General features: G+C 44.0%; 2 protein-coding genes across 6 annotated transcripts in view; both read right to left on the reverse strand.

Moving 5' to 3' along the window:
• tmem236 (transmembrane protein 236) overlaps positions 1-2,646 on the reverse strand; it is an 18,782-nt gene extending 16,136 nt beyond the window's left edge. For both annotated transcript variants that reach the window (XM_020475795.2, XM_020475794.2), the window contains exon 1: positions 1-2,646. This exon is cut by the window's left edge and continues 1,081 nt beyond it. The gene's annotated coding sequence lies outside the window, so the exon portion shown is untranslated.
• A 1,863-nt stretch (positions 2,647-4,509) lies between these two features.
• stam (signal transducing adaptor molecule (SH3 domain and ITAM motif) 1) lies at positions 4,510-47,214 on the reverse strand. Of its 4 annotated transcripts, none has more exons than XM_020475799.2 (14): positions 46,981-47,214; positions 44,766-44,850; positions 38,516-38,591; positions 37,739-37,813; positions 31,595-31,741; positions 31,360-31,450; positions 30,880-31,078; positions 28,463-28,557; positions 26,351-26,439; positions 18,125-18,212; positions 13,299-13,353; positions 12,949-13,096; positions 5,161-5,270; positions 4,510-4,929 (listed from the first exon to the last, which is right to left on the reverse strand). In XM_020475799.2, the coding sequence occupies exons 1-14, from the start codon at positions 47,018-47,020 to the stop codon at positions 4,752-4,754; spliced, it is 1,476 nt and encodes a 491-aa protein (XP_020331388.1). In that variant the 5' UTR covers positions 47,021-47,214; the 3' UTR covers positions 4,510-4,751. The 4 variants fall into 4 exon arrangements, with proteins under 4 accessions (XP_020331388.1, XP_031665754.1, XP_020331387.1 ...); XM_031809894.1 differs by having other exon boundaries at positions 37,697-37,813; XM_020475798.2 differs by having other exon boundaries at positions 4,511-4,929; positions 37,718-37,813; positions 46,981-47,213.
• Between the last annotated feature and the right edge of the window lie 24,875 nt (positions 47,215-72,089).

Genomic DNA, 72,089 nt, shown 5'->3' on the forward strand with positions numbered 1-72,089 from the left:
CCAGAACTAGGGGGCAGTAGAGAATGTAGTGACAGCATGGACCAGAGCTAGGGGGAAGTAGAGAATGTAGTGACAATATGGACCAGAGCTAGGAGGTAGGAGATAATGTAGTGACAGCATGGACCAGAGCTAGGGGGTAGTAGATGATGTAGTGACAGTATAGACCAGAGCTAGGGGGCAGTAGAGGATGTAGTGACAGTATAGACCAGAGCTAGGGGCAGTAGAGAACGTAGTGATAGTATGGATCAGAGCTAGGGGGAAGTAGAAGACAACACAGTAGACGACATTCCCCAGACTTGAAATGACAGGATTCTTTAGTTGTATAAACATAACCTTCATCCACAGACCTATTGCTCGGTTCTACTTCAGATAAATACAGTCAGAGGCCAGTCTATAAGGGGTAGTTAAGGTTAGATAAATACATTGAGATGAACAGCAGCTCCTGGATCTAAAGGGTTCAAATGAGAGAACACTTCTTATGAGCTATTTAAATATAGACCTAAAATCAGGAAGGACATCACATTCATTTTCTATCATGACAAATTCTGTAAAGTACTGTGCATGTAAAATAGCATAACAATAATCAAATATAAATTAAAACGCACAATAAAAAAAAACTATCAATTTAACACTGGCAAGAGAAGCTTAAAGACAACAGCAGAATTAGTCAGATCCCCGGAGGCGGATCTCAAATGGAAATCTATTCCCTACATAGTTCAGTACTTTGGCCCGAGCTTCATAGGGCTGCCTCATAAGGCTCTGCTCTAGAGTAGTGTACTTCATGTCCCCAGGGACATGTGTTCACATGTCCAGGAGAGCAGGGGCAATTGCTGCTTGTTGTTTTGTTCGGGAAACACACACCCCATCAGACCTGGACAGACAAACACTATATATGCTATATAATATTACTAGTACATATACTCTCATTCACTAGTACATTATATTATACACACACTATCATATTACTAGCACAGTACATATCACCAGTACAGTACACACACTACATATACAAAAATATGCGGATACCCCTTCAAACTAGTGGATTCAGCTATTTCCGCCACACCCATTACTTACAGGTGTAGAAAAATTGAGTACACAGCCATGCAATCTCAATAGACAAACATTGGCAGTAGAACGGCCTTACTGAAGAGCTCAGTGACTTTCAACGTAGCACTGTCATAGGATGCCACATTTCCTCAAATTTCTCCCCTGCTAGAGCTGCCCCAGTCAACTGTAAGTGGTGTTAGTGTGAAGTGGAAACTTCTAGGAGCAAAAACAGCTGCCCGAATGCATAGTGTCAACTGAAAAGTTGGTTGGAGGAGGAATAATGGTTCGGGCTCCTTCCCAGACTTGTGAAGGGAAATCAACGCTGCAGCATACAATGACATTCTAGACGATTCTGTGCTTCCAACTTTGTGGCAACAGTTTGGGGAAGGCGCTTTCATGTTTCAGCATGACAATGCCCCCGTGGATAAAGCAAGGTCCATACAGAAAAGGTTTGTCGAGAACGGTGTGGAAAAACTTTACTGGCCTGCACAGAGCCCTGACCTCAAACCCATCGAACACTTTTGGGATTAATTGGAACCCCGACTGTGAGCCAGGCCTAATCGCCCAACATCAGTGCCGACCTCAATAATGCGCTTGTGGCTGAATGGAAGCAAGTCCCTGCAGCAATGTTCCAACATCTAGTGGAAAGCCAGAAGAGTGGAGGCTGTTATTGCAGCAAACGGGGGACCAACTCCATATTAATGCCCATGAGCTTGGAATGAGATGTTCGAGGGAACAGGTGTCCACATACTTTAGGTCATGTAGTGTGTATGTATGCATGTATATATTTTTACTGCACTAGTCATATGATATAGTACAGTACATATGTACTATACTATATCATATGACTAGTTCAGTATGTGTCACCAGTACAGAATATGTACTATACTATATCATATGACTAGTACAGTATATATGTACTATATCATATGACTAGTATAGTATATAGTACCAGTGGAGTATAAATGTACTAGACCATTTCATATGGCTAGTACAGCATGTCTCACTAGTATAATATACAGTGCATTCGGAAAGTATTCAAACCTTCACTTTTTTCACATTTTGTTGTTACAACCTTTTTATAAAACAGATTACATCTTTTTTTTTTCTTCTCATCAATCTACACACAATACCCCCTAATGACAAAGAAAAAACTGTATTCAGACTCTTTACTCAGTACTTTGTTGAAGCACTTATAGCATTGATTACAGCCTCAAGTGTTCTTGGGTATGACTCTACAAGCTTGGCATACATGTATTTGGGGAGTTTATCCCATTCTTCTCTGCAGATCCTCTCAATCTGGATGGGGAGTGTCGCTGCACAGCCGTTTTCAGGTCTCTCCAGAGACGTTCGATTGGGTTTAAGTCCGGGCTCTGACTGGCCACTCAAGGACATTCAGAGACTTGCCTTGAAGCCACTCCTGCATTGTCTTGGCTGTGTGCTTAGGGTCATTGTCCTGTAGGAAGGTGAATCTTCACCCCAGTCTGAGGACCTGAGCACTCTGGAGCAGGTTTTCATCTCTGTACTTTGCTCCATTAATCTTTTCCTCGATCCTGACTAGTCTCCCAGTCCCTGCTGCATGGTGCCAGGTTTCCTCCAGATGTGACGCTTGGCATTCAGGCAAAGAGTTCAATCTTTGTTTCATCGGACCAGAAAATTTTGTTTATCATGGTCTGAGAGTCCTTTTGTCAAATTCCAAGTGGGCTGTCATTTTACTGAGTGGCTTCGGTCCGGCAACTCTACTATAAAGGCCTGATTGGTGGAGTGCTGCAGACAGTTGTTTTTCTGGAAGGTTCTCCCATCTCCACAGAGGAACTCTGGAGCTCTGTCAGAGTGACCATTGGGTTCTTGGTCACCTCCCAGACCAAGGCACTTCTCCCCGATTCCTCAGTTTGGCCGGACAGCCAGCTCTAGGAAGTCTTGGTGGTTCCAAACTTCTTCCATTTAAAAATGATGGAGGCCACTGTGTTCTTGGGGATCTTCAATGCTGCCGAAATGTTTTGGTACCCTTCCCCAGATCTGTGTCTCAACACAATCCTGTCTCAGAGCTTCACAGACAATTCCTTCCACCTCATGGCTTGGTTTCTGCTCTGACATGCACTGTCAACTGTGGGACCATTATATAGACAGGTGTGTGTATTTTCCAAATCATGGCCAATCAATTGTATTTGGACTTCAATCAAGTTGTCGAAACATCAAGGATGATCAATTCAAACAGGATGCACCTGAGCTCAATTTCAAGTCTCGTAGCAAAAGGTCTGAATACTTATGTAAATAAGTTTAATTTTTTAAAATACATTTGCAAAGTTTTCTAAAAACCTGTTTATGCTTTGTCATTATGGGGTATTGTGTGTAGATTAATGAGGGGAAAAAGTAATTGAATCAATTTTAGAATAAGGCTGTAACGTAACAAAATGTGGAAAATGTCAGGGGGCCTGAATACTTTCCCGAATGCACTGTAGTACATCACCAGTACAGTACATTTAAACAATGTCTGCCTGTTTCACTATTTTCTCATCTTTAGTATTTCTAAAACGATGTAATGACAAGAAAGAATGAAGTAGCATAACATTGTCAGTTTCCTTTAAAAAAGAAAAGTTAAACAAGTTGCTGCTTCTCTTCATGATGTGGAACATCACTGTCTGTTCATATGCTGGACGGGCTTCATGGTTCTGCTCTTTTAGGGTGTGTGTGTGTGTGAGAGTGAGAGAGAGTGAGAGTGAGAGTGAGAGTGAGAGTGAGAGAGTGAGATGAAATGGCAGAGTATGCAGAATGTGTCCATGTCTACTTGTGTATCTGTAAATGTGTACTTGTATGTGTAGTTTGCAGTGTGGTGTGGGCGTGTGGCGTGTGTAGTTTGCAGTGTGGTGTGGGCGTGTGTAGTTTGCAGTGTGTGGCGTGTGTAGTTTGCAGTGTGTGGCGTGTGTAGTTTGCAGTGTGTGGCGTGTGTAGTTTGCAGTGTGTGGCGTGTGTCGTGTGTAGTTTGCAGTGTGGGTGTGTGGCGTGTGTAGTTTGCAGTGTGGGTGTGTGGCGTGTGTAGTTTGCAGTGTGGGTGTGTGGCGTGTGTAGTTTGCAGTGTGGGTGTGTGGCGTGTGTAGTTTGCAGTGTGGGTGTGTGTAGTTTGCAGTGTGTGGCGTGTGTCGTGTGTAGTTTGGCGTGTGTCGTGTGTAGTTTGCAGTGTGGGTGTGTGGCGTGTATAGTTTGCAGTGTGGGTGTGTGGCGTGTATAGTTTGCAGTGTGGGTGTGTGGCGTGTGTAGTTTGCAGTGTGGGTGTGTGGCGTGTGTAGTTTGCAGTGTGGGTGTGTGGCGTGTGTAGTTTGCAGTGTGGGTGTGTGGCGTGTGTAGTTTGCAGTGTGGGTGTGTGGCGTGTGTAGTTTGCAGTGTGGGTGTGTGGCGTGTGTAGTTTGCAGTGTGGGCGTGTGTAGTTTGCAGTGTGGGTGTGTGGCGTGTGTAGTTTGCAGTGTGGGTGTGTGGCATGTGTAGTTTGCAGTGTGGGTGTGTGACGTGTGTAGTTTGTAGTATGGGTGTGTGGCGTTTGTAGTATGGGTGTGTGGCGTAGTGTGAAGCGTGGCGTAGTGTGAACATGGCGTGTGTGCGTGGCGTATAGCATGGCGTAGCGTAATGTGTGCATGGCGTGTGCGCGTGGTGTAGCGTGGCATGGTGTGTAGTAGCGTGTAGCATGGCGTAGCGTTGCGTAGTGTTTTCTATAGAAGAGCCTTCTCGGGGTAGGGGTGCTGCTGTGTGTCAGGTGGGTGTGGAAGGCTCTGGCCAGGGTTGGGGATGGAGCTGTAGCCGGATGGCTGATTGGCTGGAGGCTGGTAGGACAAGCCCTCTGCAGCTGGACTGTAGACTGGAGGCTGGCCCATGTACATATGGAGATCACTAGAACACACACACACACACAGCAGGTTAAAGGATCTACAGTAGGTAAAGTCCACCCAAACGGAGCCGACGAATGTCTGTTAGCATTGCTCTCTATGTAGTTCTATGTATATTTGTGCGGTTGAATTTTTGGAACGCAAACCAAACGGACTTCCATCAGCTCCATTTGTGAAGATCCCTTTAGGGTTAGGTGTGTGTGTGAATGGTTGTTATGACACTCAATGTCATCACCTGGGTGCTGGCTGGCCAGTCTGTAGCTGCTCCAGAGAAACACTGTATCCCTGCTGAACCCCTCCTGGACCGCTCATCCCATAGGACCCTCCAGACTGACCCGGGTACACCTGGGGGAACAAACAGAATACTAGAGATATATATATATATATATACAGTTGAAGTCGGAAGTTTACATACACCTTAGCCAAACACCTTTAAACTCAGTTTTTCACAATTCCTGACATTTAATCCTAGTAAAAATTACCTGTCTAAGGTCAGTTAGAATCACCACTTTATTTTAAGAACGTGAAACCTCCAAATAATAGTAGAGAGAAATAATATCTGAAAAAAAAAAGATCTTTCATCACATTCCCGGTGGGTCAGAAGTTAACATACACTCAATTAGTATTTGGTAGCATTGCCTTTAAATTGTTTAACTTGGGTCAAACGTTTCGGGAAGCCTTCCACAAGCTTCCCACAATAAGTTGGGTGAATTTTGGCCCATTCCTCCTGACAGAGCTGGTGTAACTGATTCAGGTTTGTAAGCCTACTTGCTCACACACACGCCTTTGCAGTTCTGCCCACACATTTTCTATAGGACTGAGGTCAAGGCTTTGTGATGGCCACTCCAATACTTTGACTTTGTTGTCCTTAAGCCATTTTGCCACAATTCTGAAAGTATGCTTGGGGTCATTGTCCATTTGGAAGACCCATTTGCGCTTTAGCTTTAACTTCCTGACTGATGTCTTGAGATGTTGCTTCACTATATCCACGTAATTTTCCTGCCTCATGACGACATCTATTTTGTGAAGTGCACCAGTCCTTCCTGCAGCAAAGCATCCCCTCTCCTGTACTTCCTGTTCACCCATGACTGCGTGGCCATGCACGCCTCCAACTCAATCATCAAGTTTGCAGACGACACTACAGTGGTAGGCTTGATTACGAACAATGACGAGATGGCCTACAGGGAGGTGGTGAGGGCCATCGGATTGTGGTGTCAGGAAAATAACCTCACACTCAATGTCAACAAAACAAAGGAGAGAATTGTGGACTTCAGAAAACAGCAGAGGGAGCAGCACCCTATCTACATCGACGGGACAGTACTGGAACAGGTGGAAAGTTTTAAGTTCCTCGGCGTACACATCACGGACAAACTGAAATGGTCCACACATACAGACAGCGTGGTGAAGGCGGCGCAGCAGCGCCTCTTCAACCTCAGGCGGCTGAAGAAATTCAGCATGTCACAGATGCACAATCGAGAGCATCCTGTCGGGCTGCATCACCACCTGGTACGGCAACTGCTCCTCCCACAACCGTAAGGCTCTCCAGAGGGTAGTGAGGTCTGCACAACATCACCGGACCAGGGGCAAACTGCCCTCCAGGACACCTACACCACCCGATGTCACAGGAAGGCCAAAAAGATCATCAAGGACAACAACCACCTGAGCCACTGCCTGTTCACCCCGCTATCATCCAGAAGGTGAGGTCAGTACAGGTGCATCAAAGCTGGGACCGAGAGACTGAAAAACAGCTTCTATCTCAAAGACAGACTGTTAAACAGCCACCACTAACATTGAGTGGCTGCTGCCAACATACTGACTCATCTCTAGCCACTTCAATAATAAAACATTTATGTAATAAATGTATCACTAGACACTTTAAACGATGCCACTTTATATAATGTTTACAAACTCTACATTACTCATCTCATATGTATATACTGTACTCTATACCATCTACTACATCTTGCCTATTCCGTTCGGCCATCACTCATTCATATTTTTTTTGTACATATTCTTATTAATTCCTTTACACTTGTGTGTGTATAAGGTAGTTGTGAAATTGTTAGGTTAGATTACATTTGAGATATTACTGCATGGTCGGAATTAGAAGCACAAGCATTTCGCTACACTCGCATTAACATCTGCTGACCATGTGTATGTGACAAATAACATTTTATTGGATTCTGTGCTTCACGGTTTGGATGGTGTTCTTCGGCTTGCAAGTCTCCCCCTTTTTCCTCCAAACATAACGATGGTCATTATGGCCCAACAGTTCTATTATTGTTTCATCAGACCAGAAGACATTTCTCCAAAAAGTACAATATTTGTCCCCATGTGCAGTTGCAAACTGTAGTCTGGATTTTCTATGGCGGTTTTGAAGCAGTGGCTTCATCCTCGATATAGGACTCGTTTCACTGTGGATGTAGATACTTTGGTACCTGTTTCCTCCAGCATCTTCACAAGGTGTTGTAACTTTAATGTGTTAGAGTTCATGTTTAAGTTAATTCATGGAGCTGTATCTGAAGATATTTCTTTACAGTTATTTACATATGTAATTGTATTGGTTAGTATTGAATTGTATTGGTTAGTATTGAATTACGCTTTTGACTGCAAGTTCCAGAATGCCTTGCGAATGAGAGAGATAACGTGCCAATTATGTGCAGGTGCAAAGTGATAAAGCTGATTTTCCGCTAGCATCTTAACTGCATTGCTCTGTAGTATCTAAAGTTGTTAAATGTAACGTGAACAAGTATTATTACTAAAAGAATCTTTTATATCAAACCCAACGTCCCGAGTCATTACTTTGAAGACAGTTAATCTAAAACAAGGTCCTTTGCTGTTGTTCTGGGATTGATTTGCACTTTTCGCATCAAAGTACGTTCATCTCTAGGAGACAGAATGTGTCTCCTTCCTGAGTGGTATGACGGCTGCGTGGTCCCACGGTGTTTATACTTGCGTAGTATTGTTTGTAGAGATGAACGTAGTACCTAAAGGCGTTTGGAAATTGCTCCCAAGGATGAACCAGATTTGGTGGAGGTCTACAATTTTTTTCTAAAGTCTTAGAGGCAGCAGCAGCAGGAGAGACCTGCGAAACCTGGAGAGATAGACTTGGGAGGAGATTCTGGGCGGCAAGGGACCCTGGACACAAGCAGGGGAATATTGCCGCCCTAAAGCAGAGCTGGAGGCAGCGAAAGCGGAGAGGCGCTGGTATGAGGAGGAAGCACGGCAGCGCGGCTGGAAGCCCGAGAGGAAGCCCCAAACATTTCTTGGTAGGAGACCTAAGCCAACTCCCCGTGCTTACCGGAGAGCGAGAGGGACCGGGCAGGCACCGTGTTATGCGGTGGTGCGCAAGGTGTCCCCGGTGCTTGTGCATAGCCCGTTGCGGTACATTCCAGCTCCTCGTATCGGCCGGGCTAGAGTGGGCATCGAGCCAGGTGCCATGAAGCCGGCTCTACGCATCTGGTCTCCAGTGCATCTCCTTGGGCCGGCGTACATGGCACCAGCAGGTTCGCCAGCACAGCCCAGTGCGGGCTATTCCACCTCGCCGCACTGGCCTGGCTACGGGGAGCATTCAACCAGGCAAGGTTGGGCAGGCTTGGTGCTCAAGAGCTCCAGTGCGCCTGCACGCACCAGCCCTCTGGTGGCAGCCCCCTGCACCAGGCTGTCTCTCAGTCTTCTCCCTACAGGTGCTCCCGCCTGCCCGGCGCCGCCGGGGAGCCTCCCGCCGCCGGAGCCTCCCGCCCGTTCGGGACCCATTTCTGGGGTCCCCAGTCAGAGGTCGGCGGCGAGGGTCGCCGCTCGTAAGAGGCCACAGAAGCGGACAATGAGGCGGAGAAAAACTGTGGTGAAGTGGGGTCCACGTCCCGCGCCAGAGCCGCCACCGTGGACAGACGCCACCCAGACCCTCCCCTATAGGTTCAGGTTTTGCAGCCGGAGTCCGCACCTTTGGCAGGGGGGGAGGGTACTGTCACGTTCTGACCTTGAATCCTTTGTTTTGTCTTTATTTAGTATGGTCAGGGCGTGAGTGGGGGTGGGCAGTCTTAGTATTTCTATATTTTCTATTTCTGTGTTTGGCCTGATATGGTTCTCAATCAGAGGCAGCTGTCTATCGTTGTCCCCGATTGAGAATCATATTTAGGTAGCCTGTTTTCCTTTTGTGTTTAGTGGGTGGTTATTTTCAGTCTGTGTGTCTACCAGATAGAACTGTTTCGGTTTTCATTTTGTTATTTTGTATTTGTAAAGTGTTCAGTTTGATTTAAAAAAAGGATGAACACTTACCACGCTGCGCTTCGGTCCTCTCCTTCCAACGACGACAACCGTTACATTAACATAAGTATTTGGTACATCAGAAAAGCAGAACTTAATATTTGGTACAGAAAACTTTGTTTGCATTTACAGAGATCATATGTTTCCTGTAGTTCTTGACCAGGTTTGCACACACTGCAGCAGGGATTTTGGCCCACTCCTCCATACAGACTTTCTCCAGATCCTTCAGGTTTCGGGGCTGTCGCTGGGCAATACGGACTTTCAGCTCCCTCCAAAGATTTTCTATTGGGTTCAGGTCTGGAGACTGGCTAGGCTACTCCAGGACCTTGAGATGCTTCTTAAGGAGCCACTCCATAATTGCCCTGGCTGTGTGTTTCGGGTCGTTGTCATGCTGGAAGACCCAGCCACGACCCATCTTCAATGCTCTTACTGAGGGAAGGAGGTTGTTGGCCAAGATCTCGCAATACATCGTCCTGTCCCCTTTGCAGAAAAGCATCCCCAAAGAATGATGTTTCCACCTCCATGCTTCACGGTTGGGATGGTGTTCTTGAGGTTGTACTCATCCTTCTTCCTCCAAACACAGCGAGTGGAGTTTTTACCAAAAAGCTCTATTTTTGTCTCATCAGACCACATGACCTTCTCCCATTCCTCCTCTGGATCATCCAGATGGTCATTGGCAAACTTCAGATGGGCCTGGACATGTGCTGGCTTGAGCAGGGGGACCTTGCGTGCGCTGCAGAATTTTAATCCATGACGGCGTAGTGTGTTACTAATGGTTACTAATTCTTTGAGACTGTGGTCCCAGCTCTCTTCAGGTCATTGATCTGGATGATCATGCCGTGTAGTTCTGGGCTGATCCCTCACCTTCCTCATGATCATGCCCCACGAGGTGAGATCTTTCATGGAGCCCCAGACCGAGGGTGATTGACCGTCATCTTGAACTTCTTCCATTTTCCAATAATTGCACCAACAGTTGTTGCCTTCTCACCAAGCTGCTTGCCTATTGTCCTGTAGCCCATCCCAGCCTTGTGCAGGTCTACAATTTTATCCCTGATGTCCTTACACAGCTCTCTGGTCTTGGCCATTGTGGAGAGGTTGGAGTCTGTTTGTTTGAGTGTGTGAACAGGTGCAGTTAATACAGGTAACGAGTGGAGAACAGGAGGGCTTCTTAAAGAAAAACTAACAGGTCTGTGAGAGCCGGAATTCTTACTGGTTGGTAGGTGATCAAATACTTATGTCATGCAATAAAATGCAAATGAATCATACAATGCGATTTTCTGGATTTTTGTTTTAGATTCAGTCTCTCACAGTTGAAGTGTACCTATGATAAAAATGACAGACCTCTACATGCTTTGTAAGTAGGAAAACCTGCAAAATCAGCAGTGTATCAAATACTTGTTCTCCCCACTGTGTGTGTGTGTGTGTGTGTGTGTGTGTGTGTGTGTGTATATATATACACACACACACACACGTAAGTATCAAAAGTATAAATATTTTCAACTTCCTAATATTAAGCAACAGACAGCACAATTTTCTTGGGCAGGGCGACAGATTTTCACCTTTTCAGCTCGGGGGATCCAATCTTGCAACCTTACAGTTACCTAGTCCAACGCTCTAACCACCTGCCTCTCATTGCACTCCACGAGGAGCCTGCCTGTTATGCGAATGCAGTAGAGGCCAGGGTAAGTTGCTAGCTAGCATTAAACTTATCTTATAAAAAAACAATCAATCATAATCACTAGTTATAACTACACATGGTTAATGATATTACTCGTTTATCTAGCGCTGGGGGATGCAACGCTGGGGGATGATTTAACAAAAGCACAATTGCGGAAAAAGCACAATCTTTGGATGACTGTGCCTAACCATAAACGCCAATGCCTTTCTTAAAATCAATACACAGAAGTATATATTTTTAAACCTTTAGCTAAAAGAAATCCAGGTTAGCAGGCAATATTAAGAGAAATGAAACAATTTCACCTGGTTGAGTTCATTGCACGCAGTCAGGGTATATGCAACAGTTTGGGCAGCTTGGCTCATTGCGAACTAATTTGCCAGAATATTACGTAATTATGACATAACATTGAAGGTTGTGCAATATAACAAGAATATTTAGACTTAGGGATGCCACCCGTTAGATAAAATACCAAACGGTTCCGTATTTCACTGAAATAAAAGTTTTGTTTTCGAGATGATAGTTTCTGGATTCGACAGTATTAATGACCAAAGGCTCGTATTTCTGTGTGTTATGTTATAATTAAGTCTATGATTTGATAGAGCAGCCTGCCTGAGCGATGGTAGGCAGCAGCAGGCTCGTAAGCATTCATTCAAACAACACTTTCCTGCGTTTTACCAGCAGCTCTTCGCAAGCACAGCTCTGTTTATGACTTCAAGCCTATCAGCCTAATGGCTGGTGTAACCGATGTGAAATGGCTAGCTAGTTAGCTGGGTGTGTGCTAATAGCATTTCAAACGTCACTCGCTCTGAGACTTGGAGTAGTTATTCACCTTGCTCTGCAAGGCCTGCGGCTTTTGTGGAGCGACGCTGCTTCGAGTGTGGCTGTTGTCGATGTGTTCCTGGTTCAAGCCCAGGTAGGGGCGGAAGCTATACTGTAACACTGGAAATACTAAAGTGCCTATAAGAACATCCAATAGTCAGTCAAAGGTATTTGAAATACAAATGGTATAGAGAAATAGTCCTATAAATACTACATTAACTACAACCGAAAACCTCTTATCTTGGAATATTGAAGTCATGTTAAAATGAACCACCAACTTTCATATGTTCTCATGTTCTGAGCAAGGAACTTAAACTTGACCTTTTTTACATGGCACATATTGCACTTTTACTTTCTTCTTTGTTTTTGCATTATTTAAATCAAATTGAACATGCTTCATTATTTATTTGAGGCTAAATTGATTTTTTTGATGTATTATATGAAGTTCAAAATAAGTGTTCATTCAGTATTGTTGTAATTGTCATTATTGCAAAAAAATAAATAATAATATATTTATTTATTTAAATCAGCCGATGAATCGGTATCGGCCTTTTTTGGTCCTCCAATAATCGGTATCGGCATTGAAAAATCATAATCGGTCGACCTCTAATAAGGACAAAATGTGGAACAAGTCAAGGGTTCTGAATACCAAACGTATAGACCAAAAGTTACCTCATTAAAAAGTTGAAGGTGGTCTTGTCAAATAGCTGTATTTCATCCTTACTTCCCTGTAGCTAACCAGTCACCACCAGCCTTCTAGTGCCTGGTTAAGAAACAAGCTGATTTACGAAATTAAAATATACAGGTTCTGTAGTCTCTCTCAACCCTCCCACGTTACCACTGCCTTTCGTATACAGGTTCTGTAGCCAACTCCCCCTCTTTTCCTTAGAGAAAACTGTTTTCGTTCAACAATGTTTAAAATACATTTATAAAATGTGTTTAATTGAACCTATATTTTAACTAGGCAAGTCAGTTAAGAACAAATTCTTATTTACAATGACGGCCTACCCCGGCCAAACCCGGAAGATGCAGGGCCAATTGTGCGCCGCCCTATGGGACTCTCAATCACGGCCGGATTTGATACTGCCTGGATTCAAACCAGGGACAGAGTGACTCCTTTTGCACTGAGATGCAGTGCCTTAGACCACTGCACCACTCGGGAACCAGCAATACATTTTTATCTTTCTACCGTGCATTGGTGGGCCGCATTTTGAGAAAGAACGAGAGAGGGCAAGAAAGAGAGAGAGATGAGTGACCTACCTGTTGTGCTGTGTTGGCAGATTGATGCATGTAGTACTGCTGGGTCTGTAGCTTTGTGTACATGGCATAGTCCTCATTCATAAGCTTAGCATAAAGAGACAGAGCCTCCATCAACTTCACATTCAGCTCTGACAGCTCTGAATGCTTCCTGAAACACAGGAGTCAGTCAGTCAGTCTGTCAACCAACCAGTCAGTCAGTCAACCAACCAACCAAGCAACCAGTCAGTCAGTCAGCCAAGCAACCAGTCAGTCAGCCAAGCAACCAGTCAGTCAGCCAAGCAACCAGTCAGTCAGACAAGCAACCAGTCAGTCAACTAGTCAGTCAGCAAGGTGTAAGCTGAATACCGTACCTGTCAGTGCTCTCAAGCTTCTGATCAATGAGGGGACACATCTGGTTGCAGGCACCTTAGCAGAACAAGAAACAATGTTATGTAATGTTTTGTAACTGTAGAGTGCATTCTAAATGCAACCAGTGTTTTAATTAAGAAACGGGTTAAATAAATAATTGACAGTAGTTAGTCAGTCTTACCCACTAGATGCAAGAGTTAGTCAGTCAGTCAGTCTTAGCCTCTAGCTGTAGGAGTTAGTCATTCTTACAGTTTAGCTGTAAGAGTTAGTCAGTCTTACTAACTAACTCTTACAGCTAGTGTGTTAGTTGGGTAAGAATGACAAACTAGCTAACTAACCCTCTAGCTGTAAGAGTTAGTCATTCTTAGCCTGTGTTCGTAATGGCTGCTCAGTGAAACGACCTGTCCTGATTTGTCATAGACGATTGCTAAAAAAACGTTAATGAGCAAGCCTTCCTTCATGACCTGGTCTCTGTAAAATGGTATAGAATCAGCTTGACGTTTGGACCTTCTTTTTTAATATTTTCAATGGTATTGTTAACAAACACGCCCCCATAAAGAAAATTTGAATTAAAAACAGGTTCAGCCCCTGGTTCGACCGTGATCTTGCAGAGTTACTCCACCTCAAGAACTGCATTGGCGAAAGGCTCAGCAAACACATACTCAGAATGACTGGTTCTCGTCCAGGCAAATGAGGAACAAGTGCACTCAGGCTATCCGGAAGGTGAAATTTAGATACTTTAAGAAGCAGTTCTCTCTGTGAGTCTAACCACCTCCTCACAGCTGCCCATGTCCCTTAATGTTGATGTGGTTGTTACTGACAAGAAGCACATGGCTGAGCTCTAATCACCACTTCATTAAGTCAGGATTCCTATTTGACTCAGCCATGCCGCCTTGACTGTCCAACATTTCCTCATCTCCCACCCCTTCTAATGCGACTAACCCCGATGTTTCTCCCGCTCATCCTCCACATACAACACCAGCTCTGCCAGTCACATTATGTTAAAGGTCCCCAAAGCACACATCCATGGGTCACTCCTTTTCAGTTTGCTGCAGCTAGCGACTGGAATGAGCTGCAAACATTCAAACTGGACAGTTTTATCTCAATCTCTTTATTCAAAGACTCAGTCATGGACACTCCTACTGACAGTTGTGGCTGCTTTGCGTGATGTACTGTTGTCTCTACCTTCTTGCCCTTTGTGTTGTTGTCTGTGCCCAATAATGTTTGTACCATGTTTTGTGCTGCTACCATGTGTTGCTACCATGTTGTTGTCATGTTGCTACCATGCTGTGTTGTCATGTGTTGCTGCCTTACTATGTTATTGTCTTAGGTCTCTCTTTATGTAGTGTTATCTCTTGTCATGATGTGTGTTTTGTCCCCTCTTTATTATTTATAATTAATTATTTATAATCCCAATTTTCAAATAGCTTTCTTGTCAGGGCAAAGTATTACTGCAGAGTCAATTAAACATTCTTTAATGAATTCTAACTCAGCGAATGGCTTTCTATGTTTAGCAATTTTGTGGGACAGTACATATCTAGCTATAGCAATTCTGTTTGCTGAATGCAGTTTTGTGAAAACTCCTTGCTGCTTTTGCAACTGAGAAAGCAACTATTTTGATGCAATTGCCCTCTGCTCAGAAGACATATTCCTATATTGCATGCTTCGTCTGGAAGTGTTGGGACAAGTTCTAGTCATTCTATTTTTTTATATTTTTTATAAATATTTTCTCCTTCCAGTTCTCTGCTGCCAATGACTGGAACGAACTACAAAAATCTCAGAAACTGGAAACTCTCATCTCCCTCACTAGCTTTAAGCACCAACTGTCAGAGCAGCTCAAAGATTACTGCACCTGTGCATAGCCCACCTATAATTTAGCCCAAACAACTACCTCTTTCCCTACTGTATTTAATTCATTTATTTTGCTCCTTTGCACCCCATTATTTTTATTTCTACTTTGCACATTCTTCCACTGCAAATCTACCATTCAGGTGTTTTACTTGCTATTTTGTATTTACTTTGCCACCATGGCCTTTTTTTGCCTTTACCTTCCTTATCTCACCTCATTTGCTCACATCGTATATAGACTTGTTTATACTGTATTATTGACTGTATGTTTGTTTTACTCCATGTGTAACTGTCGTTGTTTGTGTCGAACTGCTTTGCTTTATCTTGGCCAGGTCGCAATTGTAAATGAGAACTTGTTCTCAACTTGCCTACCTGGTTAAATAAAGGTTAAATAATTTTTAAATTCTGCAAAAAAAAAAAACGTTTCGGTAAAATGTATTTTTTGCGTTCAAACGGCTCTCCTGTGAAGTCGTGACTTGCGACATACGCCTAGTTTACGGAATCAGGTCACTATTAGCCCCCTTGTAATTAGATAACTCTCCTTCATTGTTTGGTGAAAAAGATGAGAGAAAATATTGTTAAATTAAATCAACACCTTTATCGAATATTGAAATGGAAGGAAGTGGTCATAATTAATATTTTCTGTAATTTCAGTGTCACTGTTTATAAATTCTAAACAGAAATAACTTATTTACATAATTATTCAGACCTTTTGCTATGAGACTCGAACTTGAGCTCAGGTGCATCCTGTTTTCATTGACCATCCTTGAGATGTTTCTACAACTTGATTGGAGTCTAGGCACAGATCTGAGGAAGGGCACCATTTCTGCAGCAATGAAGGTCCCCAAGAACACAATGGCCTCAATCATTCTTAAACAGAATAAGCTTGGAACCACCAAGACTCTTCCTAGAGCTGGCCGCCCAGCCACACTGAGTAATCAGGGGAGAAGGGCCTTGGTCAGGGTGGTGACCAAGAACCCAATTGTCACTCTGTTGGAGCTCTAGAATTTCTCTGTGGAGATGAGAGGACCTTCCAGAAGGACAACCATCTCTGCAGCACTCCACCAATCAGGTCTTTATGGTAGAGCAGCCAGATGGAAGCCACTCCTCAGTAAAAGGCACCTAAAGGACTATCAGACCATGAGAAACAAGATTCTCTGGTTTGATGAAACCAAGATTGAACTCTTTGGCCTGAATGCCAAGCGTCACGTCTGGAGGAAACATGGCACCATCCCCATGGTGAAGCATGGCTGTGGCAGTATCATGCTGTGGCGATGTTTTGTCAGTGAAAGGGACTCTCCAAATACAAGTGTGACAAGCTTGTAGCATCACACCCAAGAAGACTTGATGCCAAAAGTGCTTCAACTTCAAGCTATGTAAATGTGATATTTCAGTTTTAAATTTTTTATAAAATTGGCAAACATTTCTAAACCTGTTTTTGCTTTGTCACTATCGGATATTGTGTGTAGATTGATGAGGGAAAAAAACTATTCAATCCATTTTAGAATAAAGCTGTAAGAAAAAGTGAAGAGGTCTGAATACCTTCTGAAGGCACTGTATGTCTATGGTGTATTTACTGTGTGTGTGTGTGTGTGTAAATGATGTATGTACTATGAGCTGAGCCATAAGGGAGACGAGACCTCTACCACCCCACTGGGGGGGGGGGGGGGTGTAGCCTGTTTTTTTCCCCCCCACTATGTTTCTGAAATCACCATCACCCACTAATTAACTTGTCATTTTTGCAGATTAAATGTTTGAGCTGCTATTGAATCAATATGTATCGTTTTAATTAGCTATGACATAGCAAATGAATATATAGCACAACATTCGATTTCATCCCCATCTCAAAACAAAATGGTTTTGACCATTTGGAAGTGTTTCGTGAGCTTCTTTTGTATTCCAGCTTTGGCCTCGCAAAAGCGATTCCTCGTTACGAAAATATAAACTTTACCCTGTATATCTAAAAATGACCATATACACCATTTTATTTTAACAAAACTATTGCTGATGGTGAACCTGAACAATAGAAATAAACTATTGTAAGCCACGTAAAACAGGAATAGCCAGATCAGTTGTTTCCGGTAGCTTACTTTTATTCTGGTAAAATAACATAGGTTATCACTCAACCAATAAAGACTAATATTGGGCAAGCCATTTTAGCATTTGAATGCTGAAGGTGCTGTGTAAGATCAGGCCCTACTCGCTTTCGCAGCGTGGATCTGGGCACAGTGCGCAGTTTGACGAGGCTACTGATTTTCCCTAGGTTGTTCTGCATGCAAAATTACTTGTAGATCAATGACTGTCAACACAGTTAAATGCTTAGCTAGACACCAGAGGAGATCAGCTATTTTTGTAAGGAAGAAAGTAATATAAGCCAAAAATGTTGGTGCATTTGAAAATTGGTAATGTTTGAATCGGTTTTGGGGTCCACAAACCATCTTAAACATTGAAATCAGTGACTGATGCGCATCGGTGAATTGTTACATACCTATTAGTTAGTCAGTCTTAACCTCTAGCTGTAAGAGACAGAGAGATAGATAGATGGATAGACTTAGCTTTAAGAGTTAGTCTTATCCTCAAGCTGTTTTGGTTAGTAGGTCTTATCCCCTCTAACTGTAAAGGTTAGTTAGTAATAGTTGTTCAGTAAGTCAATCTTACCCTCTAGCTGTAAGAGTTAGTAATAGTTGTTTATTAAATCAGTATTACCCTCTAGCAGAAAGAGTTAGTAATAGTTGTTTATTAAATCAGTATTACCCTCTAGCTGAAAGAGTTAGTTAGTAATAGTTGTTTATTAAGTGAGTATTTCCCTCTAGCTGTTTGATTAGATAGACGGTAAGAATGACTAAGTAACTCTCACAGCTAGAGGGCAAGAATGACTAACTATTACTCTTTAGCTGTAAGAATTTGTTATTTAGTAATAGTTGTTCAGTAAGTTAATTGTAAGTCAGTCTAGCTGTAAGAATTAGTAAGTTGGTCTCACCCTCTAGCTGCAGCAGCTCACAGGCATCAGACTGGTTGTCTGTTGGATCTGCACTCTGGATCATGTGCAGCAGCTGGTCCATTTTCTCCTGGTGAGGAAAAATAATCAAATAGAACTTCAGTAGAGCTTTTTTATAAAAGGAAGTAAAACATTACACCTACAATAGTATACACTGAGTATACCAAACATTTGGAACACCTTCCTAATAAGAGTTGTGCCCTTTTGCGGTCAGAATAGCCTCCATTCGTCGGGCCATGGACTCTACAAGGTGTCGAAAGCGTTCCACAGGGATGCTGGCTCATGATGACTCCAATGCTTCCTACAGTTGAGTCAAGTTGGCTGAATGTCCTTTGGGTGGTGGACCATTCTTGAGACAAAAGGAAAATGGTTGAGCATGGAAAAAACAGCCGTGTTGCAATTCTTGATAAAACAATGCTTCTGGCACCTACTACCATACAACGTTCAAAGGCACTTAAATATTTTGTCTTGCCCATTAACCTTCTGAATGGCACATATACACAAGCCATGTCTCAAGACTTTAAAAAAATTCTTTAAATTTGTCGCCCCCACTTCATTGAAGTGGATTTAACTAGTGACATCAATCAAGGGCTCATAGCTTTTAGTTGAATGCATTCAGTTGTACTATCCTTTCACCTGGATAGTCTGTTATGGAAAGAGCAGGTGTTCTTAATGTTTTGTATACTAAGTATATATACACACACACACACACTACATGATAAAAAGTATGTGGATACCTTCTCGTTGAACATCTCATTCCAAAATCATGGGCATTAATATGGAATTGGTCCCCCCTTTGCTGCTATAACAGCCTCCACTCTTCTGGCTTTCCACTAGATGTTGGTACATTGCTGCAGGGACTTACTTCCATTCAGCCAGAAAAGCATTAGTGAGGTCGGCACTGATGTTGGCCATTTAGGCCTGGTTCGCAGTCGGCGTTCCAATTCACCAAAAAGGTGTTCAATGGGATTGAGGTCATGGCTCTGTGCAGGTCAGTCAAGTTCCACACCGATCTAGACAAACCATTTCTGTATGGACCTTGATTCCTGCATGGGGCATTGTCATGATGAACTGGGAAAGGGCCCAAACTGTTGCAACAATGTGAGAAGCACAGAATTGTTTAGAATGTCATTGTATTGTGTAGTGTTAAGATTAGCTCCAGTGAAGGGCAAGGGGCCTAGCCCGAACCATTGTTCTTCCTCCACCAAAGTTTACAGTTAGCACTATGCATTGGGGCAGGTCGAGTTCTACTGGCATCTGCCAGGTTGTGAAGCGTTATTCATCCCTCCAGAGAACGCCTTTTCAATGCTCCAGAGTCCAACGGCGAGCTTAACACCACTCCAGCAGACGCTTAGCATTGCGCATGGTGATCTTAGGCTTGTGTGCGGCTGCATGGTCATGGAAAACCATTTCATGAAGCTCCCAGCTTGTGTGGCCCACCACTTTGCGGCTGAGCCGTTGTTGCTCCTAGACGTTTCCACTTTGAACTTACTGCTGACCGGGCAGTTCTAGCAGGGCAGAAATTTTACGAACTGACTTGTTGAAAAGTTGGCATCCTATGACGTGGCCACGTTGACAGTCACAGTTCTTCAGTAAGGCCATTCTACGGCCAATGTTTGACTATGGAGACTGCATGGCTGTGTGCTCAGTTGTATACACCTGTTGCAGGTGTAGACAAATTAGCCAAATCTAATTTGAAGGGGTGTCCATATACTTTTGCATATAAAGTGCATTCGGAAAGTATTCACACCCCTAGACTTTTTCCACATTTTGTTACGTTACAGCCTTATTCTAAAATGAATTAAATAAAAAATCCTCAATCTACACAATACCCCATAATGACAAAGATAAATATTAGCAAATTTATTTCAAATAAAAAAATAGATAACATATTTACATAAGTAAGCTTCAACGCCATACAACACTCCAACCATGGCCTCCAACTGCTTTTAAATGGTAGTAAAACTAAGTGCATGCTCTTCATGCTGCCTGCACCCTCCCGCCCGACTACCATCACTACTCTGGACGGTTCTGACTTAGAATATGTGGACAACTACAAATACCTAAGTGTCTGGCTAGTGTGTAAACTCTCCTTCCAGACTCACATTAAGCCTCTCCAATGCAAAATGAAATCTAGAATAGGCTTCCAATTTCGCAACAAAGCCTCCTTTACTCATGCTGCTAAACATACCTTCGTAAAACTGACTCTCCTACCGATCCTGGACTACAGAGATGTCATTTACAAAATAGCCTCCAACACTCTACTCAGCAAACTGGATGCAGTCTACCACAATGCCATCCGTTTTATCACCAAAGCCCCATATACATCCCACCACTGGGACCTATATGCTCTCGTTGGCTGGCCCTCACCATATATCCGTCGCCAAACCCACTGGCTCCAGGTCATCTATAAGTCTTTGCTAGGTAAAGCCCCGCCTTAACACTCATGCGCTACGGCAGGTATATTCCACTGGTCATCCCCAAAGCCAACACTTACTTTTGATGCCTTTCCTTCCAGTTCTCTGCTGCCAATGACTGGAACGAATTGCAAAAAAATCACTGAAGCTGGAGACTCATATCTCCCTCACTAACTTTAAGCATCAGCTGTCAGAGCAACTTACCGATCACTGTACCCGTACACAGCCAATCTGTAAATAGCAGACCCGACTACCTCATCCCCATATTATTACTTACCCTCTTGCTCTTTTGCACCCCAGTATCTCTACTTGCACATCATCTGCACATATATCACTCCAGTATTAATGCTAAATTGTAATTATTCTCACCTCCATGGCCTATTTATTGCCTACCTCCTTACTCCTCTACATTTACACTGTACAAAGATCTTCCTATTTTTATTTTGTGTTATTGACTGCACGTTTGTCTGTTGTTGTTTGTATCGCAACGCTATGCTTTATCTTGGCCAGGTTGCAGTTGTAAATGAGAACTTGTTCTCAACTGGCCTACCTGGTTAAATAAAGGTGAAATATATATATATATTTTTAAAGTATTCAGACCCTTGGTTATGAGACTATAAATTCAGCTCTGGTCTCCATTGTTCATCCTGGAGGTGTTTCTACAATTTGATTAGAGTCTGCCTGTGTTCAATTCAATTGATTGGACATTATTTGGAAAGGCACACACCGGTCTATATAAGTTGACAGTGCAGGTCAGTGCAATAACCAAGCCATGAGGTCGAAGGAATTGTCCGTAGAGCTCCGAGACAGGATTGTGTCAACGCACAGATGTGGGGAAGGGTACCCAAAAAATATATGCCGCATTGAAGATCCAAGAACACAGTGACCTCCAACATTCAAACCAAGACTGAACTCTTTGGCCTGAATGCTAAGAGTCACATCTTGAGGAAACCTGGCACCAACCCTACGGTGAAGCATGGTGGTGGCAGCATCATGCTGTGGGGATGTTTTACAGCGGCAGGAACTGGGAGACTAGTCAGTATTGAGGGAAAGATGAACTGAGAAAAGTACAAAAGAGATCCTTGATGAAAACCTGCTCCAAACCGCTCAGAACATTACACTGGGGCAAAGGTTTATCTTCCAGCAGGATAACGACCCTAAGCACAGCCAAGACAACGCAGGTGCGGCTTCGGGACAAGTCTCTAACCCTAACCCTGATTTAGAATTCCTCACAATCAAATGTCGACCACATTATCTACCAAGAGAATTCTCTTCGATTATAATCACGGCCGTATATATCGCCCCCCAAGCAGACACATCTATGGCTCTGAACGAACTTTATTTGACTCTTTGCAAACTGGAATCCATTTATCCGGAGGCTGCATTCATTGTAGCTGGGGATTTTAACAAGGCTAATCTGAAAACAAGACTCCCTAAATTTTATCACCATATCGATTGCGCAACCAGGGGTGGAAAAACCTTGGATCATTGTTACTCTAACTTCCGCGACGCATATAAGGCCCTGCCCCGCCCTCCTTTCGGAAAAGCTGACCACGACTCCATTTTGTTGATCCCTGCCTACAGACAGAAACTAAAAAAAGAAGCTCCCACGTTGAGGTCTGTTCAACGCTGGTCTGACCAAGCTGACTCCAAGACTGCTTCCATCACATGGACTGGGAGATGTTTCGTATTGCGTCAGATAACATTGACGAATACGCTGATTCGGTGTGCGAGTTCATTAGAACGTGCGTTGAAGATGTCGTTCCCATAGCAACGATTAAAACATTCCCTAACCAGAAACCGTGGATTGATGGCAGCATTCGCGTGAAACTGAAAGCGCGAACCACTGCTTTTAATCAGGGCAAGGTGACTGGTAACATGACCGAATACAAACAGTGCAGCTATTCCCTCCGCAAAGCTATCAAACAAGCTAAGCGCCAGTACAGAGACAAAGTAGAATCTCAATTCAACGGCTCAGACACAAGAGGTATGTGGCAGGGTCTACAGTCAATCACGGACTACAAGAAGAAAACCAGCCCAGTCACGGACCAGGATGTCTTGCTCCCAGGCAGACTAAATAACTTTTTTGCCCGCTTTGAGGACAATACAGTGCCACTGACACGGCCTGCAACTAAAACATGCGGACTCTCCTTCACTGCAGCCGAGGTGAGTAAGACATTTAAACGTGTTAACCCTCGCAAGGCTGCAGGCCCAGACAGCATCCCCAGCCGCGCCCTCAGAGCATGCGCAGACCAGCTGGCCGGTGTGTTTACGGACATATTCAATCAATCCCTATACCAGTCTGCTGTTCCCACATGCTTCAAGAGGGCCACCATTGTTCCTGTTCCCAAGAAAGCTAAGGTAACTGAGCTAAACGACTACCGCCCCGTAGCACTCACTTCCGTCTGGACAAGAGGAATACCTATGTGAGAATGCTGTTCATCGACTACAGCTCGGCATTCAACACCATAGTACCCTCCAAGCTCGTCATCAAGACCCTGGGTCTCGACCCCGCCCTGTGCAACTGGGTACTGGACTTCCTGACAGGCCGCCCCCAGGTGGTGAGGGTAGGCAACAACATCTCCACCCCGCTGATCCTCAACACTGGGGCCCCACAAGGGTGCGTTCTGAGCACTCTCCTGTACTCCCTGTTCACCCACGACTGTGTGGCCACGTACGCCTCCAACTCAATCATCAAGTTCCTGTGGTGTCAGGAAAATAACCTCATACTCAACGTCAACAAAACTACGGAGATGATTGTGGACTTCAGGAAACAGCAGAGGGAACACCCCCCTATCCACATCGATGGAACAGTAGTGGAGAGGGTAGCAAGTTTTAAGTTCCTCGGCATACACATCACAGACAAACTGAATTGGTCCACTCACAGACAGCATCGTGAAGAAGGCGCAGCAGCGCCTCTTCAACCTCAGGAGGCTGAAGAAATTTGGCTTGTCACCAAAAGCACTCGCAAACTTCTACAGATGCACAATCGAGAGCATCCTGGCGGGCTGCATCACCGCCTGGTACGGCAACTGCTCCGCCCACAACCGTAAGGCTCTCCAGAGGGTAGTGAGGTCTGCACAACGCATCACCGGGGGCAAACTACCTGCCCTCCAGGACACCTACACCACCCGATGTTACAGGAAGGCCATAAAGATCATCAAGGACAACAACCACCCGAGCCACTGCCTGTTCACCCCGCTATCATCCAGAAGGCGAGGTCAGTACAGGTGCATCAAAGCTGGGACCGAGAGACTGAAAAACAGCTTCTATCTCAAGGCCATCAGACTGTTAAACAACCACCACTAACATTGAGTGGCTGCTGCCAACACACACGGACTCAACTCCAGCCACTTTAATAATGGGAATTGATGGGAAATGTAAAATATATCACTAGCCACTTTAAACAATGCTACCTAATATAATGTTACATACCCTACATTATTCATCTCATATGCATACGTATATACTGTACTCTATATCATCTACTGCATCCTTATGTAATACATGTATCACTAGCCACTTTAACTATGCCACTTTGTTTACATACTCATCTCATATGTATATACTGTACTCGATACCATCTACTGTATCTTGCCTATGCTGCTCTGTACCATCACTCATTCATATATCCTTATGTACATATTCCTTATCCCCTTACACTGTGTATAAGACAGTAGTTTTGAAATTGTTAGTTAGATTACTTGTTGGTTATTACTGCATTGTCGGAACTAGAAGCACAAGCATTTCGCTACACTCGCATTAACATCTGCTAACCATGTGTATGTGACAAATAAAATTTGATTTGAAGTCTCAATTTCCTTGAGCGGCCCAGCCAGAGCCTGGACTTGAACCCAATCGAACATCTCTGGAGACATCTGAAAATAGCAGTGCAGCAAAGATGCCCAACCAACCTGACAAAGCTTGAGAGGATCTGCAGAGAAGAATGGGAGAAACTCCCAAATACACATGTGCAAAGCCTGTAGAGTCATACCCAAGAAGACTCGAGGCTGTAATTGCTGCCAAAGGTGCTTCAACAAAGGAAAGAGTAAACAGTACGTTTTTTATATTTTATAAATCTGCAAAAATTATTTTAAAACTTTTGCTTTGTCATTATGGGGTAGATTGATGAGGGAAAACCCCCAATTTAATCAATTTTAGAATAGGACTGTAATGAACAAAACGTGGAAAAAGTCAAGGGGTCTGAATACTTTCCAAACGCGCACACGCAGTCAAGTCTTAGAACACCTCATTTAAGAGCTTTCGTTATTTGTATTATTTTCTACATTGTAGAATAATAGTGAAGACATCCGAACAATGAAATTAACTACATGATTCCATATGTGTTACCAAAAAAGCGTTAAACAAATCAAAATATATTTTAAATTTGAGATTCTTCAAAGTAGCCACCCTTTGCCTTGATGACAGCTTTGCACACTCTTGGCATTCTCTCAACCAGCTTCATGAGGTAGTTACCTGAAATGCATTTCCATTAACAGGTGTGCCTTGTTAAAAGTTCATTTGTGGAATTTTCTTCCTTCTTAATGCGCTTGAGCTAATCAGTTGTGTTGTGGCAAGGAGGGGTGGTATACATAAGACAGCCCCATTTGGCAAAAGACCAAGTCCATAATATGGCAAGAACAGCTCAAATAAGCAAAGAGAAATGACAGTGCATCATTACTTTAAGACACGAAGGTCAGTCAATACGGAACATTTGAAGAACTTTGAAAGTTCCTTCAAGTGCAGTCGCAAAAACCATCAAGCGCTATGATGAAACTGGCTCTTATGAGGACCGCCAAAGGACAGGAAGACCCAGAGTTACCTCTGCTGCAGAGGATAAGTTCATTAGAGTTACCAGCCTCAGAAATTGTAGCCAGATAAATGCTTCACAGAATTCAAATAACAGACATATCAACATCAACTATAATGTGTGATTCAGGCCTTCATGGTCACATTGCTGCAAAGAAACCACTACAAAAGGACACCAATAATAAGAATAGGCTTGTTAGGGTCAAGAAACACGAGCAATGGACATTAGACCGGTGGAAATCTGTCCTTTGGTCTGGGGTCGAAATTTGAGATTTTTGGTTCCAACCACCCTGTCTTTGTAAGACGCAGTGTTGGTGAACGGAAGATCTCTGCATGTGTATTTCCCACCATGGAGGAGAAGGTGTTATGGTGTGTAGGTGATTTGCTGGTGACACGGTCTGTAATTTATTTAGAATTCAAGGCACACTTAACCAGCATGGCTACCATAGCATTCTGCAGCGATATGTCATCCCATCTGGTTTGCGCTTATTGGAACTATCATTTGTTTTTCCAACAGGACAATGGCCCAACACATCTCCAGGCTGTATAAGGGCTATTTGACCAAGATGGAAAGTGATGGAGTGCTGCATCAGATGACCTGGCCTCCACAATCACCAGACCTCAAACCAATTGAGATGGTTTGGGATGAGTTGAACCGCAGAGTGAAGGAAAAGCAGCCAACAAGTGCTCAGCATATGTGGGAACTTCATGATGGTTGGAAAAGCATTCCAGGTGAAGCCGGTTTGAGAGAATGCCAAGAGTATAAAAAACTGTCTTCAAGGCAAAGGATGGCTATTTGAAAATATTTTGATTTGTTTGGTTACTACATGATTCCATATGTGTTATTTCATAGTTTTGATGTCTTCATTATTATTGTACAATATAGAAAATAGTCAAAATTAAGAAAAACTCTTGAATGAGTAGGTGTGTCCAAACTTTTGACTGGTACTGTACATAAAGCTGTAGAATAAAGCTGTCATACCTCGTCTATGTAGACCGGTTCAGGCTCAGGCTCTACGCTCTCCACCTGGACCTCCTCACTGAACTGCACCGTCTTCTTTTCTGTCTTCACTGTGGACACAGGACAGTCAGGGGGACAGTAAGGGGGACATAGAGGCAGTCATGGTTTTATTTTTATTTAACCCCTATTTTCTCAGGTAAATTGTCTAAGAACACATTCTCATTTACAGCAACAATCTGGGGAATAGTTATAGAGACAGGGGGACATGGAGATAGCCAGGGGGGCTGTGTGTGTGTGTGTGTCAGGTTTTCCGTTAAGAGGTAATAGCCGGCTTTGGCAGTTAAAAAACAAAACAAATTGGCTACTGCCAATTATCCAGGAGATGAAAAAAATAGGTTATAGGTTAATTTCCATAATTTTGTGGAATTAAATTAATGCATGTGTGTATTCGTAACATTAATCTTATTCATCACACAGGCACAGCATTCAGATAGAGCCTTTGAGTGGAAAATATGTCAGACAGCGCGAGAACTGCTGTTACAGCATCTCAAACTGCTAATTCGTTGGATGTTTCGAGCCAAATCATTGCGCAACAATTTTAAATGCAATCCCGTGTTGAGGTACTATTTGTATTTCTCAAGTGGTGGTGATTGAAGTGTGCTTCCCATTCACCATTCAAATGTATAGACAACGGAAGGCAGCCTTCAACGCATCACACACCACTTTGCAATGAGCTGGAGGTAGCATGCATTTTGAAAACACAATTGTTTGAAACCTGAACGTTTTTACCACATATGAGGCATGTCTTACCTTGCTTCAAAGTAGCCTAGCCAAAATCAGACCATATCCTTGGAGGTCATTTTTATTTATTTTTTAATACTCCCATTTGCCATTGAAACCAGTAGTCCATTATTTTATAAAGACTTCCACATGCCTTTGAAACCAGTAGTCTATTATTTATAGACTTCATATGCCATTGAAAACAGCATTTTTATAACATTCTATAGGTTTTCAAATCAACATTTTTGTCCAGCATCCAAAGGTATAATCTTAGTCATATTAGCATCCCATGCTAGTTGATGATAATCATAGTCATATTAGCATCCCATGCTAGTTGATGATAATCCTAGTCATATTAGCAACCCATGCTAGTTGATGATAATCCTAGTCATATTATCATCCCATGCTAGTTGATGCATCTTTAAATCTCCCTTCTTTCTACATTTCTAACAGATATTTTCATCTATGTCACATGAAACCGCTTGCGCACTTTTGACAACTGTGTTTTCCCACCAATTGCATTATGGAACGAACATTAGCGCATAGCCTACTGCCTTGTGCACATTGCTGCAGTTATAATGTGAAGAAATAATAGTTATCAACATTAAGCTAAATGTTATTATCTGTTGCAACAGACTCCTTGCTTTAAAACGTTTGTTTATTTTTATGTAGCCTAAGCCTACTGTAGCCTAAGCCTACTGTAGCCTAAGCCTACTGTAGCCTAAGCCTACTGTAGCCTAAGCCTACTGGTTGTATGCATTTGGGATCTACCGTCCCACAACATTCCCAGAGTCTGTTTGCAATAGGATATTACTTTCTCAACAAACTTTTCTACTATGGGGATAGTTAGATTAACATCTGCTGATCGTTACTCGTCTTGTTGGCTTGTGATTCTGCTGATCGTTACTGGTCTTGTTGGCTAGTGATTCTGCTGTTCGTTACTGGTCTTGTTGGCTTGTGATTTTGCTGTTCGTTACTGGTCTTGTTGGCTTGTGATTTTGCTGTTCGTTACTGGTCTTGGTGGCTTGTAATTTTGCTGTTCGTTACTGGTCTTGTTGGCTGACAAAAAGTACATGTGGAATGTTACTAACATCTTCAAAGTGCGCATCGGAATTCGGTAAGGAAACCAGGCTCGTTGCATTCTCCATTTGGCTGTTTTATTTAGCTTAATGACCATAATGTATATGTGATTTCTGTCATTCTGAGCACCGTGAGTGGATGCCCTAATCTGGTTACGCACCCAATAAATATGAGTCCAGTACATTTGTCAAATGTCCGGTAAATTAAAATGCTGGTGGTCAAATGACCGCCGCCACATTTTCCTAAAAGAAACCCTGGTGCATGTGAACTCACTCATCTCAGGCTCTGCAGTCAGATCAGCCGTTACAAAGTTTGAGGGGAAAAGTCCAACTCCCTGATACGTTTCTCCTTTCCACCAGTTGGGGTCACTGAAACCCCAAAATACAGCCTGTTAGTGAACAGTAAGGACTGGTTTCCCAGACACAGCCCAGAAGAACCACTACTCCTGGGCTAAACAGGGCCCACTACTCCTGGGCTAAACAGGGCCCACTACTCCTGGGCTAAACAGGGCCCACTACTCCTGGGCTAAACAGGGCCCACTACTCCTGGGCTAAACAGGGCCCACTACTCCTGGGCTAAACAGGGCCCACTACTCCTGGGCTAAACAGGGCCCACTACTCCTGGGCTAAACAGGGCCCACTACTCCTGGGCTAAACAGGGCCCACTACTCCTGGGCTAAACAGGGCCCACTACTCCTGGGCTAAACAGGGCCCACTACTCCTGGGCTAAACAGGGCCCACTACTCCTGGGCTAAACAGGGCCCACTACTCCTGGGCTAAACAGGGCCCACTACTCCTGGGCTAAACAGGGCCCACTACTCCTGGGCTAAACAGGGCCCACTACTCCTGGGCTAGACAGCACACTGTGGTATGGCAGGGATATGGTTTAGGGGTTAGGGTTTGTATGGTAGGGTTAGTGGTATGGCAGGGATAGGGTTTAGGGTTGGTATGGCAGGGATAGGGTTTAGGGGTTAGGGTTTGTATGGCAGGGTTAATGGTATGGCAGGGATACGGTTTAGGGTTGGTATGGTAGGGATAGTGTTTAGGGGTTTGTATGGCAGGGTTAGTGGTATGGCAGGGATAGGGTTGGTATGGAAGCAATAGTGGTATGATAGGGATAGGGTTTAGGGTTTGTATGGCAGGGATAGGGTTTAGTGGTATGGCAGGGATAGGGTTTAGTGATATGGCAGGGATAGGGTTTAAGGTTTGTATGGCAGGGTTAGTGGAATGGCAGGGTTAGTGGAATGGCAGGGTTAGTGGAATGGCAGGGTTAGTGGAATGGCAGGGTTAGTGGAATGGCAGGGTTAGTGGAATGGCAGGGTTAGTGGAATGGCAGGGTTAGTGGAATGGCAGGGTTAGTGGAATGGCAGGGTTAGTGGAATGGCAGGGTTAGTGGAATGGCAGGGTTAGTGGAATGGCAGGGTTAGTGGAATGGTTGGTAGGGATATGGTTTAGGGTTGGAATGGTAGGGAAAGGGTTGGTATAGTAGGGATAGGGTTTAGGGCTAGTATGGCAGGGATAATGGTATGTTAGGGATAGGGTTTAGAGTTGGTATGGTAGGGTTAGTGGAGTGGAAGGGATAGGGTTTAGGGTTGGTATGGCAGGGATATGGTTTAGGGTTGGGTTAGTGGTATGGCAGGGATAGGGTTTAGGGGTACGGCAAGGATAGGGTTGAGGGTTGGTATGGCGGGTTTAGTGATATAGCAGGGTTAGTGGTATGGTAGGGATAGGGTTTAGGTTTGGTATGGCAGGGATAGGGTTTATTGGAATGGTAGGAATTGGGTTGGTATGGCAGGGATAGGGTTTAGGGTTGGTATGATATGGATATGGTGTAGGGTTGGTATGGCATGGATATAGTTTAGGGTTGGTATGGCATGATATGGTTTAGGGTTGGTATGGTAGGGATAGGGTTTAGGGGTTAGGGCTGGTATAGCAGGGTTAGTGGTATGATATGGATAGGGTTTAGGGTTGGTATGGTAGGGTTAGTGGTATGGCAGGGATAGGGTTTATGGTTGGTGTGGTAGGGATAAGGTTTAGAGTTGGTATGTAGGGATAGGGTTTAAGGGTTGGTATGGTAGGGATAGGGTTGCTATGGCAGGGATAGGGTTTAGGGTTGCTATGGCATGGATACGGTTTAGGATTGGTATGGCATGGATACGGTTTAGGATTGGTATGATAGGGATAGGGTTTAGGTTTGGTATGGATAGGGTTTAAGGGTTGGTATGGCAGGGATAGTGGTATGGCAGGGATAGTGGTATGGCAGGGATAGGGGTTAGGGTTGGTATGGCAGGGATATGGTTTAGGGTTGGTATGGTAGGGATAGGGTTTAAGGGTTGGTATGGCAGGGTTAGTGGTTTGGCAGGGATATGGTTTAGGCGTTAGTGGTATGGTAGGGATAGGGTTGGTATGGAAGGGATAGGGTTTAGGGTTGGTATGGCAGGGATAGGGTTTAGTGGTATGGTAGGGATAGGGTTTAGGTTTGGTGGCATAGGGTTTAGGCGTTAGTGGTATGGTAGGGATAGGGTTGGTATGGATAGGGTTGGTATGGTAGGGATAGGTTTGGTATGGTAGGGATAGGGTTGGTATGGTAGGGATAGGGTTGGTAGGGATAGGGTTTAGGGTTGGTATGGTAGGGATAGGGTTGGTATGGTAGGGATAGGGTTTAGGGTTGGAATGGCAAGGTGACCTGACCTGTCGTCCAGGATAGTGATGATCTCTCCAGACTTGAAGGTGAGCTCGTTGTCCTCTGCAGCCTCAAAGTCATAGATGGCCCTGACCTTCCTGCCCTCAGGCCTCTGGGAAGAGAGGAAAGAGGCGCTGGGGTACAAACCAGACCCAGACAGCCCTGACCCAGGCTGACTTCGCTGCTCCTTTAGAGATAACTCTATGGCTGGGGGAGGAGAGGAGAATGGAAGACAGGAGAGAAGAGAGAGGAGAATGGAAGACAGGAGAGAAGACAGGGGGGGGCAGAAGACAAGAGGACATAGTCAGAGATTTACAATTACATTTTGGTCTAATATACATTTAGAGGAATGGCCAACTGTGGCAAATCACATAGTAATATGCTAATTCAATGATCATGTCGTTACAAACTTTATTCCAGAAGACAGTCTATTTACCTTCGGCCAGGTCTAGTTTATATCTAGAACCCAGTCTAGTGGGTGTCTTTACCTTTAGCCAGGTCTTCCTCCTCCTTCTTGTTGGTTAAGGTGGATGGATCCTTTGCCACTAAAGCAGGACTTGCTTTAGCTTTCTCCGCAGCCTAAACAGACCAATATCCAAGAATGAATGCAGCCCTATTCTGCTCCAGAATGAATGCAGCCTTGTAACAGCAACGTGTTTAATCTCTAATGTTTTATAATCACACAGTAGCCTTACCCACCCACCCCCCCCCCAGTGCACCCACCTGAGAGCCCACAGCAGGGAAGGTGACCCCCTGTTCCCTGAGGTTCTTGATCATGGCTGAAATCAGGCTGAGCTGAGGGTCATTCCTAAAGTCCTCTGCCCACTCTACCATCAGTGCCTTCAGCTTCTCACATACCTTAGGGTGGCCCTGGACACACACATACATACACGCGTTTTCCACAAGTATGTAAAGTAGCCAGCCAAATAGAAAGAGTAGCCAGCAACGCGCCCAGGGACCAGGGGGTTAAAGTCTTATTTACAGTTGTTTTACTTCAAGATATGAATTGCCGCAATGTTTGTTTTTCGAATTATGTACACTACCATTCAAAAGTTGTGTCACTTAGAAAGTTCCTTGTTTTTTAAAGAAAAGCCATTTTTTGGTCCATTAAAATTACATCAAATTGATCAGAAATCCAGTGTATACATTGTTAATATTGTAAATGACTATTGTAGCTGGAAACGGCTGATTTTTTTATGGAATATCTACATAGGCGTACAGAGGCCCATTATCAGCAACCACCACTCCTGTTTTCCAATGGCACATTGTGTTAGCTAATCCAAGTTGATCATTTTAAAGGGCTATCTGATTATTAGAAAACCCATTTACAATTATGTTAGCATTGCTTAAAACTGTTGTCCTGATTAAAGAAGCAATAAAACTGGTCTTCTTTAACTAGTTAATACTTTAGTTGAGTATCTGGAGCATCAGCATTTGTGGGTTCGATTACAGGCTCAAAATGGCCAGAAACAAAGGACTTTATTCTGAAACTCGTCAGTCTATTCTTGTTCTGAGAAATGAAGGCTATTCCATGCGAGAAATTGCCAAGAAACAGAATAGAAAGAGGAGTGGGAGGCCCCGGTGCACAACTGAGCAAGAGAACAAGTACATTAGAGTGTCTAGTTTGAGAAACAGACGCCTCACAAGTCCTCAACTGGCAGCTTCATTAAATAGTACCCACAAAACACCAGTCTCAAAGTCAACAGCAGAGGCAACTCCAGGACGCTGGCCTTCTAGGCAGAGTTGAAGAAAAAGCCATATCTGACTGGCCTTTATTTAACCAGGTAGGCTAGTTGAGAACACCTTTATTTAACCAGGTAGGCTAGTTGAGAACACCTTTATTTAACCAGGTAGGCTAGTTGAGAACAAGTTCTCATTTGCAACTGCGACCTGGCCAAGATAAAGCATAGCAGTGTGAACAGACAGAGTTACACATGGCGTAAACAATTAACAAGTCAATAACACAGTAGGAAAAAAATGAGTCTATATAGATTGTGTGCAAAAGGCATGAGGAGGTAGGCGAATAATTACAATTTTGCAGATTAACACTGGAGTGATTGATGATCAGATGGTCATGTACAGGTAGAGATATTGGTGTGCAAAAAAGCAGAAAAGTAAATAAATATAAACCGTATGGGGATGAGGTAGGTAAAATTGGGTGGGCTATTTACCGATAGACTATGTACAGCTGCAGCGATCGGTTAGCTGCTCAGATAGCAGATGTTTGAAGTTGGAGAGGGAGATAAGTCTCCAACTTCAGCGATTTTTGCAATTCGTTCCAGTTTAAAGGCGGCCAAATGAGGTGTTGGCTTTAGGGATGATCATTGAGATACACCTGCTGGAGCGCGTGCTACGGGTGGGTGTTGCCATCGTGACCAGTGAACTGAGATAAGGCAGAACTTTACCTAGCATGGACTTGTAGATGACCTGGAGCAAGTGGGTCTGGCGACGAATATGTAGCGAGGGCCAGCCGACTAGAGCATACAGGTCGCAGTGGTGGGTGGTATAAGGTGCTTTAGTAACAAAACAGATGGCACTGTGATAAACCGCATCCAGTTTGCTGAGTAGAGTATTGGTAGCTATTTTGTAGATGACATCGCCGAAGTCGAGGATCGGTAGGATAGTCAGTTTTACTAGGGTAAGTTTGGCGGCGTGAGTGAAGGAGGCTTTGTTGCGGAATAGAAAGCCGACTTTAGATTTGATTTTAGTTGGAGATGTTTGATATGAGTCTGGAAGGAGAGTTTACAGTCTAGCCAGACACCTAGGTACTTATAGATGTATTCTAGGTCGGAACCATCCAGGGTGGTGATGCTAGTCAGGCGTGCGGGTGCAGGCAGCGAACGGTTGAAAAGCATGCATTTGGAATAAGATGGGCAAAAGAATATTGAATATTGGACAAAAAGTGTTATGGACAGAAATCTAAGTTTGAGGTGTTCAGATCACAAAAAACAACATTCGTGAGACGCAGAAATGTTTTTAAATATGTTGGAGTGCTTTTTAAAAATATTTTTGTACCTTTATTTAACTAGGCAAGTCAGTTAAGAACAAATTCTTATTTTCAATGGCGGCCTAGGAACAGTGGGTTAACTGCCTGTTCAGGGGCAGAACGACAGATTTGCACCTTGTCAGCTCGGGGATTTGAACTTGCAACCTTTCAGTTACTAGTCCAATGCTCTAACCACTAGGCTACCCTGCTTGGTGGAGGCAATGTGATGGTCGGGGGTGCTTTGGTGGTGGTAAAGTGGGAGATTTGTACAGGGTAAAAGTGATCTTGAAAAAGGAAAGCCATCACTCCATTTTGCAACGCCATGCCATACTCTGTGGACGACGCTTAAATGGAGCCAATTTCCTCCTACAACAGGGCATTGACCCAAAGCACAGCTCCAAACTACGCAATAACTATTTAGGGAAGAAGCAGTCAGCTGGTATTCTGTCTATAATGGAGTGGCCAGCACAGTCACCAGATCTCAACCCGGCTGAGCTGTTGTGTTCCCATCAAGTCAATCCAACTTGTGGGACGTGCTTCAGGAAGGGAAATCTCTTCAGATTACCTCAACAAATTGACAACTAGAATGCCAAAAGGTCTGCAATGCTGTAATTGCTGCAAATGGAGGATTCTTTGATGAAAGCTAAGTTATTTCAATAAAAAATCATTATTTATAACCTTGTCAACGTCTTGACGATATTTCCTAATCATTTTGCAACTAATTTCATTTCATGTGTTTTCATGGAAAACAGGGACATTTCTAAATGACCCCAAACTTTTGAAAGGCAGTGTATTTTATTCAAACAGAACAATGAAGTAAAGGTCGAACGCAGCAGTTTTTATCTCAATATCAAATTATTTCTGGGTAACAATTAAGTACCTTCCTGTGGTTGTTTTCAATTAAAAATGCAAAAAAAAATACAAAAAATAAGTTGCTTCTTTGCAGGACTGTCTGGGAGTGTTCTGCGTGGGGAGGCGAAACCTAGCTGTTATTGGCAGAATTATGTTTGACAAATATGAAGGATAATTAACAACGTAAAGGCTTGATTCTGTCGACATTCTCAAGGCGCGGTTTTTGTTCAGACCAAATGTTAACCAAGACCGGAGTGAAGGTCAGTGGCTGTTGTGCAACTCACTTCACCCACCTGGAATCTGAGAGGAGGCGGTCAGCATTTTGAAACTATTTAACCATTTACTTAATTGTTTGAAACCTGGACGTTTTATGTCATTTTATGAAGCATTTCTTGCCCTGTTTCAAAGTAGCCAAAATACGACCATAGAAATGTGGGTGGAATTCTATAAAGAGTTCATATGCCATTGAAACCAATAATCTATTATTATTTCAGAAAGACTTCATATGCCATTGAAACCAGCATTTTCATAACGTTCTATAGGTTTTCAAATCAACGTTTTAATTGTCCAGCAGCCAAAGGTATAATCCTAGTCATATTAGCAACCCATGCTAGTTGATGATAACCCTTGACATATTAGCAACCCATGCTAGTTGAAAAACTGGAATATGCTTAACACCCCGGCCGTCCTACAATCTAAACTAGATGCCCTCAATCTCACACAAATTATCAAGGAACCTACCAGGTACAACCCTAAAATCGGTAAACACGGGAACCCTCAGATATCATCCTGACCAACCTACCCTCAGTTTGAAAAAACTAGCCTTCGCTTCCCTAACAGAAATTTGCATCCTGTAACACAAATTTCCAAATGTTTCCGGACACTGTAAAGTCCATGGAGAATAAGAGCACCTCCTCGCAGCTGCCCACTGCACTGAGGTTAGGGAACACTGTCACCACCGATAAATCTACGATAATCGAACATTTCAATAAGCATTTTTCTACAGCTGGCCATGCTTTCCCCCTGGCTACCCCTACCCTGGCCAACATCTCAGCCCCCTCGTCCCCCCGCTACTCCTTCACCCAAATCGCTGATGTTCTGAAAGAGCTGCAAAATCTGGACCCTACAAATCAGCTGGGATTGACAATCTGGACCCTCTCTAAAATTATCCGCCGCCATTGTTACAATGCCTATTACTAGCCTATTCAAACTCTTTCGTATCATCTGAGTTCCCTAAAGATTGGAAAGCTGCCGCGGTTATACCCCTCTTCAAAGGGGGGGGACACTCTAGACCCAAACTGTTACAGACCTATATCTATCCTGCCCTGCCTTTCTAAAGTCTTCAAAAGCCAAGTTAACAAAGATCACCAACCATTTCGAATCCTGCTGTACCTTCTCCGTTATGCAATCTGGTTTCCGAGCTGGTCATGGGTGCACCTCAGTCACGCTCAAGTTCCTAAACGATATCATAACCACGACCGATAAAAGACAGTAAGGTGCAGCCGTCTTCATTGACCTGACCAAGGCTTTCGACTCGGTCAATCACCACAATCTTACCGGCAGACTCAATAGCCTTAGTTTCTCAAATGACTGCCTCGCCTGGTTCACCAACTACTTCTCAGATAGTTCAGTGTGTCAAATCGGAGGGCCTGTTGTCCGGACCTCTGGCAGTTTCTACGGGGGTACCACAAGGTTCAATTCTTGGGGCGACTCGTTTCTCTATATGTATCAGTGATGTCGCTCTTGCTGCTGGTGATTCTCTGATCCACCTCCACGCAAACGACACCATGCTGTATACTTCTGGCCGTTCTTTGGAAACGGTTAACAAACCTCCAGAAGAGCTTCAATGCCATACAACACTCCTTCCGTGGCCTCCAACTGCTCTTAAATGCTAGTAAAACTAAATGCACGCACTTCTACCAATCGCTGTCCTCACTCACCGTCCGTCTACCATCATCACTCTGACGGTTCTGACTTAGAATATGTGGACAACTACAAATACCTAGGTGTCTTGTTTGACTGTAAACTCTCCTTCCAGACTCAAATTAAGCATCTCCAATCCAAAATTAAATCTAGAAATCGGCTTCCTATTTCGCAACAAAGCCTCCTTCACTCATGCTGCTAAACATACCTTCGTAAATCTGACTCTCCTACCGATCCTGGACTTCAGCGATGTAATTTTCAAAATAGCCTCCAACACTGTACTCAACAAACTACTACGTACCACTGCGTCCTTTTTTTTTTTATCACTGAAGCTGGAGACTCATATCTCCCTCACTAACTTTAAGCATCAGCTGTCTGAGCAGCTTACCGATCACTGTACACAGCCAATCTGTAAATAGCACACATGACTACCTCATCCCCATATTAATAATCCCCATATTAATGCTAAATAGTAATTATTTTCGCCTATAGGGCCTATTTATTGCCTTACCTCGCTTATCCTACCTCATTTGCACACACTGTATATAGATTTTTCTATTGTGTTATTGACTGTATGTTTGTTTACTCCATGTGTAACTGTTGTTTTTGTTGCAATGCTATGCTTTATCTTGGCCAGGTTGCAGTTGTAAATGAGAACTTGTTCTCAACTGGCCTACCTGGTTAAATAAAGGTGAAATTAAAAATGATTAGTAACCAATGCATCTTTAGATCTCCCCTCTTAATTTCTAACATATATTTGCATCTATATTGCACGAAACCGCTCACGAATATTTGCATCTACATCGCATGTTACCGCTTGTGGTGCGCTTTGGAGAATTGTGTTTTCCGGCTAATGGCATTTTGGAAACTTTGCGCGTAGCCTTTAGCCATGTGTGCATTGTTGAGCTTATAATATGAATAAATAAAACTAAAATGGAAAAAGTAGCCAGCTGAAAATGGGCCTGTAACACACACACACTTAGATTAGTATGGCCCTTCAAACTTTATACAACACGTTTCATATAAACAATTTTCAAAGTAGATATTTCTGTAACATTACATACAATGACAGCGAATATCCAGACCTTGTTTAGAACGTTGCTGACCTCACTGGCAAACTCTCTGGAGCACACTTCTAGATGAAATATCTTCCCACAGTTTGAAACACAGGCACCAAGTAGCTGGGAAGGGAAAAACACGTTTACTTCAATAATGTAAAGATAGAGCTTTATGACAGCTTAAAAAAGCTTTATGAAATATATTTATAGCATAAGACAGCTTTATGAAATACACACTATATCGACAAAACTATGTGGACACCCCTTGAATGAGTAGATCTGGCTATTTCAGCCACACCTGTTAATGACAGGTGTTTCAAATCGAGCACACTGCCATTCAATCTCCATAGACAAACATTGGCAATGACTTTCAACGTGGCACCGTAATAGAATACCACCTTTCCAACAAATCAGTTCATCAAATTTCTGCCCTGTTAGAGCTGTCCTTGGCCAACTATAAGTGCTGTTATTGTGATGTGGAAACGTCTAGGAGCAATATCCAATATCGGTGCACGACCTCACTAAGGCTCTTGTAGCTGAATGGAAGCAAGTCACCGCAGCAATGTTCCAACATCTAGTGGAAATCCTGAAGAATGGAGGCTGTTATAGCAGCAAATGGGGGACCAAGTCAATATTAACGCTCATGATTTTGGAATGAGATGTTCGACAAGATGGTGTCCACATACTGTTGGTCATGTAGTGCATTTACAGCATAAGACAGGGCTTTATGACAGCTTAAGACCGCTTTATGAAATATATTTATACAGCAGACAGTTTTTCCTCCAAGCACCTGTTGTAATACATAGCTGTGTTGTCTGTGTTTACCGTCAAAGCCTGCATGGCAACATGTGGATCCTTGTGGTTGACTCGTCTCATAATCGACCGAAGACATTCTTTAGGCCTTGAATAGAACACACATCAACCTTCATTATGATCACCAACAACACACACATCCTCATCAACAATGCTTTAGCGGGATTCTCTCTCTTCAGAACTGGCTAAGTGATTTTTGCAGCTTAATGGGTGTAATCTTTTTTGACAATTGTTGATATTCTGGAAACAAAACATGTTTTATGAGGATTGAATCCACCCAAATCATTTGAGTTCATGGATCCATTCACAGCATTATAAGGCAACGTTGAAACAATGACTTAATGACTCATGCCCAGCACAGTTAATCCCTACCATTGTGATGCTAGGTTCTCACCCTGCACTAACATAAATAACATGAGTACATCTACTGCTGCTAAGCTTCACAGTAAAGCAATGAAAACAGTAAGCATCCCGGAATAAAAATGCTCAAAATAGCCCACGTTAACATATGTAGCTTAAGAAACAAGGTTCATGAAATCAATAATTTGCTAGTAACAGATTACATTCATATTCTGAGTAGCTCTGAAACTCACTTCGATAATACCTTTGATGATACAGTGGTAGCAATACAAGGTTATAACATTTACAGAAAATACAGAAATGCCAATAGTGGAGGTGTTGATGTTTATATTCAGAACAACATTCCTGTAAAGATTAGAGAGGATCTCATGTTAAATACTGTTGGAGTAATATGGCTACAGGTTCAGCTGCCTCACCTAAAGCCCATTCTGGTGGGAAGCTGCTATAGACCACCAAGTGCTAACAGTCAGTATCTGGATGACAAGTGTGAAATTCTTGATAATGTATGTGATATCAACAGAAAGGTATATTCTCTGGGTGATTTAAATATTGACTGGCTTAACTAAACACATTTATGAAATTGCTCATTCCAGTTAGTAATAAGCACACATCCATTAATAAAATGACTAAAAACTGTAAAATTCCTGTGGACTGATGAGGAATTGAAAATTATATAGTTGGGAGGGATGAGGCAAAAGGAATGGAAAATAAGTCTGGCTGCACAATGGATTGACAAACTTTATGCAAATTGAGAAATCATGTGACTAAACTGAATAAAATAAAACTACACTATGAAACAAAGATAAATGTGAATGATTATTATGAATTATGAAAATTATGAAAGACTAGAATTATACTTTTGAATTCCATAAAGTCAGTGTGGAAGAGGTGAAAAAAAGATTGTTGATAAACAATGACAAACCACCGGGGTCTGACAGCTTAGGTGATAGGATGATAGGGGACGATATTGTCACTCCTATTTGCCATATTTTCCATTTAAGCCTACTAGAAAGTGTGCGCGCCCAGGCCTGGAGGGAACCAAGTCGTTCAGCTACCCAAGAATAGTAAAGCCCCCATTGCTGGATAAAATAGCCGACCAATCAGGCTGTTACCAACACATTGTAAACTTTAGGAAAAAATTGTTTGACCAGATACAATGCTATTTTACAGTAAACAAACTAAGACTTTCAGCACACTTATAGGGAATGATATTCAACGAAAACAGCACTTACACAAATGACTGATTATTGGCTGAGAGAAATTGATGATAAAAAGATTGTGGGGGCTGTTTTGTTAAGACTTCAGTGTGGCTTTTGTCAAGATTGATCAGTGTCTGCTGCTGGAAAAATATGTGTTATGGCTTTACACCCCCTACTATATTGTGGATAAAGAGTTACCCGTCTAACAGAACACAGAGTGTGTTCTTTAATGGAAGCCTCCCCAACATAATCAGGAATTTCACAGGGAAGCTGTCTCGTAGGCCCCTTACATGTTGTTTTTTCAATCTTTACTAATGACATGCCACTGGCTTTGAGTAAAGTGTGTCTATGTCTGCGGATGATTCAACACAATACACGTCAGCTACTACAGCGACTGAAATGACTGCAACACTTAACAAATAACACATAGAATCACGTAGTAACCAAAAAAAAGTGTTAACCTTTTTGGGATAGGGGGCAGCATTTTCACTTTTGGATGAATAGCATGCCCAGAGTGAACTGCCTCCTACTCTGTCCCAGATGCTAATATATGTATAGTATTAGTAGTATTGTAGTTTTCCAAAGCTTGGCCTACCCATTGAGATATGGATGAGGTTGCACTTCCTTGGGCTTCCACTAGATGTCAACCGTCTTTTGAAACTTGAAGGAGGATTCTACTATAAAGGAGGGGCTCATGAAACCTCTGAGTCAGTGGTCTGGCAGAGAGCCTTGGTCTCATGACGCGCGCTCCCGACAGAGTTACCTTTCGTTCCAGTGCCTTTCTGAAGAGAAAGGAATTCTCCGGTTGGAACATTGATGTTTCATGCTAAAAACAATATTGATTCCATACATCGTTTGACATGTTTCTAAAGGACTGTAAGGGAACTGAGTTTTTGTCTGGATGAAATGCTCGTGCCTCATGAAGATGGTTTACTGGGCTGAACATGCTAACAACAACTGGCTATTTGGACATAAATGATGGAACTTTATTGAACAAATCAGTCATTTATTGTCGAACTGTGATTCCTGGGAGTACCTTCTGATGAAGATCATCAAGTGAATTTTTATGGTGTTGTTTCTAACTTTGTTGATTACAAAACGGCGGCTATTCCTCTGGATGTTTTGGGTTCTGAGCGAGGTTCTCAGATTATGCTTTTTTCGTAATTAAAAAAAATAATCTGACACAGCGGTTGCATAAAGGAGAAATCTCTTTAATTCTGTGAATAACACTAGTATCTTTTATCAATGTTTATTATTAGTATTTCTGCAAAATCATTGGATCTTTTGGAATCAAAACATTACTGCACGTAACACGCCAATGTAAACAGATTTTTGGATAGAAATATGCACATTATCGAACAAAACATACATGTATTGTGTAACATGATGTCCTATGAGTGTCATCTGATGGAGATCAAAGGTTAGTGATTCATTTTCTCTCCATTTCTGCTTTTTGTGACTCCTATCTTTGGCTGGGAAATGGCTGTGTGTGTTTTTGTGACTTGATTCTGATCTAACATAATCATGTTGTGTTTTAGCTGTAAAGCATTGTTGAAATCGGACACAATGGGTAGATTAACAAGATGTTTTTTTATTTGCTGTATTGGACTTGTTAATGTGTGAAAGTTACATATTTCTAAAAAAATATTTTTGAATTTCGCGTGCTGCCTTTTCAGTGGAATGTTGTCGAGGGCACTAGAAAGGTTAAACAAATCAAAATATATTCTATATGTTAGATTCCTCAAAGTAGCTACCCTTTACCTTGACAGCGTCGCACACTCTTGGCATTCTCTCAACTCGCTTCACGAGGTAGTCACCTAGAATGCATTTCAATTAACAGGTGTGTTTTGTTAAAAGTTCATTGGTGGAATTTCTATCCATCTTAATGCTTCTGATCCAATCAGGTGTGTTGTGACAACATAGGGTTGTAGAAGAGTGTATAACAGCTAAAATAAGCAAAGAGAAGCAAAAGTCAATCATCACTTTAAGACATGAAGGTCAGTCAATCTGGAAAAATTTCAAGAACTTTGAAACTTTCTTTAAGTGCAGTCGCACAAATCATCAAGCACTATGATGAAACTGGCTCTCATGAGGACCGCCACAGGAAAGGAAGACCCAGAGTTACCTCTGCTGCAGAGGATAAGTTCATTAGCGTTAACTGCACCTCAGATTGCAGCCCAAATAATTAGTGCAAGTAACAGACATCTCAACATCAACTGTTTTTTTAAATAACTAGGCAAGTCAGTTAAGAACAAATTCTTATTTACAATGACAGACTAGGAACAGTGGGTTAACTGCCTTGTTCAGGGGCAGAAATAAAGATTTTTACATTGTCAGCTTGGGGATTCGATTTTGCAACCTTTCGGTTATTAGTCCAACGCTCTAACCACTAGGCTACCCACCACCCGCATCATTCATGGTCGAATTGCTGTAAAGAAACCACTACTAAAGGACACCAATAAGAAGAGACTTGCTTAGGCCAAGAAACACAAGTAATGGACATTAGACCGGTGGAAATCTGTCCTTTGGTCTGAGGAGCCCAAATTGGAGATTTTTGGTTCCAACAGCCCTGTCTTTGTGAGACTCAGAGTAGGTAAACAGATGATCTCTGCATGTGTAGTTCCCATCGTGAAGCTTGGAGGTGTGATGGTGCTATGCTGGTGACACGGTCTGTGATTTATTTAGAATTCAAGGCACACTTAACCAGCATGACTACCACAGCATTCTGCAGCGATGCCATCCCATCTGGTTTGCGCTTAGTGGGACTATCATTTGTTTTCAACAGGACAATTACCCAAAACACACCTCCAGGCTGCGTACGGGCTATTTGACCAAGAAGTGTGATGGAGTGCTGCATCAGATGACCTGGCCTCCACAATGACCCAGCCTCAACCTAATATAGATGGTTTGGGATGAGTTGGATGAGTGAAGGAAAAGCAGCCAACAAGTGCTCAGCATGTGGGAACTCCTTCAAGACTGTTGGAAAAGCAATCCAGGTGAAGCTGGTTGAGAGAATCCCAAGAGAGTGCAAAGCTGTCATCAAGGCAAACGGTGGCAACTTTGAAGAAACTCAAATATATTTTGATTTGTTTAACACTTTTTTGGTTACTACATGAATACGTGTCATTTCATATTTGCTGTTGTCTTCAGTTATTCTACAATGTAGAAAATAGTACAAATAAAGAAAACCCTTTGAAAGAGTAGGTGTGTCCAAACTAACATCAACAACACATTAATATTCATCAACACATTTTTATTACAAACATCACACCTTCATGTGGCCCGCTAGGAGACTGCCCTATCTTATTACTGGCCCGCTAGGAGACTGCCCTATCTTATTACTGGCCCGCTAGGAGACTGCCCTATCTTATTACTGGCCCGCTAGGAGACTGCCCTATCTTATTACTGGCCCGCTAGGAGACTGCCCTATCTTATTACTGGCCCGCTAGGAGACTGCCCTATCTTATTACTGGCCCGCTAGGAGACTGCCCTATCTTATTACTGGCCCGCTAGGAGACTGCCCTATCTTATTACTGGCCCGCTAGGAGACTGCCCTATCTTATTACTGGCCCGCTAGGAGACTGCCCTATCTTATTACTGGCCCGCTAGGAGACTGCCCTATCTTATTACTGGCCCGCTAGGAGACTGCCCTATCTTATTACTGGCCCGCTAGGAGACTGCCCTATCTTATTACTGGCCCGCTAGGAGACTGCCCTATCTTATTACTGGCCCGCTAGGAGACTGCCCTATCTTATTACTGGCCCGCTAGGAGACTGCCCTATCTTATTACTGGCCCGCTAGGAGACTGCCCTATCTTATTACTGGCCCGCTAGGAGACTGCCCTATCTTATTACTGGCCCGCTAGGAGACTGCCCTATCTTATTACTGGCCCGCTAGGAGACTGCCCTATCTTATTACTGGCCCGCTAGGAGACTGCCCTATCTTATTACTGGCCCGCTAGGAGACTGCCCTATCTTATTACTGGCCCGCTAGGAGACTGCCCTATCTTATTACTGGCCCGCTAGGAGACTGCCCTATCTTATTACTGGCCCGCTAGGAGACTGCCCTATCTTATTACTGGCCCGCTAGGAGACTGCCCTATCTTATTACTGGCCCGCTAGGAGACTGCCCTATCTTATTACTGGCCCGCTAGGAGACTGCCCTATCTTATTACTGGCCCGCTAGGAGACTGCCCTATCTTATTACTGGCCCGCTAGGAGACTGCCCTATCTTATTACTGGCCCGCTAGGAGACTGCCCTATCTTATTACTGGCCCGCTAGGAGACTGCCCTATCTTATTACTGGCCCGCTAGGAGACTGCCCTATCTTATTACTGGCCCGCTAGGAGACTGCCCTATCTTATTACTGGCCCGCTAGGAGACTGCCCTATCTTATTACTGGCCCGCTAGGAGACTGCCCTATCTTATTACTGGCCCGCTAGGAGACTGCCCTATCTTATTACTGGCCCGCTAGGAGACTGCCCTATCTTATTACTGGCCCGCTAGGAGACTGCCCTATCTTATTACTGGCCCGCTAGGAGACTGCCCTATCTTATTACTGGCCCGCTAGGAGACTGCCCTATCTTATTACTGGCCCGCTAGGAGACTGCCCTATCTTATTACTGGCCCGCTAGGAGACTGCCCTATCTGGATATACAGTATACATATAATTGATTGACGTATTGATAGACATGTGTAACTGACCCGGAGCGAGACTGTCCTATCTTATCACAAAGGTCCAGGATGAGGCCCCAGTCCTCCGCTGTGTTCATCTCACTGGTGGCTTTCTCTGAAGAACAACAAACACAAAACATCAGCTCACTGCTGAAGTAGGCTATAACACAAACAAATCCATTTAGGGTAAGATAATGTGGGGAACCACTTGTCACATCTAGAGCCAGAGTTCTAACCAAAATATGGCGCATCAGTTACTCAACATGTATTTATTCCTTATGTTATTATTTTTCTATTTATTCTGTGGGTTATTATTTTTTACATTTGTTCAACTATTTCTCTGCATTGTTGGGAAGGGCCGTAAGAAAGCATTTCACTGTTAGTCTACACCTGTTGTTTACGAAGCACCTGCAGTGCTTAATTAGAGCCGGATCAGGTTCCGGCACCTCCACGTTTTGGACTGTTTTGTTTCTAAACATAATTGGCTGGATCCCGTACCTCTACTGGCCCAAGAAATCATTTTCACATTTTTGCAACGTAACATGTTTAATAAAAGCGATCAAAGTTCATTTGTGTTCTCTCTTAGTTAATTCTCCAGCCACCAGAAAAAAACGTAATGTGAAAAAGTCGATTTTCAGGCCGAGCCTAATATCCTAAGAGTTCATTTGGGTTGGGCCGGCCGGGTTTTAAGGTTTGCGCAAAATTGTAACCTATGGCACGCGGTACCGGAGCACCAAGTCTAGGACCAAAAGGCTCCTTAATAGCTTCTACCCCAAGCCATAAACTGCTGAACAATTAATCAAATGGCCACCCGGACTATTTACATTGACACCCCCCCCCCCCATTTGTCTTGTACACTGCTGCTACTCGCTGTTTATTATCTATGCATAGTCACTTCACCCCTACCTTCATGTACAAGTTACCTCAACTAACCTGTACCCCGGCACACTGACCCGAAAATCTCCCACCTGCTTGAATCCCCCCCCCCCCCCAGGATCTTCATTTCTGCGACTTGCTTGCTAGTTGAGATTTCTGAGATTTATTTTCTTAACTCTTCTTGAACTGCACTGTTGGTTAAGGGCTTTTAAGTAAGCATTTCACGGTAAGGTCTACATCTGTTATATTCGGCGCATCAGACAAATAACGTTTGATTTTATTTGTGTTTGAGACCAATGCGGACTGTGTGAGAAGCGCGCCAGTATGTCTCACATAACTAGAATGCGATTAATTTTCTATGACATCTCTCCTTTCTACTCTGATAGACATGAGCCTGCATCTCATCTCTCTCGTTGCACTTTATCATTTATTTCCTTATATAATCCAAGCCACGCGAAGGGTTCTGAACGAATTGCGGCACCCCTGACACATTTAAATATACTTGCCAAAGCCATAGAATTACTACCGTCTGTTCAGAAACAAATTAAATCATTCAGAATAGGCTACTACACCATGACAAGGGCTATAATTTAGCTACAGAGGAATATTTCTAATCCCCTTCCAGTGTTGTCAATAACATCTCTTCCAGTCTCATCTTCTCCTGTGTAGGTCTTCCAAAAAGTCCTTATGTCCATCCTTTCCATCCTGGAGCGATGGGTAACGATGCTTCGTGGGTGACTGTTGTTGATGTGTGCAGAGGGTCCCTGGATCGCGCCCGGGTATGGGCGAGGGGACGGTCTAAAGTTATACTGTTACATAGATAGCTAACCCCTTCACTAATCTATGCTTGATAGACACACATCCAAGTTAACGTTAGCAACGTGTTTAGCTTTTTTGCCTGCATAGTTAGTTAGTCATTGTAGTGGCATCTAGTGTAGCTGACGTTTCGTAGCTGCAGATAAAATGCAACGTCATCTTCTCCGTCTGGCACCATGGAGCATCAGTTTGCTGCTAGTTAACATCTTTACTGTCGCTTATCAAAATGGTCTAACTTTATCAACATTACCGGGGCCAGGTGTCTGGCTAACAACACTTCAGTAGTTAGCTAGTGAATGGGCTATCCCCATTGCTCTTACTGGCTAACGTTAGGTAGCCATGTTTACTGCCAGTCAACTAACTAACAAGCTAGTTAACTAAAGAAGGGTGTTAGCTAGCTACGACTACAAAACTTAAGAAGACGTGCCGCTAACGTTAACTAGCTACGTGAGGAAAATCAACTCAAGACCTGGATAACGTTCAGGTACTAAGTTACAGCTAGCAAAACACAAACAAAGCCGAGGCGTTAGAGTAGCCAACGTCAACAACTTACCAACATCTTGCTCAAATGGATTGGACGTGAAGAGAGGCATTACCGCAATTATATCAACCACAGTGTTGTAGTTCTCTTATTCGTTTCACTCGGCTATTCACTAACGTTAGTTATTACATTAAAACGCATAGCTAGTACAGAAAGTAGGGCATATGTAGTAGCCAGCTAGCTAGCCAGGCAGTCAGTCCTTCGATCAGCCCGCAACAAACGAGGCATTCTGGGTAACGGACATTACTGCGTTCTGAACATAGACGTTCACGTGACCAACTAAAATGGACTTCTGGGGTTCGCCTTCAAACTAAAAGTTCCCAATTGAAACTGATACAAACGGATAACAATTGTGCAATCATGCCACAATTGGACTAAATAATGCTAAACAAGGTTGGAATGTTGTTATATACATTCAACAAAAGACAGTTATTAGTTGAAATTGCACTGGATGTATTTGAATTCAGAATTGCATTGGGGGCATACTCTACTATTGCAGCATTGAGGCTGAGACGGGGGTCGGGGGACGGGGGGCACTGTGGCCCTGTCCGACACTACCCCCGGATAGGGCCAACAAGGCAGGATACAACTCCACCCACTTTACCAAAGCACAGCCCCCACACCACTAGAGGGATATCAACAGACCACCAACTGACTACCCTGAGACAAGGCTGAGCATAGCCCACTAAGATCTCATCCAACACATGAGCCCGAGGAGGCACAAAACCGGACAGGAATGTCAGTGACTCAACCCACTCAAGTCGAGTATAGCGAAAAAAGCCTGGCACAAAGTGATGCATCCCTCCTGGGGATAGCATGGAAGAGCACTAGTAAGCCAGTTACTCAGCTCCCGTGATAGGGTCAGAGGCAGAGAATTTATTATTTTATTATTTAACCTTTAGTTAACTAGGCAAGTCAGTTAAGAACAAATGGGACCTATGGGACTCCCAATCACGGCCGGATGTGATACTGAAAGAGAGCCAAAACAAGGGCGGTTCCTCACTTCAGTGCCTTGCCGTTCACCTTCGCACCCCTGGGCCAGACTACACTCAATCATAGGAACTAATCATAGGAACTACTGAAGAGATGAGTCTTCAGCAAAGACGTAGGGCCGAGACCGAGTCTGCGTCTCTCACATGGATAGACAGACCATTCCATAAAAATTGAGCTCTATAGGAGAAAGCCCTGCCTCCAGCTGTTTGCTTAGAAATTGTAGGGACAATTAGGAAACCTTTATTTTGTGACAGTGGATCTGTAACTGCTACAGTGTAGTTTAGTAGGATGATGGCTCCATAGCTGTATGGATCTGTAACTGCTACAGTGTAGTTTAGTAGGATGACGGCTCCATAGCTGTATGGATCTGTAACTGCTACAGTGTAGTTTAGTAGGATGGAGGCTCCATAGCTGTATGGATCTGTAACTGCTACAGTGTAGTTTAGTAGGCTGACGGCTCCATAGCTGTATGGATCTGTAACTGCTACAGTGTAGTTTAGTAGGCTGACGGCTCCATAGCTGTATGGATCTGTAACTGCTACAGTGTAGTTTAGTAGGATGACGGCTCCATAGCTGTATGGATCTGTAACTGCTACAGTGTAGTTTAGTAGGGTGGAGGTTCCATAGCTGTATGGATCTGTAACTGCTACAGTGTAGTTTAGTAGGATGACGGCTCCATAGCTGTATGGATCTGTAACTGCTACAGTGTAGTTTAGTAGGGTGGAGGTTCCATAGCTGTATCAAATCAAATCAAATTTATTTATATAGCCCTTCGTACATCAGCTGATATCTCAAAGTGCTGTACAGAAACCCAGCCTAAAACCCCAAACAGCAAGCAATGCAGGTGTAGAAGCACGGTGGCTAGGAAAAACTCCCTAGAAAGGACAATACCTAGGAAGAAACCTAGAGAGGAACCAGGCTATGTGGGGTGGCCAGTCCTCTTCTGGCTGTGCCGGGTGGAGATTATAACAGAACATGGTCAAGATGTTCAATGTTCATAAATGACCAGCATGGTCGAATAATAATAAGGCAGAACAGTTGAAACTAGAGCAGCAGCACAGTCAGGTGGAAGTTGAAACTGGAGCAGCAGCATGGCCAGGTAGACTGGGGACAGCAAGGAGTCATCATGTCAGGTAGTCCTGGGGCATGGTCCTAGGGCTCAGGTCAGTTGAAACTGGAACAGCAGCATGGCCAGGTGGACTGGGGACAGCAAGGAGTCATCATGTCAGGTAGTCCTGGGGCATGGTCCTAGGGCTCAGGTCCTCCGAGAGAGAGAAAGAAAGAGAGAAGGAGAGAATTAGAGACCGCACACTTAGATTCACACAGGACACCGAATAGGACAGGAGAAGTACTCCAGATATAACAAACTGACCCCAGCCCCCCGACACATAAACTACTGCAGCATAAATACTGGAGGCTGAGACAGGAGGGGTCAGGAGACACTGTGGCCCCATCCGAGGACACCCCCGGACAGGGCCAAACAGGAAGGATATAACCCCACCCACTTTGCCAAAGCACAGCCCCCACACCACTAGAGGGATATCTTCAACCACCAACTTACCATCCTGAGACAAGGCTGAGTATAGCCCACAAAGATCTCCGCCACGGCACAACCCAAGGGGGGGGGGGGGGGCGCCAACCCAGACAGGATGACCACAACAGTGAATCAACCCACTCAGGTGACGCACCCCCTCCAGGGACGGCATGAGAGAGCCCCAGCAAGCCAGTGACTCAGCCCCTGTAATAGGGTTAGAGGCAGAGAATCCCAGTGGAAAGAGGGGAACCGGCCAGGCAGAGACAGCAAGGGCGGTTCGTTGCTCCAGAGCCTTTCCGTTCACCTTCCCACTCCTGGGCCAGACTACACTCAATCATATGACCCACTGAAGAGATGAGTCTTCAGTAAAGACTTAAAGGTTGAGACCGAGTTTGCGTCTCTGACATGGGTAGGCAGACCGTTCCATAAAAATGGAGCTCTATAGGAGAAAGCCCTGCCTCCAGCTGTTTGCTTAGAAATTCTAGGGACAATTAGGAGGCCTGCGTCTTGTGACCGTAGCGTACGTATAGGTATGTACGGCAGGACCAAATCAGAGAGATAGGTAGGAGCAAGCCCATGTAATGCTTTGTAGGTTAGCAGTAAAACCTTGAAATCAGCCCTTGCTTTGACAGGAAGCCAGTGTAGAGAGGCTAGCACTGGAGTAATATGATCAAATTTTTTGGTTCTAGTCAGGATTCTAGCAGCCGTATTTAGCACTAACTGAAGTTTATTTAGTGCTTTATCCGGGTAGCCGGAAAATAGAGCATTGCAGTAGTCTAACCTAGAAGTGACAAAAGCATGGATTAATTTTTCTGCATCATTTTTGGACAGAAAGTTTCTGATTTTTGCAATGTTACGTAGATGGAAAAAAGCTGTCCTCGAAATGGTCTTGATATGTTCTTCAAAAGAGAGATCAGGGTCCAGAGTAACGCCGAGGTCCTTCACAGTTTTATTTGAGACGACTGTACAACCATTAAGATTAATTGTCAGATTCAACAGAAGATCTCTTTGTTTCTTGGGACCTAGAACAAGCATCTCTGTTTTGTCCGAGTTTAATAGTAGAAAGTTTGCAGCCATCCACTTCCTTATGTCTGAAACACATGCTTCTAGCGAGGGCAATTTTGGGGCTTCACCATGTTTCATTGAAATGTACAGCTGTGTGTCATCCGCATAGCAGTGAAAGTTTACATTATGTTTTCGAATAACATCCCCAAGAGGTAAAATATATAGTGAAAACAATAGTGGTCCTAAAACGGAACCTTGAGGAACACCGAAATTTACAGTTGATTTGTCAGAGGACAAACCATTCACAGAGACAAACTGATATCTTTCCGACAGATAAGATCTAAATCAGGCCAGAACATGTCCGTGTAGACCAATTTGGGTTTCCAATCTCTCCAAAAGAATGTGGTGATCGATGGTATCAAAAGCAGCACTAAGGTCTAGGAGCACGAGGACAGATGCAGAGCCTCGGTCCGATGCCATTAAAATGTCATTTACCACCTTCACAAGTGCCGTCTCAGTGCTATGATGGGGTCTAAAACCAGACTGAAGCATTTCGTATACATTGTTTGTCTTCAGGAAGGCAGTGAGTTGCTGCGCAACAGCCTTCTCTAAAATTTTTGAGAGGAATGGAAGATTCGATATAGGCCGATAGTTTTTTATATTTTCTGGGTCAAGGTTTGGCTTTTTCAAGAGAGGCTTTATTACTGCCACTTTTAGTGAGTTTGGTACACATCCAGTGGATAGAGAGCCGTTTATTATGTTCAACATAGGAGGGCCAAGCACAGGAAGCAGCTCTTTCAGTAGTTTAGTTGGAATAGGGTCCAGTATGCAGCTTGAAGGTTTAGAGGCCATGATTATTTTCATCATTGTGTCAAGAGATATAGTACTAAAACACTTGAGCGTCTCTCTTGATCCTAGGTCCTGGCAGAGTTGTGCAGACTCAGGACAACTGAGGTTTGGAGGAATACGCAGGTTTAAAGAGGAGTCCGTAATTTGCTTTCTAATAATCATAATCTTTTCCTCAAAGAAGTTCATGAATTTATCACTGCTAAAGTGAAAGTCATCCTCTCTTGGGGAATGCTGCTTTTTAGTTAGCTTTGCGACAGTATTAAAAAGGAATTTCGGATTGTTCTTATTTTCCTCAATTAAGTTAGAAAAATAGGATGATCGAGCAGCAGTAAGGGCTCTACGGTACTGCACGGTACCGTCCTTCCAAGCTAGTCGGAAGACTTCCAGTTTGGTGTGGCGCCATTTCCGTTCCAATTTTCTGGAAGCTTGCTTCAGAGCTCGGGTATTTTCTGTGTACCAGGGAGCTAGTTTCTTATGAGACATTTTTTTTGTTTTTAGGGGTGCAACTGCATCTAGGGTATTGCGCAAGGTTAGATTGAGATCCTCAGTTAGGTGGTTAACTGATTTTTGTCCTCTGGCGTCCTTGGGTAGGCAGAGGGAGTCTGGAAGGGCATCAAGGAATCTTTGTGTTGTCTGTGAATTTATAGCACGACTTTTGATGTTCCTTGGTTGGGGTCTAAGCAGATTATTTGTTGCAATTGCAAACGTAATAAAATGGTGGTCCGATAGTCCAGGATTATGAGGAAAAACATTAAGATCCACCACATTTATTCCATGGGACAAAACTAGGTCCAGCGTATGACTGTGACAGTGAGTGGGTCCAGAGACATGTTGGACAAAACCCACTGAGTCGATGATGGCTCTGAAAGCCTTTTGGAGTGGGTCTGTGGACTTTTCCATGTGAATATTAAAGTCACCAAAGATTAGAATATTATCTGCTATGACTACAAGGTCCGATAGGAATTCAGGGAACTCAGTGAGAAACGCTGTATATGGCCCAGGAGGCCTGTAAACAGTAGCTATAAAAAGTGATTGAGTAGGCTGCATAGATTTCATGACTAGAAGCTCAAAAGACGAAAATGTCATTTTTTTTTTTGTAAATTGAAATTTGCTATCGTAAATGTTAGCAACACCTCCGCCTTTGCGGGATGCACGGGGGATATGGTCACTAGTGTAGCCAGGAGGTGAGGCCTCATTTAAAACAGTAAATTCATCAGGCTTAAGCCATGTTTCAGTCAGGCCAATCACATCAAGATTATGATCAGTGATTAGTTCATTGACTATAATTGCCTTTGAAGTAAGGGATCTAACATTAAGTAGCCCTATTTTGAGATGTGAGGTATCATGATCTCTTTCAGTAATGACAGGAATGGAGGTGGTCTTTATCCTAGTGAGATTGCTAAGGCGAACACCGCCATGTTTAGTTTTGCCCAACCTAGGTCGAGGCACAGACACGGTCTCAATGGTGATAGCTGAGCTGACTACACTGACTGTGCTAATGGCAGACTCCACTATGCTGGCAGGCTGGCTAACAGCCTGCTGCCTGGCCTGCACCCTATTTCATTGTGGAGCTAGAGGAGTTAGAGCCCTGTCTATGTTGGTAGATAAGATGAGATGGAGTCCGTCACTCCTCAGCAGGTCAGGCTTGGTCCTGTTTGTGGGTGAGTCCCAGAAAGAGGGCCAATTATCTACAAATTCTCACTTTTGGGAGGGGCAGAAAACAGTTTTCAACCAGCGATTGAGTTGTGAGACTCTGCTGTAGAGCTCATCACTCCCCCTAACTGGGAGGGGGCCAGAGACAATTACTCGATGCCGACACATCTTTCTAGCTGATATGCATGCAGAAGCTATGTTGCGCTTAGTGATTTCTGACTGTTTCATCCTAACATCGTTGGTGCCGACGTGGATAACAATATCTCTATACTCTCTACACTCGCCAGTTTTAGCTTTAGCCAGCACCATCTTCAGATTAGCCTTAATGTCGGTAGCCCTGCCCCCGGGTAAACAGTGTATGATCGCTGGATGATTCGCTTTAAGTCTAATACTGCGGGTAATGGAGTCGCCAATGACTAGAGTTTTCAATTTGTCAGAGCTAATGGTGGGAAGCTTCGGCGTCTCAGACCCCGTAACGGGAGGAGTAGAGACCAGAGAAGAATCGGCCTCTGACTCCGACCCGCTGCTTAATGGGGAAAACCGGTTGAAAGTTTCTGTCGGCTGAATGAGCGACACCGGTTGAGCGTTCCTACAGCATTTCCTTCCAGAAACCGTGAGAAAGTTGTCCGGCTGCGGGGACTGTGCCAGGGGATTTACACTACTATCTGTACTTACTGGTGCCACAGACGCTATTTCATCCTTTCCTACACTGAAATTACCCTTGCCTAACGATTGCGTCTGAAGCTGGGCTTGCAGCACAGCTATCCTCGCCGTAAGGCGAGTACAGCGGCTGCAATTAGAAGGCATCATGTTAATGTTACTACTTAGCTTCGGCTGTTGGAGGTCCTGACGAATCGTGTCCAGATAAAGCGTCCGGAGTGAAAAAGTTGAGGAAAAAATAAATAAATATATGAACGGTAATTAAAAAGTGAAAACCGTAAAGTTGTCAGGTAGCAAAACAGGTTAGCAACAAAACGCACAGCAACTCGAAAACAAGCCTGCAAGTTGTGACCGGAAATGACGTCAGACGTTCACAACAAACCTGTTCTACTAACACACCAAGCCACAGAGAAGTCTGTGGATATGGATATGTAACTGCTACAGTGTAGTTTAGTAGGATGATGGCTCCATAGCTGTATGGATCTGTAACTGCTACAGTGTAGTTTAGTAGGGTGGAGGTTCCATAGCTGTATGGATCTGTAACTGCTACAGTGTAGTTTAGTAGGATGACGGCTCCATAGCTGTATGGATCTGTAACTGCTACAGTGTAGTTTAGTAGGATGGAGGTTCCATAGCTGTATGGATCTGTAACTGCTACAGTAAGTGTATATTTTTTAGTTGAAGGATTCTTTCTTGAGGATGAAAGATAAGGGTTATATGCTTTAAAAGCGATGATTATCGACATTTGTAAATGTTAAAACACAGCATCGGGATAGTAGTTCACATTAGGCAGTTGTGGGTGAAGCTAATGGCTAAAAACTGTGGGGAGTTTGAGAGAAGAATGATATGCACTGTACAGCTTCAGCTATGGATTGTGCACCTGTGAAATGGGGTTTCAGCCTACACAGTGACACCCACAGAACACGACTGGGTAACGACTTTGATTGTGGTAAATCACCTTTCCAGTCAGTCTATTGTGTGTATTGAATATTCATACAGGACTGTACAGCCTAACCTATTGATTCATATTGGACTGTACAGCCTAACGTATTGATTCAGTGTGTCTACTGTGTGTATTGTATATATGACACAATAATGACAAATTACAGAAACAATGTTTTAATCAGTTCTGGCTTTTTTCAACCTTTACCATATCATGCATTCAGAGCTATCTATCTAATATCTAAGGGTTTTCTTTAATGGAAGCTTCTCTAATGTCAAACATGTAAAGTTGGTGTGCTACTCTTTTCACCAATGACCTGCCACTTGCATTAAACAAAGCATGTGTGTCCATGTATGCAGATGATTCAACCATATACAGTGCATTCGGAAAGTATTCAGACGCCTGGACTTTTTCCACATTATGTTATGTTGCAACCTGATTCTAAAATTGATAAAAAAGTTTTTTTCCCTTATCTACACATAATACCCCATAATGACAAAAAAATATATATATATGAATTTTTTGAAAATGTATTAAAAATTACACAAGTATTCAGACCCTTTACTCAGTACTTTGTTGAAGCACCTTTGGCAGCGATTACAGCCTTGAGTCTTCTTGGGTATAACGCTACAAGTTTGGAAAACCTGTATCTGGGGAGTTTCTCTTATTCCTCTCTGCAGATCCTCTCAAGCTTTGTCAGGTTGGATGGGGAGCGTTGCTGCACAGCTATTTTCCAGTCTCTCGAGAGATGTTTGATCGGGCTCAAGTCCGGGCTCTGGTTGGGTCACTCAAGGACATTCAGAGACTTGTTCTGAAGCCAAACCTGCATTGTCTTGGCTGTGCGCTTAGGGTCATTGTCATGTTGGAAGGTGAACCTTCACCCCATTCTGAGGTCCTGAGCGCTATGGAGCAGGTTTTCATCAAGGATCTCTCTGTACTTTGCTCCATTAATCGTTCCCTCGATCCTGACTAGTCTCCCAGTCCCTGGAAGCTGAAAAACATCCCCACAGCATAATGCTGCCACCACCGTGCTTCACTGTAGAGATGGTGCCAGGTTTCCTCCAGATGTGAAGCTTGGCATTCATGCCAAAGAGTTCAATCTTGGTTTCATCAGACCAGATAATCTTGTTTCTCATGGTCTTCAGAGTCCTTTAGGTGCCTTTTGGCAAACTCCAAGAGGGCTATCATGTGCCTTTTACTGAGGAGTGGCGTCTGTCTGGCCACTCTACCATAAATGCCTGATTGGTGGAGGGCTGCATAGATGGTTGTCCTTCTGGAAGGTTCTCCCCATCTCCACAGAGGAATTATAGAGCTCTGTCAGTGACCTTCGGGTTCTTGGTCACCTCCTTGACCAAGGCCCTTCTTCCTCGATTCCTCAGTTTGGCTGTGTGGCCAGCTCTAGGAAGAGTCTTGGTGGTTCCAAACTTCTTCCATTTCTTGGGGATCTTCAATGCGGCACACAGCACACTGTGCCTCGACACAAATAACAAGGCTACATACAGGGGTTACTGGTACCGAGTCAATGTGCGGGGATACAGGTTGGTCAAGGTAATTTGTACATGTAGGTAGGGGTAAAGTGACAATGCATAGATAATAAACAGAGTAGCAGCAGAGTCAATACAAATATGGGGGGGTCAATGTAAATAGTCCGGGTGGCCATTTTATTAATTGTTCAGCAGTCTTATGGCTTGGGGGTAGAAGCTCCGGTACCGCTTGCTGTGCGATAGCAGAGAGAACTGTCTTTGACTTGGATGACTGGAGTCTTTTACAATTTCTTGGGCTTTCCTCTGATGCCGACTAGTATATAGGTCCTGGATGGCAGGAAGCTTGGCCCCAGTGATTGAGCTTAGCGTTCAACAACATGTCTACGATCCTGGTCTTCCTGATGGTAAGGTAGCTGGTAAAGGTAGACCTCGAGGTGGTAAAGGTAGGCAACAACACATCTGCAACGTTGATCCTCAACAATGGGAACCCTCAGGGATGCGTGCTTAGTCCCCTCCTGTACTCCTTGTTCACCCATGACTGCGTGGCCAAACACAACTCCAACACCATCACTAAGTTAGCTGACGATACAACAGTGCCTGATCAACGACAACAATGAGACAAACTATGGGGAGGACGTCAGGACCTGGCATTGTGGTGCCAGGACAACACCTTCTCCCTCAATGTGAGCAAGACCAAGTTCCTTGGTGTCCACATCTCCAACGAACTATCATGGTCCAAACACACCAAGACAGTCATGAAGATGAAACGACAACACCTTTCCCCCCCCCAGGAGACTAGAAAGATTTGGCATTGGTCCACAGATCCACAAAAAGATCTACAGCTGCACAATCGAGACCATCCTGACCGGTTGCATCACCCCCTGGTATGAAAACTGCTCAGCAAATGAGATGAGCCTGTCTACTCTACAGACAAGATGAGCCAATCCACCTTACAATCAAGAAGAGCCTGTGCACTCTAGATACAAGACGAGCTTGTTGACTGTACTAATAGAGACAAAATGAGCCTGTCCACAGACAAGATGAGCCTGTCGACTCTACAGACAAGGTAAGCCTTTCCAATCGACAAACCATTTGAGCCTGTCCAATCGACTGTTACAGACAGGATAAGATAGTCCACTCTACTGCTAAAGACTAGATGAGCCTGTTCACTCAACAGAAAAGACGGACCTGTCCAGTCTACAGACAAGACGAACCTGTCCACTCCAAAGACAAGACGAGCCTGTCAACTCCAAAGACAAGACGAGCCTGTCCACTCCAAAGACAAGACGAGCCTGTCCACTCCGCAGACAAGACGGGCCTGTCCACTCCGCAGACAAGACGGGCCTGTCCACTCCGCAGACAAGACGGGCCTGTCCACTCCGCAGACAAGACGGGCCTGTCCTCTCTGCAGACAAGACGGGCCGGTCCACTCTGCAGACAAGATGATCCTGTCCTCTCTGCAGACAAGACGGGCCGGTCCACTCTGCAGACAAGATGATCCTGTCCAGACTACAGACAAGATGAACCTGTCCATTCCACAGACAAGATGAGCCTGTCCATTCCACAGACAAGATGAGCCTGTCCAGTCTACAGACAAGATGAGCCTGTCCAGTCTACAGACAAGATGAACCTGTCCAGTCTACAGACAAGATGAGCCTGGCCAGTCTACAGACAAAACGAGCCTGGCCACTCTACAGACAAGACGAGCCTGGCCACTCTACAGACAAGACGAGCCTGGCCACTCTACAGACAAGATGAGCCTGGCCACTCTACAGACATGATGAGCCTGGCCACTCTACAGACAAGCTGAACCTGTCCACACTACAGACAAGATGAACCTGTCCAGTCTACAGACAAGATGAAACCTTCCAGTCTACAGACAAGATGAACCTGGCCAGTCTACTGACAAGTTGAACCTGTCCACTCTACAGACAAGACCAGCCTGTCCACTCTACAGACAAGACCAGCCTGTCCACTCTACAGACAAGATGAACCTGTCCAGACTACAGACAAGATGAACCTGGCCACTCTACAGACAAGATGAACCTGGCCACTCTACAGACAAGATGAACCTGGCCACTCTACAGACAAGATGAACCTGGCCACTCCACAGACAAGATGAACCTGTCCATTCTACAGAGAAGACCAGCCTATCCACTCTACAGACAAGACCAGCCTGTCCACTCTACAAGATGTGCCTTACCATTCTATTGCTAAAGACAATATGAGCCAGTCCACTCTGCTGAAACAAAGAAGATGAGATTGTCCACTTTACAGACAAAATGAGCCTGTCCTGTCTACGAGACAGAGTTAATGAGTGTAATGGAATTTAAGTAGTTATTGTTGTGTCAGCTCTGTAACCTGCACATAAAATAGATCTACTGTAGTTGTGTACATTCTCAGTCTCAACCTAGCCGTACTAACCCAGCCTTACTAAGCTAGCCGTACCAACCTAGCCATACCAACATAGCCGTACTAACCCAGTCTTACTAAGCTAGCCATACCAACCTAGCCATACCGACCTAGCCGTACCGACCTAGCCGTACCAACCTAGCCGTACCAACCTAGCCGTACCAACCCAGCCGTACCAACCTAGCTGCACTAACCTTGCCGTACAGCGTAGTTACATCTCCTGACTCCTGCCCTGCTCCAAGATCACAGCACACAGCCATAGTCATATATTTCAGCAAATAGCTGTTCAATTATTAACCGGTAGTGCTATTTACAGGAATATGTCTTTAAATATACATAAGGTGTCTATAAAGAACGTGATGTCCTCTCACCACTGGTGGAGTGACCACAACTAGCACAGAGCTGTTGACAGACAGAGCCAGACAGTCAGACAGACAGACAGACAGACGCACGTCAGCTCTCCAGTGTTTCTAAAAAGAGGAATGGGACATCAGTCGTCCTGACCAAGCTGGTCTCTATTAAACATAATGTTATAAAATGGTGACGTTCCACTCTACAGGCAAGATGAGCCTGTCCACTCTTCTGCCAGAGACAAGATGAGAATGGCCTATTAAACATAATGCTATAAAATGGTGACTTTTTCAAATGTTGAATGCAGAAATAACCTGTTATTGACAGGGGAATGTGTGGTCCTCGGAATGTGTTGCGTGGCATAGAATTAACCATGTGTGGTCCTCGGGAACATGTTGACCAGCATAGAATTAACCATGTGTGGTCGTCGGAACGTGTTGTGTTTGGGGTCTAATATATAGTGTGAGAGCAGGGAGAGGTGGTAAGGGTTTAACTGCTGTAGCAGAATGTCAAGACCCTACCTAACCCTAACATCGTATTTCCTTCTTAAAACTTGTTTGGGATAGGGGGCAGTATTTTGACGTCCGGATGAAAAGCGTGCCCAATGTAAACTGCCTGTTACTCAGACCCAGAAGCTAGGATATGCTTATAATATAAGATTTGGATAGAAAACACCCTACAGTTTCTAAAACTGTTAGAATTATGTCTGTGAGAATAACAGAACTGATGTGGCAGGCGAAACCCCAAGGACAAACCATCCACCAGCCTACCACTATTTTCAATGGCTATCACTTTTATTATAAGGCGAAGTCCTCCTAGATTGCAGTTCCTAGGGCTTCCACTAGATGTCAACAGTTGTTAGAAAGTTCTTTGGTATTTTTCTCCGGTAAAGACAATAATGATTCTCCGTCTTACATTTTATAGTTTATTTACGTATTAGGGTACCTAAGATTTGATTATAAATATTGTTTGACTTTACTAGTAACATTTGAGATTCATTTTGTATGCATTTTGATGGAGGGAAAATGAGTGGAGTATTGACTGAAGCGCACCAGCTAAACTGAGTTTTTATGGATATAAAGAAGGACATTATCGAACAAAATGACCATTTGTGATGGCACTCCAAAAGGTCCCAGTTACAACAGAAGAAGATCATCAAAGGTAAGGCATTTTTATATCGCTATTTCTGACTTTCGTGTCGCACCTGCCTGGTTGAAATATGTTTTTCATGTGTTTGTATGCGGGGCGCTGTCCTCAGATAATTGCTTGGTGTGCTTTCGCCGTAAAGCATTTTAGAAAAATGACATATCGGCTGGATTAACAAGAGGTTAAGATTTATTTTGATGTATTACACTTGTGATTTTATGAAAGTTAAATATTTATAATTCTGTAGTTTGAATTTCGCGCTCTGCAATTTCACCAGATGTTGTTGAGGTGTCACGCTAGCAGCACTCCTTTCCCAAAGACACAACAGTTAGAGCGGCCATTCTATCCACTATTCATTCAACACCTTGTTTTAGGGTTTAACTGCTGTAGCAGATAGCGTGGTCCTATATCGACCATCAGGACACCAGACAGTCAATGTGGTCCTGTATTGACCATTAGAACAGCAGACAGACAGAGCGGTGAACATCACGACAGCATACAGACAGAGTGGTCCTGTATCGACCATCAGGACAGCAGACAGACAGAGCGGTCCTGTGTCGACCATCAGGACAGTAGACAGACAGAGCGGTCCTGTGTCGACCATCAGGACAGTAGACAGTCAGAGCGGTCCTGTGTTGACCATTAGAACAGCAGACAGACAAAGTGGTCCTGTATCAACCATCAGGACAGCATACAGACATAGTGGTCCTGTATTGACCATCAGAAAAGCGTACAGACAGTTAGAGTGGTCCTGTACATACCATCAAGACACCAGGCGGTGAAGGTTTTCCTGTATCAACCATGGAGGACAGCATGCAGACAGAGCGGTCCTGTATTGGCCATCAGGACAGCAGAAAGTCATGGCGGTCCTGTATTGACCATCAGGACAGCAGACAGTCAGAGCGGTCCTGTATTGACCATCAGGACAGCAGACAGACAGAGTGGTCCTGTATCGACCATCAGGAAATGATCCAGAGAATTAGAGTGGTCCTGCATCAACAATCGGGACAGCAGACAGTCAAAGTGGTCCTGTGTCAACCATCAGGACAGAAGATGGTAAGAGTGGTCTTGTATCAACCTTTAGGACAGCAGACAGTCAGAGTGATCCTGTATTGACCATTAGGGCAGCAGACAGTCAGAGTGATCCTGTATTGACCATTAGGGCAGCAGACAGTCAGGGTGATCCTGTATTGACCATTAGGACAGCAGACAGTCAGAGTGATCCTGTATTGACCATTAGGACAGCAGACAGTCAGAGTGATCCTGTATTGACCATTAGGACAGCAGACAGTCAGAGTGATCCTGTATTGACCATCATGACACCAGACAGTCACGGTGGTCCTGTATCGACCTTCGGGACAGCAGACATACATACAGAGTGGTCCTGTACCGACCATCAGGACACCAGACAGTCAGAGTGGTCCTGTATCGACCATCAGGAAAACATACAGACAGAGTGGTCCTGTATCGACCATCAGGACAGCATACAGACAGAGTGGTCCTGTATCGACCTTCAGGACAGCAGACAGACAGTTAGAGTGGTCCTGTATCAAAATCAAATCAAATCAAATGTATTTATATAGCCCTTCGTACATCAGCTGATATCTCAAAGTGCTGCACAGAAACCCAGCCTAAAACCCCAAACAGCAAGCGATGCAGGTGTAGAAGCACGGTGGCTAGGAAAAACTCCCTAGAAAGGCCAAAACCTAAGAAGAAACCTAGAGAGGAACCAGGCTATGTGGGGTGGCCAGTCCTCTTCTGGCTGTGCCGGGTGGAGATTATAACAGAACATGGCCAAGATGTTCAAATGTTCATAAATAACCAGCATGGTCGAATAATAATAAGGCAGAACAGTTGAAACTGGAGCAGCAGCACGGTCAGGTGGACTGGGGACAGCAAGGAGTCATCATGTCAGGTAGTCCTGGGGCATGGTCCTAGGGCTCAGGTCCTCCGAGAGAGAGAAAGAAAGAGAGAAGGAGAGAGTGGTCCTGTATCGACCATCAGGACAGCAGACAGTCAGAGCGGTCCTGTATCAACCATCAGGACAGCATACAGACAGAGTGGTCCTGTATCGACCATCAGGACAGCAGACAGTCAGAGCGGTCCTGTATCGACCATCAGGACAGCATACAGACAGAGCGGTCCTGTATCGACCATCAGGACAGCATACAGACAGAGCGGCCCTGTATCGGCCATCAGGACAGCAGTCAGTCAGAGCGGTCCTGTATCGACCATCAGGACAGCATACAGACAGAGCGGTCCTGTATCGACCATCAGGACAACAGACAGTCAGAGAGGTCCTGTATCGACCAGCAGAACAGCAGACAGACAGTTAGAGTGGTCCTGTATCGACCTTCAGGACAGCATACAGACAAACAGAGTGGTCCTGTATCGACCTTCAGGACAGCAGACAAACAGAGTTGTCCTGTATCAACCTTCAGGACAGCGTACAGACAGTCAGAGCGGTCCTGTAAATCAAATCAAATCAAATCAATTTTTATTTGTCACATACACATGGTTAGCAGATGTTAATGCGAGTGTAGCGAAATGCTTGTGCTTCTAGTTCCGACAATGCAGTAATAACGAACAAGTAATCTAACTAACAATTCAAAAAAAAACTACTGTCTTATACACAGTGTAAGGGGATAAGGAATATGTACATAAGGATATATGAATGAGTGATGGTACAGAGCAGCATAGGCAAGATACAGTAGATGATATCGAGTACAGTATAACATATGAGATGAGTATGTAAACAAAGTGGCATAGTTAAAGTGGCTAGTGATACATGTATTACATAAGGATGCAGTCGACGATATAGAGTACAGTATATACGTATGCATATGAGATGAATAATGTAGGGTAAGTAACATTATATAAGGTAGCATTGTTTAAAGTGGCTAGTGATATATTTACATAATTTCCCATCAATTCCCATTATTAAAGTGGCTGGAGTTGAGTCAGTGTCATTGACAGTGTGTTGGCAGCAGCCACTCAATGTTAGTGGTGGCTGTTTAACAGTCTGATGGCCTTGAGATAGAAGCTGTTTTTCAGTCTCTCGGTCCCAGCTTTGATGCACCTGTACTGACCTCGCCTTCTGGATGACAGCGGGGTGAACAGGCAGTGGCTCGGGTGGTTGATGTCCTTGATGATCTTTATGGCCTTCCTGTAGCATCGGGTGGTGTAGGTGTCCTGGAGGGCAGGTAGTTTGCCCCCGGTGATGCGTTGTGCAGACCTCACTACCCTCTGGAGAGCCTTACGGTTGAGGGCGGTGCAGTTGCCATACCAGGCGGTGATACAGCCCGCCAGGATGCTCTCGATTGTGCATCTGTAGAAGTTTGTGAGTGCTTTTGGTGACAAGCCGAATTTCTTCAGCCTCCTGAGGCTGAAGAGGCGCTGCTGCGCCTTCTTCACGATGCTGTCTGTGTGAGTGGACCAATTCAGTTTGTCTGTGATGTGTATGCCAAGGAACTTAAAACTTGCTACCCTCTCCACTACTGTTCCATCGATGTGGATAGGGGGGTGTTCCCTCTGCTGTTTCCTGAAGTCCACAATCATCTCCTTAGTTTTGTTGACATTGAGTGTGAGGTTATTTTCCTGACACCACATTCCGAGGGCCCTCACCTCCTCCCTGTAGGCCGTCTCGTCGTTGTTGGTAATCAAGCCTACCACTGTTGTGTCGTCCGCAAACTTGATGATTGAGTTGGAGGCGTGCGTGGCCACGCAGTCGTGGGTAAACAGGGAGTACAGGAGAGGGCTCAGAACGCACCCTTGTGGGGCCCCAGTGTTGAGGATCAGAGGGGTGGAGATGTTGTTGCCTACCCTCACCACCTGGGGGCGGCCCGTCAGGAAGTCCAGTACCCAGTTGCACAGGGCGGGGTCGAGACCCAGGGTCTCGAGCTTGATGACGAGCTTGGAGGGTACTATGGTGTTGAATGCCGAGCTGTAGTCGATGAACAGCATTCTCACATAGGTATTCCTCTTGTCCAGATGGGTTAGGGCAGTGTGCAGTGTGGTTGAGATTGCATCGTCTGTGGACCTATTTGGGCGGTAAGCAAATTGGAGTGGATCTAGGGTGTCAGGTAGGGTGGAGGTGATATGGTCCTTGACTAGTCTCTCAAAGCACTTCATGATGACGGATGTGAGTGCTACGGGGCGGTAGTCGTTTAGCTCAGTTACCTTAGCTTTCTTGGGAACAGGAACAATGGTGGCCCTCTTGAAGCATGTGGGAACAGCAGACTGGTATAGGGATTGATTGAATATGTCCGTAAACACACCGGCCAGCTGGTCTGCGCATGCTCTGAGGGCGCGGCTGGGGATGCCGTCTGGGCCTGCAGCCTTGCGAGGGTTAACACGTTTAAATGTCTTACTCACCTCGGCTGCAGTGAAGGAGAGACCGCATGTTTTCGTTGCAGGCTGTGTCAGTGGCACAGTATTGTCCTCAAAGCGGGCAAAAAAGTTATTTAGTCTGCCTGGGAGCAAGACATCCTGGTCCGTGACTGGGCTGGATTTCTTCCTGTAGTCCGTGATTGACTGTAGACCCTGCCACATGCCTCTTGTGTCTGAGCCGTTGAATTGAGATTCTACTTTGTCTCTGTACTGGCGCTTAGCTTGTTTGATAGCCTTGCGGAGGGAATAGCTGCACTGTTTGTATTCGGTCATGTTACCAGACACCTTGCCCTGATTAAAAGCAGTGGTTCGCTCTTTCAGTTTCACACGAATGCTGCCATCAATCCACGGTTTCTGGTTAGGGAATGTTTTAATCGTTGCTATGGGAACGACATCTTCAACGCACGTTCTAATGAACTCACACACCGAATCAGCATATTCGTCAATGTTGTTATCTGACGCAATACGAAACATCTCCCAGTCCACGTGATGGAAGCAGTCTTGGAGTGTGGAGTCAGCTTGGTCGGACCAGCGTTGGACAGACCTCAGCGTGGGAGCCTCTTGTTTTAGTTTCTGTCTGTAGGCAGGGATCAACAAAATGGAGTTGTGGTCAGCTTTTCCGAAAGGGGGGCGGGGCAGGGCCTTATATGCGTCGCGGAAGTTAGAGTAACAATGATCCAAGGTCTTTCCACCCCTGGTTGTGCAATCGATATGCTGATAAAATTTAGGGAGTCTTGTTTTCAGATTAGCCTTGTTAAAATACCCAGCTACAATGAATGCAGCCTCCGGATAAATTGTTTCCAGTTTGCAGAGAGTTAAATAAAGTTCGTTCAGAGCCATCGATGTGTCTGCTTGGGGGGGGGATATATACGTCTGTGATTATAATCGAAGAGAATTCTCTTGGCAGATAATGCGGTCTACATTTGATTGTGAGGAATTCTAAATCAGGTGAAGAGAAGGATTTGAGTTCCTGTATGTTTCTTTCATCACACCATGTCACGTTGGCCATAAGGCATACGCCCCCACCCCTCTTCTTACCAGAAAGATGTTTGTTTCTGTCGGCGCGATGCGTGGAGAAACCCGTTGGCTGCACCACTTCGGATAGCGTCTCTCCGGTAAGCCACGTTTCCGTGAAGCATCGACCATCATGACAGCAGACAGTCAGAGCGGTCCTGTATCGACCATCAGGACAGCATACAGACAGAGTGGTCCTGTATCGACCATCAGGACAGCAGACAGTCAGTGTGGTCCTGTATTGACCATCAGGAAATTATCAAGACAGTTAGAGTGGTCCTTTATTGACATTCAGGACAGCAGATTGTAAGTGTGGTCCTGTATCGATCAGCAGGACAGCAGACACACAGAGTGGTCCTGTATCGACCATCAGGACAGCATACAGACAGAGGGGTCCTGTATCGACCTTCAGGACAGCAGACAGACGGTTAGAGTGGTCCTGTATCGACCTTCAGGACAGCGTACAGACGGTTAGAGTGGTCCTGTATCGACCTTCAGGACAGCGTACAGACGGTTAGAGTGGTCCTGTATCTACCTTCAGGACAGCGTACAGACGGTTAGAGTGGTCCTGTATCGACCTTCAGGACAGCGTACAGACAGCTAGAGTGGTCCTGTACAGACAATCAAGACACCAGACAGTCAGAGTCATCCTGTATCAACCATCAGGACAGCAGACAGTCAGAGCGGTCCTGTATCGACCATCAGGACAGCATCCAGACAGAGGGGTCCTGTATCGACCATCAGGACAGCAGACAGTCAGAGTCATCCTGTATTGACCATCAGGACAGCATACAGACAGAGTTGTCCTGTATCGACCATCAGGACAGCAGACAGTCAGAGCGGTCCTGTATCGACCATCAGGACAGCATACAGACAGAGTGGTCCTGTATCGACCATCAGGACAGCAGACAGTCAGTGCGGTCCTGTATTGACCATCAGGAAATTATCCAGACAGTTAGAGTGTTAGAGTAGTTGGTAAACCAGGCGAGGCAATCATTTGAGAAACCAATGCTGTCGAGTCTGTCAATCACCACATACTTATTGGCAGAGTCGAAAGCCTTGTCTCAGTCGATGAATACGGCTGAACAGTAGTGTCTGTTATCGATGGCGGTTATGATATCGTTTAGGACCTTGAGCGTGGCTGAGGTGCACCCATGACCAGCTCTGAAACCAGATTGCATAGCGGAGAAGGTACGGTGGGATTCCAAATGGTTGGTAATCTGTTTGTTAACTTGGCTTTCGAAGACCTTAGAAAGACAGGGTAGGATAGATATAGGTCTGTAGCAGTTTGGGTCTAGAGTGTCTCCCCCTTTGAAGAGGGGGATGACCGCGGCAGCTTTCCAACCTTTAGGAATCTCAGACGATACGAAAGAGAGTCTGAACAGGCTAGTTATAGGGGTTGCAACAATTTCGGCAGATAATTTTAGAAAGAGAGGGTCAGATTGTCTAACAGGGCTGATTTGTAGGGGTCCAGATTTAGCAAATTTGTTGTAAAGTCTTTTGTAGCCGGTCCTGTAGAGATAAGTGTTTGCTTTAGTACCTAGTGTTTTTGGATTATTCAAATTGTTCACTGAGGGTGGGGACTTCTGTTTTGTTCCCAGGGGGGAAGGGGAAGGCACCTTGGGAGTGTTTAGGCAAAAGGCCTGTGGGCATATATTCACCTGCAGTATGTACTCTGTCTATACACACTAGGTAAGACCTGGGTGGACCGTCCCCTGTATTTTGGTTAGTGCGCCAGGTGGCATTAAGAATAGGTAATTAGTGGGTAGGCGAGGGGAATCTAACTTTTACTTTCTTTGCTTTGGTTCCACCTGGGCCCTTTTCTCCATGTTAAGGTATTATTAAGGAAATTCCCTGTAAAAGGTAATATTCTCTGTCTCTGTCATCCTTAGCCGCACCTACGATCCTTTACCTTTCACTCCACAGGGAGTTGAGTTGTAGCGGGGTGTTGCATTCCCCCCTCAAAGAGGCGAATGTAACAGCCATAACGAGCAGCCTGTTGACCTAGAGGCCGGCGAGGCGGCACATGTGACAGTCAAACATGAAACGAAATGGACCAGGTCGTAGCTGGCTTCTCCAATGACCGTTTACACATTCTCCAAAATAGGAATATTGTTCAATTCTCAAATTCTGGGATGTAGAAGAATTTGGCAGGAGAGTTCCTTTGTTCTACTGTGACCCTCTCTCTCCCATACTGCATGATCAGGGAGACAAGAGTCTCTGCAAGGAATTTACGACGTGGTTGTAAAGTCGTAAAACGACCCTCCCCAACAGGAAAGGGGGTTTGTTCACATCTCTGCTAGCCAATTCACATCATGACAATACGTACTGTCACTGTGGGGACGACGTCATCGATGCACTTATTGATGAAGCCAATGACTGATGTCGTGTACTCCTCAAATGCCATCGGAGGAATCCCGGAACATATTCCAGTCTGTGCTAGCAAAACAGTCCTGTAGCTTAGCATCTGCTTCATCTGACCACTTTATTGATCTAGTCACTGGTGCTTCCTGCCTTAATTTTTGCCTGTAAGCAGGAATCAGGAGGATATAATTATGGTCAAACTTGCCAAATGGAGGGCGATGGAGAGCTTTGTATGTCTCTCTGTGTGTGGAGAAAAGGTGGTCCAGAGTTTTTCCCCTCTGTTTGCACTTTTAATATGCTGATAGAAATTTTGTAAAATGGATTTAAGTTTCCCTGCATTAAAGTCCCCGGCTATTAGGAGCGCTGCCTCTGGGTGGGCGTTTACGTGTTTTCTTATGGCGGGAATACAGCTCATTCAATGCTGTCTTAGTGCCAGCCTCAGTCTTGTGGTATGTAAAGACAGAAACTCACTCAGTAGATAGTATGGTTTACAGCTTATCATGAGATGCTCTACCTCAGGCGAGCAATAGACTTCCTTTGATATCGTGCACTAGCTGTAATTTACAAAACTGCATAGTCCGCCGCCTCTTGACTTACCAGACAGTGCTGGTCTATCCTGCCGGTACAGCATGTAACCAGCCAGCTGTATGTTGATAGTGTTGTCATTTAGCCACTCCATGAAGCATAAAATATTACAGTTTTAAATGTCCTGTTGGTTTTTTAATGTTTTGTGTAGGTCATTGATTTTATTCCCTAAATATTGCACGTTTGCTAGCAGAATGGAAGGAAGTGGGAGTTTATTCGATCATCTACGAATTCTCGGCCTCTTCACGCAAATCACGGGGATCTGGGCCTGTTCCCGAGAAAGCAGTATATAATTCGCGTCGGGCTCGTCACTCATTAAAGGGGAAAAAAGGATTCTGCCAGTCTGTGGCGAGTAATCGCAGTCCTGATGTCCAGAAGTTATTTTCGGTCATAAGAGACTGTAGCAGCAAAATTATCTACAAAATAAGATACAATCGGTTGGGAACACAAATGTCAGCCCTCTTCTCCGGCATGCTCTTCTTTGTCTACACCCGTTCAGCATCGATCACACCCACCCTAAGATTTATCCCCACTCTTCTAGTTTCGCTCTCGAAGTGCACACTTGATGCTATGGCCAATGATTTGTTTACCTCTGGATAGTATGAAAACAGTCTAACCAGCCCTGCTGGCAATAATTTCATTACGCTTTTTTGATGTTTACTGACATCGGCCATATTCAACTGGTATTGTACACGTCACAAAGTTAGCTAACGAGCCAGCCAGCCAACGTTAGCTAGTTAAACAATGAACAATGCCACAGTGCTGGGAGCCTACCAACCATGTTCAACATTAGCTAGTTAACATTAGACTCTAACTAGAACAGCAAATGGCTCTGGGAAACGAATAATGACGTCAGCTAGATAGCCAACCAGCTAACTTTAGCTAGCTAGCTAACAGTACACTTTATCTTAAGACATATAGCAAGCTAGGTAAACAATGTACCTTGCTAGGTAAACAAAGTGTAAGTTAACACGTCACGTAATGAGCCAGCCAGCTAACGTTAGCTAGTGAAACAACAAATGAACAGTGCCAACAATGCCACAGTGCTGGGCGCTAACCAACCATGTTCAATGTTGGCTAACTAGAACAGAAAACGGCTCTGGCAAACGAATGATGACATCAGCTAGGGAGCCATGCAACTAATGTTAGCATGCTAGCTAACAGTACACTTTAGCTTGAAATTAAACCACTTTCTTCCAAAATTAGAAAACATGTAATACCTGAAAATGTAGCTAGCTAATGCTAGACTATCTTACTTGTGTACATCATCCCTGTCAGGAACGCCATGCCATGGTCGCCCTTAGTTTGAAGATGTAATCCGGTGACAGGTGTTTCCTCCATCTCTTAAGCTATCATACTCTAATTCCACTGATTTCAATACATGATCATCCAGAAAGTGGAGAGCCACACTTATGCAGCTTCACTACACAAAACTTTTTTTTAAAGCTGCGTTCGACAGGATTACCAACACAGACTGAGGAGCTTCTTTGTCAGACCAATCCAAACTCCTCTCTCGGCATGTCCAGCCTACTCATTAGCTCAGCCAATTCTGTGGCTTAACCAGCAAGGCTCGTAATTTAACAATTGTATTTGTATTTAGAGATGGCATACAAGTTTATTACACATGAAAGTTCACATATTCAAAAGGCATTTCTGCCAAAAAACGCATTTAGATTTACATTTTTTTACAATTAAATGGCTCTCCTGTGAATTTGTGACTTGTGACACATGCCTACTTTCCTCAGGGTCACATTTGGTGTTTGGGTTAGAGGGTTTGTATTTTGGAGAATCCAGTGGGTTCTTGTAGTCTTTAATAGTTGATTCTAAGATTTGAAATTGATCATGTATATGTTTTTGCTGTTTGTTCTTTGTTGCAGAGACAAAAAGATTAGAGAAGTGTTTTATCCATACATCTCCGTTTTGGATAGAACTCTTCGTGTTTGTTTAGTGTGTTCCAATTTTCCCAGAAGTGGTTAGATGCTATGGATTCTTCAATTACATTCAGCTGATTTCTGACGTGCTGTTCCTTCTTTTTAACGTAGTGTATTTCTGTATTGTTTAAGTGATTCACCATAGTGAAGGTGTAGGCTCTGCTTTTTTGGGTCTCTAAGTTTTTGGTTTGATAGGTTTCTCAATTCCTTTCTTCAGTTTTTGCATTCTTCATCAAGTCCTTTTTGTTAATTGTCCTAGGTTGTCTGCTTAATATATTCAGATTTGATAGGGAAGCTGAAAGGTCAAATATACTGTTTAGGCTTTTCACTGCCTAGTTCACACCTTCAATATTACAGTGAAACATTTTGTCCAGGAAGGGATTGAATTTGTTGTTGCCTCATTTTTTCCCCTTCCATCTATAACATTTGTGCAGTTCCTTTGACTTTGCCTCATTTGAGTATTGCTGTGATCTGATAGGGGTGTTAGTGGGCTGACTGTGAATGCTCTGAGAGACTGGATTTGAGGTCAGTGATAACGTAATCTACAGTACTACCATAGGAGTCTGCTCAATGCTTTTGACTATGTATAGACCTAGCGTGTGACAGAGCTGCAGGAGTTGTGACCCGTTTTTGTTGGTTATTTTGTCATAGTTATGTTTTGGGGGTCATATTTGGGAAGGAATACTGTCACCTCCAGGTAGGTATTTGTCCCCCTGTGTGCTGAGTGTCAGGTTCTGGAATTTAGGTCGCCACAGACTAGTACATGTCCCTGGGCCTGGAAAGGGTTGATCTCCCCCTCTAGGATTGAGAAGCTGTCTTCAACCTGTTAAGGCTAGAGCAGAATACTGCCCCCTTTGGAGGAATGCGTGCCCATAGTAAACTGACAAAAAATCTGTCAAAAATTGCTAATATATGCATATAATAAATATTATTGAATAGAAAACACTCTAAAGCTTCTAAAATCGTTCAAATTATGTCTCTATGTAAAGCAGAACTCACAGGGCAGCCATTCTTCCAAACTCTTTCTGTCAGCAGAAAAGTTGGCCCAACTTTGACGTCATCGCCCCCACCCTTCCCAACCAGCTACAGATCTGGGAACAGTTCCTATCTCTTCAGCGCGATGTCCTCTTTCAATGGGGCACTTCATTGTGAAGATCGCTCGCTCCCTCACCCTTTGGCGGGAAGAAACCCTTGGGTCACGCAATAATACGTGCGAGCCTCGGTGTTTGGCTCTCTTCGTTCCAAGATCCACCAAACGATATAGGCTTGTCCTTTCGGGCTAAGGATTTTTATGTATGTTTATAACATGTTTTAGCTCGATTCTGAACTTAGTTTGACCAGTTTAGTCGACATATAATATGTAATTTTGAAGTTTTGATGCGCAACCCATAGAATTTTGGGTACATTTCAGCCAAAATTTGTCGCGTTTGATAACCCAAAGACACACATTTGAAAGGCAAACGCTGGTTTTGGTAAGTATGACTTCTTCCACGACTTCTGATCGAACAACGGCAAAGGTAAGGGAATATTTATGTGGTTATTATGTGTTTCTGTGGACTCCGAAATAGCGGAGCCATATTGCTAATCTATGAGCGCCGTCTCATATTATTGACAAGTGAACGAATTCTGTAACGTTAAAAATAAATGTAACACAGCTGTTTTATTAAGAAGAAGTGTATCTTTCTAACTATATGTAGAACATGTATATTTAGTCAACGTTTATGATGTGTATTTCTGTTATCTGGCAGAGTTATCATAATTTCTCCGGACATTCTAGTAGCATTTTTTGAACATGACGTTCAATGTAA

The sequence above is a fragment of the Oncorhynchus kisutch genome, linkage group LG30 (assembly GCF_002021735.2).
Source record: "Oncorhynchus kisutch isolate 150728-3 linkage group LG30, Okis_V2, whole genome shotgun sequence".
Taxonomy (NCBI): domain Eukaryota; kingdom Metazoa; phylum Chordata; class Actinopteri; order Salmoniformes; family Salmonidae; genus Oncorhynchus; species Oncorhynchus kisutch.

What these genes read in the sequence shown, in the direction of transcription:
- stam (XM_031809894.1), bottom strand. Translation starts at nt 47,020, where the DNA reads ATGCCTCTCTTCACGTCCAATCCATTTGAGCAAGATGTTG. An exon ending in TCCATTTGAGCAAGATGTTG is followed by an intron (nt 44,851 to 46,980) that starts GTAAGTTGTTGA and finishes GTTGTTCTTCAG; the next exon opens with AGAAAGCCACCAGTGAGATG. An exon ending in CTGCCAACACAGCACAACAG is followed by an intron (nt 5,271 to 12,948) that starts GTAGGTCACTCA and finishes TTGTTCCCCCAG; the next exon opens with GTGTACCCGGGTCAGTCTGG.